The 72,089-nt window shown below is 43.6% G+C and overlaps 1 protein-coding gene across 3 annotated transcripts; it reads right to left on the reverse strand.

Moving 5' to 3' along the window:
- Positions 1–13,201: 13,201 nt before the first annotated feature.
- On the reverse strand, positions 13,202–46,264 carry ostn (osteocrin). 3 transcript variants are annotated; one of them, XM_052467089.1, is made up of 5 exons: positions 46,086–46,264; positions 17,256–17,354; positions 15,736–15,956; positions 14,052–14,171; positions 13,202–13,602 (listed from the first exon to the last, which is right to left on the reverse strand). In XM_052467089.1, the coding sequence occupies exons 2-4, from the start codon at positions 17,352–17,354 to the stop codon at positions 14,087–14,089; spliced, it is 405 nt and encodes a 134-aa protein (XP_052323049.1). In that variant the 5' UTR covers positions 46,086–46,264; the 3' UTR covers positions 13,202–13,602; positions 14,052–14,086. The 3 variants fall into 3 exon arrangements, with proteins under 3 accessions (XP_052323049.1, XP_035647197.1, XP_035647198.2); XM_035791304.2 differs by lacking the exon at positions 46,086–46,264 and adding an exon at positions 41,827–42,121; XM_035791305.2 differs by lacking the exon at positions 46,086–46,264 and adding an exon at positions 18,159–18,361.
- Between the last annotated feature and the right edge of the window lie 25,825 nt (positions 46,265–72,089).

Genomic DNA, 72,089 nt, shown 5'->3' on the forward strand with positions numbered 1-72,089 from the left:
ACCAGGCAAGGCAGTCATCCGAAAAACCGAGGCTGTTGAGTCTGCCGATAAGAATTTGGTGATTGACAGAGTCGAAAGCCTTGGCGAGGTCGATGAAGACGGCTGCACAGTACTGTCTTTTATCGATGGCGGTTATGATATCATTTAGTACCTTGAGTGTGGCTGAGGTGCACCCATGACCGGCTCGGAAACCAGATTGCACAGCGGAGAAGGTACGGTGGGATTCGAGATGGTCAGTGACCTGTTTGTTGACTTGGCTTTCGAAGACCTTAGATAGGCAGGGCAGGATGGATATAGGTCTATAGCAGTTTGGGTCCAGGGTGTCTCCCCCTTGAAGAGGGGGATGACTGCGGCAGCTTTCCAATCCTAGGGGATCTCAGACGATATGAAAGAGAGGTTGAACAGGCTGGTAATAGGGGTTGCGACAATGGCGGCAGATAGTTTCAGAAATAGCGGGTCCAGATTGTCAAGCCCAGCTGATTTGTACGGGTCCAGGTTTTGCAGCTCTTTCAGAACATCTGCTATCTGGATTTGGGTAAAGGAGAACCTGGAGAGGCTTGGGTGAGGAACTACGGGGGGGCGGAGCTGTTGGCCGAGGTTGGAGTAGCCAGGCGGAAGGCATGGCCAGCCGTTGAGAAGTGCTTATTGAAGTTTTCGATAATCATGGATTTATCGGTGGAGACCGTGTTTCCTAGCCTCAGTGCAGTGGGCAGCTGGGAGGAGGTGCTCTTGTTCTCCATGGACTTCACAGTGTCCCAGAACTTTTTGGAGTTGGAGCTACAGGATGCAAACTTCTGCCTGAAGAAGCTGGCCTTAGCTTTCCTGACTGACTGCGTGTATTGGTTCCTGACTTCCCTGAACAGTTGCATATTACGGGGGCATAAGGGTTATGTCGTGGAAGATTCAGAATTAGTTGGTAACATATGTAAGATGTTTTATATTTCATCAAATGTGTGTAAGTTACCTCTCATCAGAATGGTATTTTTGTATAATACTGTGGCGGGGTTGCAGTTATCTGTTCTATGTCAAGACTAAGTTGCATGGGCCGCGGAGAGGGGAGAGGTCAAAGTGTCATCATGTGTAAACATATCTTTTACTCCCTACCTTTCTCTAGTGGGGAAAGGAGGGTGGCAGTGTCTGGAATCATTCTCATGCTCCCTTTTATCTTAACCTATAGCCTCACTCTCCTCTCCGTGAGCTTGTCCAGGATTGGTTGTATTTAGGGTTGGTTGGATCTAAATGACAATTTGATATATGCCTGTTGATATGGAGGATTGGTTTATGGTTCTGGGGTTTGAGAAAGGAGACAAAGCTGAATGATTTATTATGTCTGCTGTCTGACTATGTGTGTTCTTTGCTATTAAAGGATCTCAGTTGCATTGTAAGGGGGCTCTCAGAGAATTCATTGAGAGACACTGAATTTATCTGAGAGTCACAGGATTGTGATAGAGACATACCCCAAGCGACTTACAGCTGTAATCGCAGCAAAAGGTGGCGCTACAAAGTATTAACTTAAGGGGGCTGAATCATTTTGCACGCCCAATTTTTCAGTTTTTGATTTGTTAAAAAAGTTTGAAATATCCAATAAATGTCGTTCCACTTCATGATTGTGTCCCACTTGTTGTTGATTCTTCACAAAAAAATACAGTTTTATATCTTTATGTTTGAAGCCTGAAATGTGGCAAAAGGTCGCAAAGTTCAAGGGGGCCGGATACTTTCGAAAGGCACTGTAATTAAAGATGTACTTTTATAACTAACTCTGGCTTGTGTGTGTGGTTTTCTCCCATGATTTGGTAAATAGAAGAAATTTCCACAACAGTTTCCCTCCACTTTCTGGAGGATCTAGTTTTGAAATCAGTGGAATTAGAGTATGATAGCTAAAAAGAGAGAGAAAACACCTGTCTCTGGATTACATCTTCAAACTAAGGGCAACCATGGTATGGCATTCCTGACAGGGAGATGCGTCCATCATTCATGATGATGTAAAAAGGTAAGATAGATACATTTTCAGGTATTACACGTGTCTAATTTTGACAGAAAGAGGTTTAATTTCCAGCTAAAGCATAATGTTAGCTGGCTGGCTCCCTAGATAACATTATTGTTTGTTTTCCAGAGCCGTTTGCTTTTCTAGTTAGAGCCTTATGTTAGCTAGCTAGCTAACATTATGTGACGTGTGTACAACACCTGTTGAATACGGTAAACGTCTGCAAAAAAGCGTAATGAGATCGTTGCCAACAGAGCTGGCGGGTAGGGCTAAAGCTTTAAGAGGGTGTGAATGATGCTGAATGGGTGTAGACAAAGCGGAGCCCTTCCCTAGATACCAAAACATTCAAAGGCGATTTTCTCAAAAGTGAGTTTACAAGTTGATTAACTTTCAAATCAGAATGACTTTCCCATTGTTCCTCAAATGAATATATATATATATATACTTTTATCCGATGTATAAAACACCATTTCACATTTTGTTACATACTGTAAGACCGAATCCAGGTGGTGAGTCACATACAGTGGGGCAAAAAAGTATTTAGTCAGCCACCAATTGTGCAAGTTCTCCCACTTAAAAAGATTAGAGAGGCCTGTAATTTTCATCATAGGTACACTTCAACTATGACAGAGAAAAGAAATCCAGAAAATCACATTGTAGGATTTTTTATGATTTTATTTGCAAATTATGGTGGAAAATAAGTATTGGGTTCGGGCTAGGCCCCTTAGTTCCAGTGAAGTGAAATTCTAGACAATTCTGTGCTCCAACTTAGTGGCAAACAGTTTGCATTTAGGCTTTTTCCTGATTCAGCATGACAATGCCCCCGTGCACAAAGCGAGGTACAGACAGAAGTGGTTTGTTGAGATTGGTGTTGAAGAACTTGATTGGTCTGCACAAAGCACTGACCTCAACCTCATCGAACACCTTTTGGATGAATTGGAAGGCAGACTGCGAGCCAGGCCTAGTCGGCCAACGTCAATGCCCGACCTCATCAATGCTCTTGTGGCTGAATGGAAGCAAATCCCCCTGCAATGTTCCAACATCTAGTGGAAAGAGTGGAGGCTGTTATAGTTGCAAAGTGGGGACCAACTCCATATTAATGCCAATGATTTTGGAATGAGATTATTTGACGAGCAGGTGTCCACATACCTTTGGTCATGTAGTGTATATAAAAGTCAAGTTCGGTCTAAAGGTAAGAGACAAAGCTTTAGCGTTATTATTTTTAGTGTTTTTGTAAATAGAATCAGGTCTGTGCCTCCATTAGCCAGGCTAGCCAAGTAGGTGGTGTACTGATGCCGAAAACAGTGAAGTTGATCAATGTACGTCGAGGGAGGTACTGATTTGTTGTATATGACAATGAAATATTCTTATGATTACTGTAAAATCTTGGCACCTTCAATTCGTTCACATTTGATCAGAATAGATTATTTCAACACTATGTCTTGTCAGGCAAATTTGCAAACTGCTAAACCTGGAACCAATCAGAACTCCCGTTGTAATGAAGGCAGACAATGGCCTGCTTCTATCTACGATGTAAATACCACCGCACATGAAATCGTGATCTGCTGTTAGTGTGTTAAGAGGAATTAACGTTAGCTCCCAAAGACTGAAATAAGATAAATATCTGTTTGAGTGCACATGAAATATTCAACATGCAATACAAATGGTCTTGATCAAATGAAGAGGGAACTCTGTTAATGAACCATTTAGACAATTTATTGAAAGCTAGCCAATGTTACAGTTGAGTAGCATAGCCAGCTCATACTCTATGTGCCTGCTGTCAGTGCATTCAATATTTAATCAGGTTTTGGCATGACGGCCACATTTCAAGTAACTAGTTGCAGGCTTAGAGAAACATTAAATCATATAATTAGCATAGAAAGCATGGAGATAGAAAGATGTGAGTGTGTGTCATGTATGCTATAATGTAGGTTTTAAAACAACATATGCATATGCATACTAGGGAATACAAACACTACCAGTCAAAAGTTTGGATATGTAGTCATTGTAAGGGATCTCGTCCTCCTCTTCTGAGGAGTAGTAGCGAGAAGGATCGGAGGCAAAAATTAACACTGAACAAAAACAATAAACAACAAACGAACAGTCCCGTAAGGTGAATGAGAATACACTAAACAGGAAATACAAACACCCACAACCCAGGCTACCTAAGTATAATTCTCAATCAGGGACAACAATTGATTGAGAACCATACCAGGCCGAACTCAAAAACCAACATAGAAAAACAAACATAGACTGCCCACCCAACTCACGTCCTGACCATACTAAAACAAAGATAAAATAACAGAACTAAGGACAGAACGTGACAGTACCCCCCACCTCCCCCCCTCAATGGTGCGGACTCCGGACGTAAAATCTAAACCTATAGGGGAGGGTCTGGGTGGGTGCCTGTCCGCGGTGACGGCTCTGGCGTGGAACGGGGACCCCATAGACCTTCTCCGCCTCTCTATTCGCCTCCGTGGCCTCTTAAGAGCGGCGACCCTCGCCGCCGACCTCGGACTGGGGACCCTCACCACGGTCCCGAATGGGCGGGAGATTCCGGCAGCGCCGGACAGGAGGGAGACTCTGGCAGCTCCTGGCTGACTGACGGCTCAGGACAGACTAACAGCTCTGGCAGCTCAGGACAGACGGGAGACTCTGGCAGTGCTGGACAGCGGGAGCACCTGTAGGGAGAAGACAGAGAGACAGCCTGGTGCGGGGGGCTGCCACCGGAGGGCTGGTACGTGGAGGGGCGACTGGACAGACCGGACCGTGAAGGCACACTGGATCTCTTGGGCACCGAGCCTGCCCAACCTTACCTGGTTGAATGCTCCCAGTAGTTAGGCCAGTGCTGCGAGGTGGTATAGCCCGCACTGCGCTGTACTGGAGAACCGGGGACACCATGCGTAAGTCTGGTGCCATGTACACAGGCCCGAGGAGACGCACTGGAGACCAGATGCTCTTGCCCGGCAGATACGAGGCACTGCAATGTACCGCACCGGGCTATGCACACACACCGTGCACCGGTAAGCATGGGAAGTTGCCGCAGGTCTCCTACCTGACTTTGCCCCCCAATAATTATTTGGGGCTGCCTCTCGGGCTTCCAGCCACGCTGCCATGCTGCCTCCTCATACCGCCGATGAAGTGTCGTTTTGTTAGATAAAATCCTTTTCCCTATCCTAAAAAGGTCCATATTCTCTCTGCGCGTAAAACTAATTTCCTGAATTTCCGCCTGTCTGATGTGCCCAAAGTAAACTGCCTGTTACTCAGGCCCTGAAGCTAGGATATGCATAGAATTGGTAGAATTGGATAGAAAATTCTGAAGTATCTAAAACTGTTAAAATAGCAGGCAAAACCGCAAAGAAAATATATTTTTTTAGCTCCGAATGGCTTCCAATGCAGTGCTATTGAAATATCAAATTTCCGCCTCCCAGATTGCAGTTCCCATGGCCTCCAGTAGATGTCAACAGTCTTTATACAAGGTGTTAGGCTTGTTTTTTAAAAATTACTAAGTATTTGTAGTCTTTCCAAGTTGAGCACCAGGGCAAAAGTGGTCTTTTTGCGTGCGTGAACGTGGGCGCGCTCTTCGTTCTTTTCCTTTGCTATTGAACATAGTAATCTCCGTCTGAAATATTATTGTTTATTTAGATATTAGACAACCTGAGGATTAATGAAAAACATTGTTTGACTCGTTTGGACGAACTTTGCTCGTAACTTTTTGGACTCCTTTGTTTGCATCACCTGCTTGCGGGATCTCCGCACTAAGAGGATATAGCACGCACAATCGATTTTGTATTTCCTCTCATTCAATTTGCAAACAAAGGAATCTGTTAAAATCTCAAACTAAACGTTGTTTGAACGAGTCAAATCATGTTCGAATCTATTCCTTAGAGATCCTAGAAGGCAACAAGATTTCACTATTTCATTAGGGGTGTATCCTATAGGACATCATATTTGGTCAGAGAGCAACGCCTTCATGGCACGCCAATGACGTGGGTGGCCATCTCCTGAATGACTGTATCTTTTTCAAATAAGCACCAATTCGTGTCAAACAAAGCTAGCTAGCTAGCCATTGAGCTGGGCTTTACGGGAGTATCCGGAAACCATATATATGTCATAAAATGTTGTTTCTAACCTTGTACGACAGCATGTCTCTTCATTTTGGACAAAAATAAGAAATATTCAGAGTTATGAAGTTATGAAAACTGGTTATTTCGCAAATATTGAACTTATAATATGGCTACTAATACTTGGAAAGTTAAATCAAAGTCCAAGTATACAGATTTGACAATAGTCTTGCAGAAAAATGGAATGCGAATGTCTGCTTCACAATTTGCCCAAATGTCCCTGGGGACTTCACACTAAAAGTGTTGTTGTCCACTCATTTTGAAGTTATCCATCTGACACTTTGCACATAAACAGCTGCCATCTTGTGGACACTTTCGGAATTACAACCAGAGTAATGGCTACAACTATGACATTTCTCTTGCATTTCAAAGATTGCGGTAGAAATAGACCGGTTTGTTTTTTCTTTGTATTTTCTTCTACCAGATCTATTGTGTTATATTCTCCACAAACTTCTAAGTGTTTCCTTTCAAATGGTACCAAGAATATGCATATCCTTGTTTCAGGGTCTGAGCAACAGGCAGTTAGATTTGGGTGTGTCATTTAGGCGAAAATTTAAAAAATGTTGGCTATCCCTTCAGTACTGAAGTGCATCTCCTCCTCATGGACTGCACCAGATTTTCCAGTTCTTGCTGTGAAATGTTACCCACTCTTCCACCAAGGCACCTGCATGTTCCCAGAAATGTCTGGGGGGAATGGCACTAGCCCTCACCCTCCGATCCAACAGGTCCCAGACTTGCTCAATGGGATTGGTATCGAGGCTCTTCGCTGGCCATGGCAGAACACTGACAATCCTGTCTTATAGGAAATCATGGACAGAAAGAACAGTATGGCTGGTGGCATTGTCATGCTGGAGGGCCATGTCAGGGGTACCACATGAGGGAGGAGGACAAGCCCTCAGTCCAGTCTCTTTCAGCCTACTGTGGACAGTCTGAGCACTGATGGAGGAATTGTGTGTGACCTTAATTGCCTACCGTCTGTAAGCTGTTAGTGTCTTAACGACCGTTCTACAGGTGCATGTTCATTAAACAAGCATGGGAACATGCATTGAAGATCTGTGAAGTTATTTGGATTTTTAAAAATTATCTTTGAAAGACAAGGTCATGAAAAAGGGACGTTTCTTTTTTGCGTTTTGAGTTTATATACAATTACTAATCAGGGGAAATAGGAAACAGGTGTGCGTAATGAAAGTTCAGTGACGCCAAGAGATCGGTGACATAGACCTCCGGAGCTGGCGCAAGGGATGAGCAGCTGTACCGGGGGAATCCGTGACAGTCAATTATCAATGCACAAGGCGAGACCCAAATGCAGACACAGGAGGCAGATGGTTGGAGTCTTACAATGTTTATTAATCCAAAGGGGTAGGCAAGAGAATGGTTGTGGACAGGCAAAAAGGTCAAACCAGATCAGAGTCCAGGAGGTACAAAGTGGCAGACAGGCTCGTGGTCAAGGCAAGCAGAATGGTCAGCCAGGCGGGTACAAAGTCCAGCAACAGGCAAAGGTCAGAACCGGGAGGACTAGAAAAGGGAGAATGCGAAAAGCACGAGAACGGGAAAAACAAGACGAACTGACACAGAGAGACCGGAAACACAGGGATAAATACACTGGGGAAAACTAGCGACACCTGGAGGGGGTGGAGACAATAATGAGGACAGATGAAACTGATCAGGGTGTGACAGTACCCCCCACTCAAGGGATGCCACCCGGCGTCCTTCCTGGGCGCATTCCTGGTTGACCGGGGTGGGGGCGGCGGAAGTCGGTGATGAGAGCTGTATCCAGGATCTCTAGCGGGAACCCAGCACCTCTCCTTTGGGCCGTAACCCTCCCAGTCAACCAGGTACTGGAACAACCATGAGACGTTTTACCGTGTAGGCCGGATGGCCATCAATGACACAGGGAGGGGGGGAATGACAAAAGGGCTGTGAGTCACGGGCTTAATCTTAGACATATGGAAGGTAGGGTGAATACGGAGGGTACGGGGTAACACAAGACAGACAGCAATGGAACTCAGGACTCTGGAGATGGGTGCACGGGGGAAGCTTTTTCACAAAATTGGATCTCAGGAGTGCGTACAATCTGGTGTGTGGAAGACGGCATTTAGCACCACCTCAGGTCATTATGAGTACCTTGTCATGCCATATGGGTTAATGAATGCTTCATCAGTTTTCCAATCATTTGTAGATGAGATCTTCAGGGACCTGCACGGGCAGGGTGTAGTGGTGTACACGCGCCCAGCATGTGTCCCTGGTGCGCAGGGTGCTTGGTCGCCTGTTGTCTATATGTCAAGGCTGAGAAATGCTTGTTCTTCCAACAATCCATCTCCTTCCTAGGGCATTGGATTTCCACTTCAGGAGTGGAGATGGAGAGCGACCGCATTACAGCCGTGCGTAATTGGCCGACTCCAACCACGGTAAAGGAGGTGCAGCGTTTTTTAGGGTTTGCCAATTACTACCGGAGGTTTATCCGGGGTTTTGGTCAGGTGGCTGCTCCCATTACCTCACTGCTAAAGGGGGGCCCGGTGTGCTTGCAGTGGTCGGCTGAGGTGAACAGGGCTTTTGGGCACCTGAAGACTCTGTTTACCTCGGTGCCTGGGTTGGCTCATCCGGATCCCTCTTTGCCATTCATAGTGGAGGTGGACGCATCCGAAGCTGGGATAGGAACAGTGCTCTCTCAGCGTTCGGGTACGCCACTGAAGCTTCGCCCCTGTGCTTTCTTTTCGAAGAAGCTCAGCCCGGCGGAGCGAAACTATGATGTGGGGAACCGAGAGCTGTTAGCTGTCGTAGAAGCCTTGAAGGTGTGGAGGCATTGGCCTGAGGGGGCTAAACACCCTTTTCTCATCTGGAGTACATCCGGCAGGCGAAGAGACTGAATCCTCGCCAGGCAAGGTGGGCCATGTTTTTCACTCGTTTTGTTTACTCTTTCTTACAGACCAGGACAGAGGAGCGATCCATGGATCCCACTCCCATACTCCCAGCTTCGTGTCTGGTGGCGCCTTTAGTGTGGGAGCTGGACGCGGACATTGAGCGGGCGTCACGTGCAGAGCCCTCTCCCCCTGAGTGTCCAGCTGGTCGTCTGTACGTTCCGTCTGCTGTCCGCGACCGATTGATCTATTGGGCTCACACTTCACCCTCCTCTGGTCATCCTGGGATAGGTCGGACGATACGCTGTCTTGATGGGAGGTACTGGTGGCCAACTTTAGCTAAGGACGTGAGGATTTATGTTTCCTCCTGCTCGGTGTGCGCCCAGTGCAAGGCTCCTAAACACCTGCCCAGAGGTAAGCTACAACCTCTACCCGTTCCTCAACGGCCGTGGTCGCACCTGTCGGTGGATTTTTTGACTGATCTTCCACCTTCACAGGGTTACACCACGATCCTGGTCGTTGTGGATCGGTTTTCGAAGTCCTGTCGTCTCCTCCCTTTGCCCGGGCTCCCTACAGCCTTACAAACTGCAGAGGCCCTGTTTACACACGTTTTCTGGCACTATGGGGTGCCTGAGGATATAGTGTCTGATCGAGGTCCCCAGTTCACATCAAGGGTCTGGAAGGCGTTCATGGAGCGTCCGGGGATCTCGGTTAGTCTTACCTCAGGTGCTGGGTTCCGGTGGAGGACGTGTTAGATCCTTCCATGTTATCAGAATTCCACCGTCTCCATCCGGATCGCCCTGCACCTCGCCCTCCGGGTTGTCCCCGAGGCCGGTGTCGATGCGCTGCAGGAGCCGCGCGTCAGGGGAGGGGGTACTGCCGAAGTCGTTGCCTCTCCTTGTTCGGGCGGTGCTCGGCGTTCGACGTCACCGGTCTTCTAGCCATCATTGATCCATTTTTCATTTTCCATTGGTTTTGTCTTGTCTTCCCACACACCTGTTTTCAATTCCATTCATTACCTGTTGAGGGGAAACAGAGGGTTAAATACACATGTCTTTGTCAGAGATTGTTTATTGTCAGTGTAGTGTTTTTTGTATAGGTGCGTGTCGGGTTTTCGTACCCATATTTGTTTACATTCATTTTCCTTATTAGTGTTATGGAGCATGTTACTTGGACATTTATTAAAAGACTCCATTTTACACTGCTTTGACTCCCTGCCACCTATACACATATTTCTGACAATGGGAAAAGGACCAATGACACGAGGGGACAGTTTGCGGGACTCTACCCAAAGAGGCAGGTCCTGTGTGGACAGCCATACCCTCTGTCCAATGCCGTAGTGAAGATCTGGGGTCCGGAGACGGTCTGTTTGTCGACGATACCTGGAGTTGGTCTTGAGAGGTGCCGCCCGAGCTCTTCTCCCGGTACGTTGACAGCGGTGGACAAACATCTGGGCCGAGGGTACGTTGACCTCCTGCTCTTGTTCAGGGAAGAGTGGAGGCTCGAAGGGGGAGAGTCCCGTGGCAGAACTGGGAAGAGTGTTCCGGGCATACTCTACCCAGACCAGTTGAAGGTTCCAGGTAGTGGGGTTGGTTGAGACCAGGCACCTTAATGTGGTCTCCATGTCTGGTTGGCTCGCTTTGACTGACCGTTAGTTTGGGGATGGAATCAGGGTGACAGGCTGGCCAACGACCCAATAAGGATGCAGAATGCCTTCCAGAACTGAGGACCCCGATCGGGGACCATGTCTACCTGGAGTCCATGGATTCGGAAGACATCCTGCAACATATGCTGGGCCGTCTCCTTGTCAGAAGTTAATTTGGGGAGAGGGATGAAATGGGCGGCCTTAGAGAACCAGTCGACTACCGTTAAAATTACAGTGTTGCCATCAGATGGAGGCAGCACAGTGACAAAGTCCAGAGATATGAGACCAGGGACAACGATGAACCGGTAGTGGCTGCAGGAGACCAGAAGGAACTTGTTGTGGAGTCTTGTTTTGAGCACACACAGTGCATGCGGTGACGAAGGCAGAGACCATTATGGGCCAACAAAAACGTTGTCGAAGGAAAGCTAGTGTACGGCGGGCCCCTGGATGACAGGTCAGCCTGCAGGAATAAGCCCATTCCAGGACACGGGACCGGACTGGATTAGGGACAAACAGACGGTTAGCCGGGTCCCCTTCGGGACCAGGTTCTCAATACCCCAATCCACAGTGGCAGTAAGGCATGAGGTAGGGAGAAAGGTTTCAGAGGTCGAGGGTGTGGCAGAGGAACTGTATAGGCGGGAGAGGGCGTCAGGCTTCACATTCTTTGACCCTGGACGTTAGGATATGGTGAAGTTAAATCTGGTCAACAGGAGGGCCCAACATTTAAACGAGTTAACCCTCGCAAGGCTGCAGGCCCAGACGGCATCCACAGCCGTGTCCTCGAAGCATGCGCAGACCAGCTGGCTGGTGTGTTTACAGACATAATCAATCAATCCTTATCCCAGTCTGCTGTCCCCACAAGCTTCAAGAGGGCCAGCATTGTTCCTGTTCCCAAGAAAGCTAAGGTAACTGAGCTAAACGACTACCGCCCCGTAGCACTCACTTCCGTCATCATGAAGTGCTTTGAGAGACTAGTCAAGGACCATAGCACCTCCACTCTACCTGACACCCTAGACCCACCCCAATTTGCTTACTGCCCCAAGAGGTCCACAGACAACGCAATCGCAACCACACTGAACCCTGCCCTAACCCATCTGTACAAGAGGAATACCTATGTGAGAATGCTGTTCATCGACTACAGCTCAGCATTTAACACCACAGTACCCTCCAAACCCGTCTCGACCCCGCCCTGTGCAACTGGGTACTGGACTTCCTGACGGGCCTCCCCCAGGTGGTGAGAGTAGGTAACAACATCTCCACACCGCTGATGCTCAACACTGGGGCTCCACAAGGGTGCGTTCTGAGCCCTCTCCTGTACTCCCTGTTCACCCACGACTGTGTGGCCATGCACTCCTCCAACTCAATCATCAAGTTTGCGGACGACACTACAGTGGTAGCCTTGATTACCAACAACGACGAGACTGCCTACAGGGAGGAGGTGAGGGCCCTTGGAGTGTGGTGTCAGGAAAATAACCTCACACTCAATGTCAATAAAATAAAGGAGATGATTGTGAACATCAGGAAACAGCAGAGGGAGCACCCCCCTATCCACATCGACGGGACAGTAGTGGAGAGGGTAGTAAGTTAAGTTCCTCGGCGTACACATCACGGACAAACTGAATTGGTCCACCCACACAGATAGCGTTGTGAAGAATGCGCAGCAATCGCCTCTTCAACCTCAGGAGGCTGAAGAAATTTGGCTTGTCACCAAAAGCACTCACAAACTTTTACAGATGCACAATCGAGAGCATCCTGTCGGGCTGTATCACCGCCCGGTACGGCAACTGCTCCGCCCACAACCGTAAGGCTCTCCAGAGGTTAGTGAGGTCTGCACAACGCATCACCGGGGGCAAACTACCTGCCCTCCAGGACACCTACACCACCCGATGTCACAGGAAGGCCATAAAAATCATCAAGGACAACAACCACCCAAGCCACTGCCTGTTCACCCCGCTATCATCCAGAAGGCGAAGTCCGTACAGGTGCATCATAGCAGGGACCGAGAGACTGAAAAACAGCTTCTATCTCAAGGCCGTCAGACTGTTAAACAGCCACTACTAACATTGAGTGGCTGCTGCCAACATACTGACTCAACTTCAGCCACTTTAATAATGGAAATTGATTTTAAACAATGCCACTTAATATAATGTTCACATACCCTACATTACTCATCTCATATGGAAATACTGTTGTGGAATTGTTAGGTTTAGATTACTCGTTGGTTACTACTGCATTTTCGGAACGAGAAGCACAAGCAGTTCGCTACACTCACATTAACATCTGCTAACCATGTGTATGTGACAAATTAATTTGATTTGATTTGAATTTTTTTAATTTGAACACCGGGATAAATACACAGGGGAAAACAAGTGACACCTGGATGGAGTGGAGACAATAATGAGGGCAGGTGAAACTTATCAGGGTGTGACAGTCAATGTGCTTTCAACATTGTGAATTCAAATATAATCAATTTAACTTTACTCTGTCTTCTTAAGTATGTGTGTAAACTTTTCTGACAGAAATGAGCAATCACAGTACCAATGCAAAGTTGTACCAATACATGAAAGTAAAACACTTGAGTCAGTTGTTGTCTTATAATCCGTTTTTAATGTCAAGGCCATTGCCACCCAGTCAGCCTTCAGTCAAAGTGAACAGACAGACCATGTGTTCATGTACTACAAACGAGCAAAAAAGGCAAGAGTGCCCACAGGCATTATGGGTAAATAGGTGTGTTGCTATGTTAGTGATGTGCTTTTTAGGACGTTGCCACACTGTATCCCCCCACAGTATCACCACTGAGGATGGGGAAAGGAAGTGGGGAGGAAGAGGGGAGGGTATTTTACTTCACATCAGAACTTTAACGAGGAAGTGATTTGTGCCATGGTGTACGTATGTAGGGTGATGGGGTGAGATGGGGGTTGGTTGGGCAAGAGGAGTTGTCGTGGGGTGTTGATGTGCTTTCCATGCATCTTCTACCTGTGGTAGAATCCCCTGTGGAAAATTGAGAAAATAGACACAGATTACATTGAGTGGTCTTCAATGTCATGTCTTCAAAAAAATTGTTGTAAGAATAAGTTATATCTGGTCTGATCCACTGTAGAGTTACTGTATTTGTAGCTACGCTATGTATAATGGACATGTTTTTCCTGACCTTGTGACCTGCTTTTCCTTAGGGCCCAAATTTGTTCCTGGTCAGGTCACAGGACCCTATGTTATAAGTCATTCATATTACACTGTTGTGTACAGTATATAATGGTGTGCGGTAAAACTGGGTCTTGTTCATTAGGCACTAAACGGAAGGAAATAGATTGAAACAAAGAGGGACTAACAAGACTTGTCCATTAAGAAACCCTATTTTCTTCTGTTGCAATACGTTTTAAAACGGTTGCATTCCCTAATGAACATGACCCTGTGTACACCTCTGTGGGCTTGTCCTTTACCTGTCCAAGTAAGGGGGTGGGTGGATGGGGGGGGTCTACCCTCGGCTGCTAGGTAGACGGCCCACTCCGATCCGGTCGATAGGAACACTCACTCGCCTCCGTGGCAGTTCAACAACTTTCCTGTTGGGGGATATAAACCGTCACCATTTACCTTTCACTTATCCTATGGGCCTGGTGTTTCCCAGATACAGGTGAACTTAACATAGTCCTGGACTAAAAAGCTCTTTGAATGGAGAATCTCCATTGAGAATGCTTTTCAGTTCTGGAATAAACATCATCTGTGTCTGGAAAACTGGCTGTATGTGTAACAGCCTAATCCTGGTGGTTATTTCAAATATGGTGGTGGTTATTTCAAATATGAATATTCCGTTTAGAACATGATTTAAATGTATCATCAATCGAATTTGAATAAACTTGCAATTGAAAAATGGATTTCAAATAAGTTTCATTTGTATTTACTGAATCAAAAACATTGAATACATTGCATTGCATGACCTGGTAAATAAAAAATAAAAAAGGAAAAACTAATTTGTGGTGAAACTGAAGCCAAATGTTCACATTGCGTGGACAATGACGTTCTTTCTAATTCTAATTGAATAATTTTATGCATATGAAAGTGTTGTTTCCCTTTGACATTTAGACTGCCATGCACTGAAATAGGAAGGTTGCTGTCCATTCTGTCCAGGGGTGTTATATCAGTAGTCATAATGCAACCTGTTTCCTCTGTTACGACAACGGCCGTCATCTGACATGGTGGTCTTATAACGCCGTCATGTTCATGTCACAGTGGAACTCACTAATACAATATATGCATTTTCAACAAATGCTTCATTTGTAAATGTCCAGGAGGTAAACCTTTCACAGGTCTCAACATTTCTCATCGGTACAACTATGACTAAGGCACCAAGTCCATACAAATCAAATCATTTTAAATGCATGACTGATTTGACGGTGAAGCTCTGATAATTCATCATGACTTGACACTAAATCTCACACAGCTCATTCGCTTGGAAGAAACAGCAAAGCCTTTATTCCACGATGCACATGCCAATCAAAAGCCTGTTTTGATCTTCAACCAATTAAATCTGCCTGTGTGTAAGCTACAACCAATTAAAGCGGCCACTGTTTTGACCCTCGTCAAATCGAAATAGCCAGTGTTTGGGCTATGATAGAAAGATAAGATATGAAATATATAATATTGTTAAGTAATAAGTAAGAGAGAGAAGAGTTGGATTATTTACATTGACACCCCCCGTCTCCATTTGTTTTGTACATTGCTGCTAATCGCTGTTTATCATCTGTGCATAACTTCACCCCTACCTACATGTACAAATTACCACAACTAACCTGTACCCCCGCACACTGACTTGGTATCGGTACCCCCTGTATATAGCCTCGTTATTGTGTTACTTTTATTATTTTTTTACTGTAGTTTATTTGGTAAATATTTTCTTAACTCTTCTTGAACTGCACTGTTGGTTAAGGGCTTGTAAGCATTTCACGTTAAGGACCACACTTGTTACAAATAAAGTTATATTCTGTGTCCCGGGAAACTGCCCCTTTAACTATACGTGTGTAGGTCTATTCATGTATGTGCGTCAAGGGTGGAGTACGGAAGTGCTTTACTGATGTCTTAATAAATAGCACCAAAAGTAGTCTCTCTCTCGAAGTGGTTAGTACCTACCTCTGCTTGGAGCCCTTAGGATCCATGGTGCTGATGGAGAGGCGGTCCAGTGGAGTGTTGGACCCTGGGAAGCTCCTCTTCATCTTGGTCTCGATGACATCGTTCTCCAGGCGGTCCAGGTGGTCAAGTAGTAGTAACTTGGCCGTCAAAGCCCCTGCTGCCTTTTGCTCACTGGACCGGGCCTGCAGGCCTGACTCCTCCAGAACCACCGGGTCCAGGTACTACAACAACAGCAATAGGAAAACACAGAAAGTCAATAAGAACTTCTAACACTAGGTAGGAAGTAAAGAATGGGTTAACATATTGAGGTCTAAAATAACCTTTACCACAAGGTCAAAGTGGATGGTTAATCAAGATAATGCGTTCATTAGCTGTCACACAAAATGTTTTTGCTTTGTGGTATACAAAAGATTTTGGCAATGAGGCCCTTTATTTACTTCCCCAGAGTCAGATGAACTTATGGATACCATTTTTGTGACAGACAGACAGACAGACAGACAGACAGACAGACAGACAGACAGACAGACAGACAGACAGTCCCCTGTGTCCCCCCTCCCTTGTCCCTCTGACGTGGCTGTTGTTTCTGCCTCTCCTGGGAACAGCGCTGTGTGGTATTTATAGCTCAGCCCAGGCAGTGCCACAGAAGCGATGACAGGCCGTCATCTCGCCATTTCGTTCCACATAATCAGATCGGGGAGAGAAAATGTTCTGACCATCCCGATGAGAGACAGAATAACACAGCCACCACCGTCCGTGGCCGTGCAGATACAGTACCTTCCCCAACTCTTCTGCCTGGACCTCCCTCACTCTGCGTGCATGCGTGTCCTCAATCACTGACTCACTCACTTACTAACAGCACTTACTCAGCTGGATCCAGGTTGCTCTTTGCACCTTCCCTTTGGCCCTAACCCTTCACCCTTCAGTGTTTGTAGATCGGAAGGGTCTAGATAGTTATAAGCAGTGTAATGATGGAGCTTCCACCATATTACTTCCACCTTACAGATCTGCAAACAACGAAGATCAAGGACTAAGGGGAAGGGGGACGCTCCTCCCCTCAGCCAGTTTACTATCCTGGGGTGGGAACGAGGAGTACACCACAATTGGGTTCCAATAGGATTTGCCTTCTTTCAAATACCTTGAGTGTTAGCTTAAGCTTGCATGCCAGATTAACTTAGTTAGCACTTTTGGGACTATTCCATACGTTTCATTGCCACAAGCAAGCTCAATGAAGCACAGCTTGATACTATTTGAACACAAGTCTGGACCACACAGGTGTTAGGAGATTTCTATAATATTATTATGTTCAGGGTCAGGGGTTCTTCCTGGTCAGGTCACTTGGCACCAGTTATACAGTAGTTACTGATACATGGAACTCATATGTGACCAGGTGAACCCACACACACACACACACACACACACACACACACACACACACACACACACACACACACACACACACACACACACACACACACACACACACACACACACACACCACACACACACTATCCTGATCTCACCTCTGGGCTCTCCTGGGTGAGGCGAAGGCTGTCTACGCTGCAGTGGAACAGAGTCACCGTCAGGAGACACGAGAGAAGCACACAACCCCACCCCAGCATCTGAAACACACACACACACACAGATCAGGATCAGACATACACATCTGTACATTACAGTGTACAGAACATGAAATCAAAGCTATAACGTTGTAGCATATTCACGAGTAACGATAATAGTTGTCACATACAATACACACTTTAAGCAGTATAACCCATACATAGTTCTCACTTAGTTTTTTTTATCGCTTTGGTGCCATTTTCAAAGGTATGTGGTACATTTTTACAAATCTTAGTACAAATCTCAAAACCGATCATCAAAAATGAAGTTGCTTCAAAACTCATTTCAAAACAAACAAAAAGTCAGTCACTTTTTCACCAAACTTAATCAGTGTTCCATTTAGAAATACATGTTTCACATTGCAATACATCTTCATATAAAGTAATTGCCTTTCACAAGGCAATGCTCACGTTACTTTTGATATGATAATTTTTTTTTGTTAAAACACATTGTAGTATTACTTAATCCGACTGCTCTTAATTGATGATATAGATTTGACATGTAAACTAATTTGTATACTACAGATTTTGAGAACTACATATTGAAAATGTAAGTCTGTAAAGTAGAAACCTGAAAAGTACGATATACAGTACCAATCAAGAGCTTGGACACACCTACTCATTCAAGGGTTTTTCTTTATTTTTACTATTTTATACATTGTAGAATAAAAGTGAAGACATCAAAACAATAAAATAACACATATGGGATCATCTATCATCAATGAAAATATATTTGAGATTTGAGATTCCTCAAATAGCCTTGATGACAGCTTTGCACACTCTTGGCATTCTCTCAACCAGCTTCACCTGGAATGCTTTTCTCACAGTCTTGAAGGAGTTCCCACATACAGTATGCTGAGCATTTTTTGGTTGCTTTTCCTTCACTCTGCAGTCCAGCTCATCCCAAACCATCTGAAATGGGTTGAGGTCATGTGATTGTGGAGGCCAAGTCATCTTATGCAGCACTCCATCACTCTCCTTCTCGGTCAAATAGCCCTTACACAGCCTGGAGGTGTGTTAGGTCATTGTCCTGTTGAAAAATAAATGATAGTCCCACTAAGTGCAAACCAGATGGGATGGCGTATCGCTGCAGAATGCTGTGGTGGCCATGCTGGTTAAGTGTGCCTTGAATCCTAAATAAATCATAGACCCCTGTGACGTGTGCGCTGGGAGTCAGGAAGCAAGTTTGGGGAGTGAATAATTCAGTAAATGAACTAAACATGATACAAAACAAGAACCAAGAACAACGTACAGGCATGACACTGAAACAGAAACAATAACACCTGGGGAAGGAACCAAAGGGAGTGACATACATAGGGAAGATAATCAGGGAGGTGATGGAGTCCAGGTGAGTCTGACACGGTGGTGCGCCATAACGAGCAGCCTGGAGACCTAGAGCGCCGGTGAGGGAGTATACGTGAAAACTCTGCCACAATTACACATGGAGAGATCATCCGTTCACCTACTCTGCGTCTCACAAAGCACAGCAAATCGAACCAAAAATCTCAAATAAGGACTCAGAAATTGCAGCCCAAATAAAAGCTTCACAGTTAAAATAACAGATACATCTCAACATCAACTGTTCAGAGTAGACTGCGTGAATCAGACCAAAGGACAGATTTCTACCGGTGTAATGTCTTTTGCTCGTGTTTCTTGCCAAGAGTGTGCAAATCCGTCATCAAGGCAAAGGGTGGCTACTTTGAAGAAACTCAAATATAACATATATTTTGATTTGTTTAACACTTTTCTGGTCACTACATGATTCCACATGTTTTATTTCATAGTTTTGATGAAACTAGTAAAATAAAGAAAAACCCTTGAATGAGTAGGTGTGTCCAAACTTTTGACTGGTACTGTATACGCAAATGTACAGTACTACAATGATGATGACTATTTAGATTTTTTAAAAATCTGATATTGACAAGATCAAATGTACTCTAACAAATAAAATCAATGTTTATTGATCACATGAAACGGATTAGCAGATGTTACAGCAGGTGCAGCGAAATGCTTGTGTTTCCAGCTCCTACAGCGCAGTAATACAATATCAGTACAATGCAATACCAATACGCAAATAATTCAGAAAGCCCAAAACAAGCAAGTAATGCATACCCTGTACAGTAAACATGTATCCAAAATCTTATGAACTGAATCACATACAGGACCACTACAATACATAAGTACAATACAATACTGTAATATACACCAGGGTTCCCGAAGTGGCAGCCTGCAGGCCAAATCTGTTATTCTTATCGGCAGACTCAACAGCCTCGGTTTTTCGGATGACTGCCTTGCCTGGATCACCAATTACTTTGCAGACAGAGTTCAGTGTGTCAAATCGGAGGGCATGCTGTCCGGTCCTCTGGCAGTCTCTATGGGGGTGCCACAGGGTTCAATTCTCGGGCCGACTCTTTTCTCTGTATATATCAATGATGTTGCTCTTGCTGCGGGCGATTCCCTGATCCACCTCTACGCAGACGACACAATTCTATATACTTTCGGCCCGTCATTGGACACTGTGCTATCTAACCTCCAAACGAGCTTCAATGCCATACAGCACTCCTTCCGTGGCCTCCAACTGCTCTTAAACGCGAGTAAAACCAAATGCATGCTTTTCAACCGATCGCTGCCTGCACCCGCATGCCCGACTAGCATCACCACCCTGGATGGCTCCGACCTTGAATATTTGGACATCTATAAGTACCTAGGTGTCTGGCTAGACTGCAAACTCTCCTTCCAGACTCACATCAAACATCTCCAATCGAAAATCAAATCAAGAGTCGGCTTTCTATTCCGCAACAAAGCCTCCTTCACTCACGCTGCCAAGCTTACCCTAGTAAAACGGACTATCCTACCGATCCTCGACTTCGGCGATGTCATCTACAAAATGGCTTCCAACACTCTACTCAGCAAACTGGATGCAGTCTATCACAGTGCCATCCGTTTTGTCACTAAAGCACCTTATACCACCCACCACTGCGACTTGTATGCTCTAGTCGGCTGGTCCTCACTACATATTCGTCGCCAGACCCACTGGCTCCAGGTCATCTACAAGTCCATGCTAGGTAAAGCTCCGCCTTATCTCAGTTCACTGGTCACGATGGCAACACCCATCCGTAGCACGCGCTCCAGCAGGTGTATCTCACTGATCATCCCTAAAGCCAACACCTCATTTGGCCGCCTTTCGTTCCAGTACTCTGCTGCCTGTGACTGGAATGAATTGCAAAAATCGCTGAAGTTGGAGAGTTTTATCTCCCTCACCAACTTCAAACATCAGCTATCCGAGCAGCTAACCGATCGCTGCAGCTGTACATAGTCTATAGGTAAATAGCCCACCCATTTTCACCTACCTCATTCCCATACTGTTTTTATACTGTTTTTTTTTATTTATTTACTTTTCTGCTCTTTTGCACACCAATATCTCTACCTGTACATGACCATCTGATCATTTATCACTCCAGTGTTAATCTGCAAAATTTTATTATTCGCCTACCTCCTCATGCCTTTTGCACACATTGTATATAGACTGCCCATTTTTTCTACTGTGTTATTGACTTGTTAATTGTTTACTCCATGTGTAACTCTGTGTTGTCTGTTCACACTGCTATGCTTTATCTTGGCCAGGTCGCAGTTGCAAATGAGAACTTGTTCTCAACTAGCCTACCTGGTTAAATAAAGGTGAAATAAAAATAAAATAAAGAAATAAAATGGGGTTTTATTTGGCCTCCCAAGTACAAACAAAGTACATGTTTTTTTGTTGGATATTCAGCACTGTAAAAAACACCAGGAAATTTTGTGATGGGGAGGTTCCTCTCTAGGTTTCTTCCTAGGTTCTGGCCTTTCTAGGGAGTTTTTCCTAGCCCCCGTGCTTCCACACCTGCATTGCTTACTGTTTGGAGTTTTAGGCTGGGTTTCTGTACAGCACTTTGAGATATCAGCTGATGTAAGAACGGCTTTATAAATACATTTCATTTGCTTTGATTTGAAATCAGCTCCAAGCGATTTTAATTTTGGATATCTGTTCTCACACATAGTTTGAAATCATTATGTTTGAAATCATTATGTTTTCGTCAAATGTTATTTCTGTTTGTGGTTCTTGCGATCAATTTGAAGTCCACAAATGATTTGCAATTATGTTCCGGCCCCCCCAACCATCCATAGTTGATGATCCCTGCAATACACGATGACAATATAGGTGGAAAATTAGCTTTTATACCACCCTCCTTCAGGCCATGGATGAGGCATGCAATGATTTCAATCCAGGTGCATAAACAATGAGGACATTTCCTGCGATTTCGAGGAGAACCTATGGCCGAATGCTCAAGACAGACTTGATGCCAACTAAGTGCCTGCTAAAAATGGTTTAGTTAATTTCTTTAATTTGATTACATTGGAAAGATGTTTTCAATGATCCCACGTTTGATCAAGGGATATAAATGATGGACATTTAATGTTCAGTAAATTTTAATGGGTAGTGCAATTTGTATTGCCAATGTGAAAACAGAGTAGTGCACTATAATTTATAGTACCGTATCATATCACATTCAAAGGGCAATTTTGAAACATGTATCTTAAATGTTTTGCTATTGGATTAAATGCTTGTTAAATAACAGTTGTATTTTGGTGATTAAACCAATGTAGTTATTACATTTCATTGTTAACTTATATTTTGGATCAATTGTTGTGTGGTGAAATATGTCAGCAAACAAAATTAATGCACAATGAAAGGTTTTGAATGTAAGACTGACTACATTACAGGTGTTACCAGTTTGGAGTTTTGTACTAAGTTAAAAAAAAATGTCCCACATACTTGTGAAAATAGTACCAAAGCGATAAAAAATACTAACACATTCACACACCAATTACGAAGTCAGTAGTGTTTGTCTGTGTGTGTGTGTGTGTCTACTGTCTGTGTGTACCCCTCTCCAAGATGTCAGATGCAGAAACACTGGCCGTCTTGGGTTACTGCGATATAGAGCTTGGTATTTACCTTTACCTCCATCTGTGAAAATACTGGGAGCTCGGCATGGCTCGCCGCCCTGAATGTGAGAATGGGGTGGATGTGAACCCGGGACACACCTCATCCCTTCCCTTTACACAAACACATGGCCACAGGATGTAACAGCCAACCCCAGTCGCCCCTAACCCTAGCCTGGATCAGTGACCGGGCTAGTCCCTCAGCTGACTCTACTGTGGAAAGAAGCACAACTTGTTGGGACTATAGGGGAGAGTGGGGACACAAGAAACAAGGGACCTCTGTAACAGGGTATGTACAAATAATCCCCGTTCTCCCCTAGTTCCCTATGGGTGACTTACTTCCATATACACATGCCTACTGTCTGTCTGTGTCTCACCTATCCTGTATCACTGATATCTTAAGCTATTGGATAACACAGGGGTGGTGTCTCCTGGGACTTACATGGAGGTGGTTCCATCATCGGCCTGTTTGGTTTATCCTGCCCCCTTCTGATTACTATGTGTAATAACACCAGAACCATGATAATGCCACGACAATGCATTTGTGCTCCTGTTGTGAACTTCAGAATAGTTGTACATACGTATCAGTGTCTGATGTCAATTTTATCTTAATTAAATAAATTCAAGAACTGAAATTCCTATTGTAAATATGAAGATAATTTTTAATTAGAATTGGAATTTCAGTTTACTTTGTGAATGGACTGACTTCAGATAGAACTGACCAGAGCCTGATACTTAACTTGTTTTAATAGTCGCTTATCTGTTATCATTTCATACTTCAAATTCTCACGAGAATACTCATTGGCCATGTCCAATTACCTGTACTTCCTAGCCTTTTGGGGGCCCAAAGCGAGATTTTCTTGGTAAATTGCTGCAATTCTACAGATTGGCACAGAGAAAATGTTGTCCTCCGCTTTCTCTCTGTTTGATGCACTGGTGTGTGACTCGGCTGTGTGTTGCTTGTGTATTTGCCATTTCACTGGCTATGCTTGTTTTGGGAGGTGATTTGTGTGATGTATTTGTTAACTCACTGTAGCTAAAAGCAAATTTAAGAAAATTCCTGTCAAGAAGAGAGACATGTAAGCCCAGCTAGGCAAGCTAGCCTAGCTAGCCTGTAGTTTACACTGCAGGACACTAACTCATGTTTTCAACGCTGCAGGAGCTGTGTTTATTTTGCTCTATTCTGGGACAATGTGGACCGTCTTGACATTCAATGTAGCAAATGCTTGCCTGCAGAGGACTACAGGGGCGAAGTGGCTACTCTTAGCAACTCAACTCTTAGCAAACAAGTAGCGAACTAACACCCAACATGCTACTGGTGAATGCATGCCCACCTACTTTCTCTGTCTCTTCTACTCCAGTATATGGATGCCGCTCTGAGCTGGTGGGAGTGTATGTGTTTTTATTAGGGATCCCCATTAGCTATTGCCAAGGCAGCAGCTACTATTCCTGGGGTCCAAACACATTAAGGCTCTTACATTTCATATAAAACAGAATGTAAAATAGTACATCATATCATGTATGATGCTACAAGCTTGGCAGACCTGTATTTGAGGAGTTTCTCCCATTCTTCTCTGCAGGCCCTCTCAAGCTCTGTCAGGTTGGATGAGGAGCGTTGCTGCATAGCTATTTCCAGGTCTCTACAGAGATGTTTGATTCGGTTCAAGTCCGGGCTCTGGCTGGGCCGCTCAAGGAAATTCAGAGACTTGTCCCGAAGCCACTCCTGCATTGTCTTGGCTGTGTGTTTAGGGTCATTGTCCTGTTGAAAGGTCAACCTTCGCCCCAGTCTGAGGTCCTGAGTGCTCTGGAGCAGGCTTTCATGAAAGATCTTTCTGTACTTTGCTCCATTCATCTTTTCCTCGATCCAGCCTAGTCTCCCAGACCCTGCCGTGGAAACACATCCCCACAGCATATTGCTGCCACCAACATCCTTCACCGCAGGGATGGTGCCAGGTTTCCTCCAGACATGACGCTTGACATTCAGGCCAAAGAGTTCAATCTTGGTTTCATCAGACCAGAGAGTCTTTAGGTGTCTTTTGGCAAACTCCAAGCGGGCTGTCATGTGACTTTTACTGAGAAGTGACTTCCATCTGGTCACTCTACCATGAAGGCCTGATTGGTGGAGTGCTGCAGAGATGGTTAGAGACCCTCTGGAAAGTTCTCCCATCTAAACAGAAGAACTCTGGAGCTCTGTCAGAGTGACCATGGGGTTCTTGGTCACCTCCCTGACCAAGGCCTAACTCCCCTCGATTGCTCAGTGTGGCTGGGCAGCCAGCTCTAGGGAGAGTCTTGGTGGTTCCAAACTTCTTCCATCTAAGAATCATGGAGGCCACTATGTTCTCGGGGACTTTCAGTGCTACAGAACATTATTGTTACCTTTTCCCAGATCTGTGCTGCGACACAATCCTGTCTCGGAGCTCTACGGACAATTCCTTCGACCTCATGGCTTGGTTTTTGCTCTGACGTGCTCTGTCAACTGTGGGACCTTATATAGACAGGTGTGTGCTTTTCCAAGTCATGTCAAATCAATTGAATTGACCACAGGTGGACTCCAGTCAAGTTGTAGAAACATCTCAAGGATGATCAATGGAAAAAAGATGCACCTGATCTCAATTTCGAGTCTCATAGCAAAGGGTCCGAAATCTTTTTATATATATATATATACATTTCCCCAAATTCCAAAAACCTGTTTTTCTTTTGTCATTATGGGGAATTGTGTGTAGATTAATGAGGGGAAAAATACATTTAATACATTTTAGAATAAGGCTGTAACGTAACAAAATGTGGTAAATGTGAGGAGGCCTGAATACTTTGAGTTCCCCATAACATTATTACACCACGACATATCTACAATACAAAGTGTATTTGTATTTAATATGGATCCCCATTAGCTGCTGCCAGGCCAGCAGTTACTAGTCCTGGGGTCCATCAAAATTAAGGAAGATATCAAATATTTATTTAAACATTACAATAAATTCACATTAGATTTCACAACATATTAAGTGTGTTTCTTCAGGCCCTTAGTCTGCCACTACATATCTACAACCCAAAATCCATGTTAGCGTGTCTTTGCATGCACGTGTCGGTGCCTGTCTGTGTCTCATAACAGTATCCGCTTGTTCCCTAAGGTATATTCTTACCTGTTTTAAAAATATAATTCTACTACTTGCATTAGTTACCTGATGTGGAATAGAGTTCCATGTAGTCAATGGCTCTACAGTTGAAGTCTGAAGTTTACATTCACCTTAGCCAAATACATTTAAACTCAGTTTTTCACAAATCCTGACATTTAATCCTAGTAAAAATTCCCTGTTTTAGGTAAATTAGGATCACCACTTTATTTTAAGAATGTAAAATGTCATAATAGAAGAGAGAATGATTTATTTCAGCTTTTATTTATTTCATCACATTCCCAGTGGGTTAGAAGTTTACATACACTCAATTAGTATTTGGTAGCATTGCTTTTAAAATGTTTAACTTGGGTCAAACGTTTTGAGAAGCCTTCCACAAGCTTCCCACAATAAGTTGGGTGAATTTTGGCCCATTCATCCTGACAGAGCTGGTGTAACTGAGTCAGGTTTGTAGGCCTCCTTGCTCACACACGCTTTTTCAGTTCTGCACACACATTTTCTATAGGATGAGGTCTTTGTGATGTCCACTCCAATACCTCAACTTTGTTGTCCTTAAGCCATTTCGCCACAACTTTGGAAGTATGCTTTGGGGTCATTGTCCATTTGGAAGACCCATTTGCGACCAAGCTTTAACTTCCTTACTGATGTCTTGAGATTTTGCTTCAATATATGCACATAATTTTCCTCCCTCATGACGCCATCTATTTTGTAACGTGCACCAGCCCCTCCTGCAGCAGAGCACCCCAACAACATGATGCTGCCACCCCTGTGCTTCACGGTTGGGATGGTGTTCTTAGGCTTGCCACCCTCCCCCTTTTTCCTCCAAACGTAACAATGGTCATTATGGCCAAACAGTTATATTTTTGTTTCATCAGACCAGTGGACATTTCTCCAAAAAGTACCATCTTTGTCCCCATGTGCAGTTGAAAACCATAGTCTGTATTTTCAATGGAGGTTTTGGAAAAATAGCTTATTTCTTGCTGAGCGGCCTTTCACGTTATGTCGATATAGGACTTGTTTTACTGTAGATATAGATACTTTTGTACCCGTTTACTTCAGCATCTCCACAAATTCCCTTGCTGTTGTTCAGGGATTGATTTGCATTTTTCAAACCAACAATGATTTAAGTTAAGATAAAAAAATTAAGAAGTGTTAAGTAAAAAACAGAGTTGTAAAAATATGTATGTGCAGACCAGCTGGCTGAAGTGTGTATGGACATGGTTAATCTCTCCTTATCCTAGCCTGCTGTCCTCATTTTCTTAATAAAGATGTCCACCATTGTTCCTCTATCCAAGAAAGCATTGGTAACTGAACTAAATGACTATCGCCCCGCCCCGTAGCACTCACTTCTGTCATCATGAAGTGCTTTGAGAGGCTAGTTATTAAGGATCATATCACCTCTACCTTACCTGACACCCTAAACCCAATTTGCATACCGCCCCAATAGATCCACAGACAATGCAATCGCACTGCACACTGCCATATCCCATCTGGTCAAGAGGGATACCTATGTAAGAATGCTGTTCATTGACTATAGCTCAACACTATAGTACCCTCCAAACCAAAAAGATCATCAAGGACATCAACCACCTGAGCCACGACCTGTTCACCCCGTTACCATCCAGAAGGCGAGATCCAGTACAGGTGCATCAACGCTTGGACTGAGAGACTGAAACAGCTTCTATCTCAAGGCCATCAGACTGGTAAATAGCCATCACTAGCCGGCTACCACCCGGTTACTCAATGGAACACTAGTCATGTTTTTAATAATGTTTACATACTGCGTTACTCATCTCATATGCATATACTGTATTGTATTCTACTGTAATTTGTACTGTAATAACTGCTTCTCCTAATGTTGATATATTTCTGAAATCTGTTATTTTACTTTAGATTTGTGTGTATTGTTGTGAATTGCTAGATATTACTGCACTGTTGGAGCTAGGAACACAAGCATTTCACTACACCACAATAACATCTGCTAAATATGTATATGTGACCAATAAAATTTGATTTGATAATTATGCTTTGAAAGTTGATAAACTTGTAACCTCACTTTTGTGAAAATGGCCCTTGAATATTTGGTAAAGCTCTTCTTTGTCAAAACACATTCAGCATTGTTCACACCCTCTTAAGCCTTAGCCCCATCTCTTTAAAACTTCTTAGCGCCACCTGAGACGTCTCCCACCCGGCCATCAGGAAATGCAAATGCGCCACGCCAAATGCTAATAGCACTCGTTAAAACTCAAACGTTCATTAAAACACACATGCAAGGTACTCAATTAAAGCTACACTCGTTGTGAATCTAGCCACCAAGTCAGATTTTTAAAATGCTTTTCGGCGAAAGCATGAGAAGCTATTATCTGATAGCATGCAAACACCCCGAAATACTTGAAGGGGACGTAAACAAAAGAATTAGCATAGCCGGCGCTACACAAAACGCAGAAATAAAATATAAAACATTCATTACCTTTGACGAGCTTCTTTGTTGGCACTCCTATATGTCCCATAAACATCACTATTGGGTCTTTTGTTCGATTAAATCGGTTCATATATAGCCAAAATGTCCATCTATGAAAACTGTGTGATCCAGAAAAAAACACTGTTTCAAAACGCAACATCATTTTTTTAAATTAAAAAAGTTGCCTATAAACTTTCACAAAACACTTCAAAATACTTTTGTAATCCAACTTTAGGTATTAGTAAACGTTAATAATCTATCAAATTGATCACGGGGCGATGTGTATTCAATAGCTCCACGTCTTCAAATCATGGTCGAAAATCTGTCTTCCAAAACATCCTGTCATATACCGGATGATATGGGGTCTCTTCTTCGTTTGACCAAGGAACAACCTCCAGGCAATTGCCAAGACTGGCGACATCGTGTGGAAGCTGTAGGACTGGGAGCCATCTATTTTGCTGTGCCATAGACAATACATGCAACTGGCGCATTGGTATTTTTTTCCCTTTTTGGTGATCAGTTTTCCTTGGGCTTTTCCACGAAACACACATTCTGTTATAGTCACAGCCGTGATTAAACCAGTTTTAGAAACTTCAGAGTGTTTTCTATCCACACATACTTATCATATGCATATACTATATTCCTGGCATGAGTAGCAGAACGTTGAAATGTTGCACGATTTTTAACAGAATGTTCGGAAAAGTAGGCCATAGCCTTAATTAAGCATTAACATGTAAGGCCATGTGCTAAACAACCAAAGATTGCAAGACTAAAGGCTGGTTTATACTACGTCTCTATCAACAGTTGTCATAGTGACATCATGAACATTCTATTGTCATCTGACATCAAACTTGTCATTACCATTATTATTTATTTTATTTAACTAGGCAAGTCAGTTAAGAACACATTCTTATTTTCAATGACGGCCTAGGAACAGTGGGTTAACTGCCTGTTCAGGGGCAGAATGACAGATTTGTACCTTCTCAGCTCAGGGATTTGAACTTGCAACCTTTTGGTTACTAGTCAAACACTCTAACCACTAGGCTACCCTGCCGCCACATTATGAAAAAGTATAAGCACAATAACTAGAGGCTGCATGATATCAGCAACCTAGTGGTCCAAAATAGCATAACTAGTGTATTTTAACAACAATAAACCCACCCATTAAAAAATGTATTTAGTACATGTCAATCTAGTAAAACAGGCAATTAAAAGCAACTTTCTAAACAATCTTCAGTTTTCTTCATTTCTAGCTAATGTTAAGTTAGCTGGCTAGCCTTGGCTCATTTGTCTTCATTACTAAAGGAAAATAAAGTCACAACAATATAATTATCTACAAGTTAATGGCGACCCAATTCCTGAAAATAGCTTAAGTTTGTGAGTGCGACAAAATAAAAGTAGGGCATTCTACCTGAGAATTTTAGAACTTGGTCTCGTTAGCCTAACGTTATATCCTAATTTGACTTTGGTGCAGGTCATGTTCTTCACATTACCATCTCTGGTAAACACACATTATATCATATAAGATCAACATTTATTTGTTACATGCACAGGATAGAGAATGAGTAATTAAATGGTTACTTGCATAGTGGGCTCTTTTGTTGAGACATGTAGCTATCTATCTAGCTAGCTAGGTAAACAATGAACCATAATACCAAATCATAATGTTACTAGCCTTCATGAATCTGCAGGTAGCTAACCATCCAGGTTCAATGACAGATAGCTAGCTAACAATAGGCTATAACCAGCAATTCAAATGGCTCTGCGATATGAATAATATTAATACACAGATCATACACGTAACGTAAGCGAGTCAGCCAGCTAATGTTAGCTAGCTATCTAACAGCACGCTTTAACTTGAAAATACTTTCTGACAAAATTATAAATGAATAATAACTGAAAATGGAGCTAGCTAAACTAAGTTACCTGTAGACATGGATGGACGTTTCTACCTCTCTGTCATGGATGGCATGGTTTCCCTTAGTTTGAAGACGTAATTCATAGGCAGGTGTTTTATACAACAGCCTTCTGTGTGTTCTCTTTTCAACTCCCTCTGCATATTTGCAATCAAACGCCAGCATTTTCTCCATCTCCTTAGCTATCATGTTCAATTACCACGGGGCATTCCACTGATTTCCAAACTCCGTCCTCCAGAAAGTGGAGAGCAATATATTTGCAGTTTTACTACGTGATATCTTTCAAAAAATCCGCATTAGAAAGGATTAACAACACATTCTGACCAGCCCATGTTATAGACAGAAGAGTGCTACATGGCAGACCAATCAGAACTCTTCTCCAAAACAAGCCTGTCCATAATAAATCACTGCAACGCCTTCTTAACAATGCTATCAACAAGGCAGGTCCTACACAACCTAGTTTTGTCTCACCTGTACCACTATCCAGTCGTGTGGTCAGGTGCCACAAAGAGGGACAAAAGAAAATTACAATTAACCTTAAATGTACAGGGAGAGCTAACATAAACAATATACAGTTGAAGTCGGAAGTTAACATACACCTTAGCAAAATACATTTAAACTTAATTTTTCACAATTCCTGACAATTTTATCCTCCTAAAAATTCCTTGTCTTAGGTCAGTTAGGATCACCACTTTATTTTAAGAATGTGAAATGTCAGAATAATAGTAGAGAGAATGATTTATTTCAGCTTTTATACATTTCATCACATTCCCAGTGGGTCAGAAGTTTACATACACTCAATTAGCAGTTGGTATCATTGCCTTTAAAACTTCTTAGGGCTGCAATCCCATTAACGGGATAGATATGACAACAGCCAATGGAAGTGCATGGCGCCAAATTCAAAACAACAGAAATCTCATAATTAAAATTCCTCAAACATACATGTATCTTATACCGTTTTAAAGGTAATCTTGTTGTTAATCTCACCACAGAGTGTCCGATTTCAAATAGGCTTTACAGTGAAAGCACCACAATCGATTAAGTTAGCTCAGAGCCAAGTCACAGAAAAACCCAGCCATTTTTCCAGCCAAAGATAGGAGTCACAAAAAGCACAAATAGAGCTAAAATTCACCACTAACCTTTGATGATCTTCATCAGATGACACTCATAGGACTTCATGTTACACAATACATGTATGTTTTGTTTGATAAAGTTCATATTTATATAGTTTGGCAAGTTACATTCACTAGTTCCAAAAACATCCAGTGATATTGCAGAGAGCCACATCATTTTACAGAAATACTCATTATAAATGTCAATAAATTTAATTGTTAGACATGGAAATTTAGATATACAGTGCCTTGCGAAAGCATTCGGCCCCCTTGAACTTTGCGACCTTTTGCCACATTTCAGGCTTCAAACATAAAGATATAAAACTGTATTTTTTGTGAAGAATCAACAACAAGTGGGACACAATCATGAAGTGGAACGACATTTATTGGATATTTTCAAACTTATTTAATCAAAAATTGAAAAATTATTCAGCCCCTTTACTTTCAGTGCAGCAAACTCTCTCCAGAAGTTCAGTGAGGATCTCTGAATGATCCAATGTTGACCTAAATAACTAATGATGATAAATACAATCCACCTGTGTGTAATCAAGTCTCCGTATAAATGCACCTGCACTGTGATAGTCTCAGAGGTCCGTTAAAATCGCAGAGAGCATCATGAAGAACAAGGAACACACCACTAAATAAACTTCAGTTAGTGCTAAATACGGCTGCTAGAATCCTGACTAGAACCATAAAATGTGATCATATTACTTCAGTGCTAGCCTCCCTGCACTGGCTTCCTGTTAAGGCAAGGGCTGATTTCAAGGTATTACTGCTAACCTACCAAGCATTACATGGGCTTGCTCCTACCCATCTTTCCGATTTGGTCCTGCCGTACATACCTACACGTTCGCTATGGTCACAAGATGCAGGCCTCCTAATTGTCCCTAGAATTTCTAAGCAAACAGCTGGATGCAGGGTTTTCTCCTATAGAGCTCCATTTTTATGGAATGGTTTGCCTACCCATGTGAGAGATGCAGACTCGGTCTCAACCTTTAAGTCTTTACTGAAGACTCATCTCTTCAGTAGGTCCTATGATTGAGTGTAGTCTGGCCCAGGAGTTTGAAGGTGAACGGAAAGGCTCTGGAGCCCTTGCTGTCTCTGCCTGGCCGGTTCCCCTCTCTCCACTGGGATTCTCTGCCTAACCCTATTACAGGGGCTGAGTCACGGGCTTACTGTTGCTCTTCCATGCCGTCCCTAGGAGGGGTGTGTCACCTGAGTGGGTTGAGTCACTGACGTGGTCTTCTTCCTGTCTGGGTTTGCGCCCCCCCTTGGGTTGTGCCGTGGCGGAGATCTTTGTGGGCTATACTCAGCCTTGTCTCAGGATGGTAATTTGGTGGTTGAAGATATCTCTCTAGTGGTGTGGGGGCTGGTATCCTGCCTGTTTGGCCCTGTCCGGGGGTACCATCGGGTGGGGCCACAATGTCTCCTGATCCCTCCGGTCTCAGCCTCCAGTATTTATGCTGCAGTAGTTTATGTGTCGGGGGGCTAGGGTCAGTCTGTTATATCTGGAGTATTTCTCCTGTCTTATCCGGTGTCCTGTGTGAATTTAAGTATGCTCTCTCTAATTCTCTCTTTCTTTCTCTCTTTCGGAAGACCTGAGCCCTAGGACCATGCCTCAGGACTACCTGGCATGATGACTCCTTCCTGTCCCCAGTCCACCTGGCCGTGCTGCTGCTCCAGTTTCAACTGTTCTGCCTGCGGCTATGGAACCCTGACCTGTTCACCGGATGTGCTACCTGTCCCAAACCTGCTCTTCTCAACTCTCTAGAGACAGCAGGAGCGGTAGAGATACTCTCAATGATCAGCTATGATTAGCCACCTGACATTTACTCCTGAGGTGCTGACTTGTTGCACCATCGACAACTACTGTGATTATTATTATTTGACCATGCTGGTCATTTATGAACATTTGAACATCTTGGCCATGTTCTGTTATAATCTCCACCTGGCACAGCCAGAAGGGGACTGGCCACCCCTCATAACCTGGTTCCTCTCTATGTTTCTTCCTAGGTTTTGGCCTTTCTGGGGAGTTTTCCCTAGCCACCGTGCTTCTAGACCTTCCTTGTTTGCTGTTTGGGGTTTTAGGCAGGATTTCTGTACAGCACTTTGATATATCAGCTGATGTAAGAAGGCCTGTATAAATACATTTGATTTACTTGTGGAGGTCTACAAAAACAATTCTGAGGTCTTGGCTGATTTCTTTAGATTTTCCCATGATGTCAAGCAAAGAGGCACTGAGTTTGAAGGTAGGCCTTGAAATACATTCACAGGTACACCTCCAATTGACTCAAATTATTTCAATTAGCCTATCAGAAGTTTCTAAAGCCATGACATCATTTTCTGGAATTTTCCAAGCTGTTTAAAGGCACAGTCAAATTAGTGTATGTAAACTTCTGACCCACTGGAATTGTGATACAATGAATTATAAGTGAAATAATCTGTCTGTAAACAATTGTTGAAAAAATTACTTGCGTCATGCACAAAGTAGATGTCCTAACCGACTTGCCAAAACTATAGTTTTCAAACAAGAAATTTGTGGAGTGGTTGAAAAACGAGTTAATGACTCCAACCTAAGTGTATGTAAACTTCCGACTTCAACTGTATATACTGTATTGTATTCTACTGTATTTTAGTCAACGCCATTTCGACATTGCTCGTCCTAATATTATTAATATATTTTTTTATATGTGTATTGTTGTGTACTGTTGGAGCTTGGAACACAAGCATTTCGTTACACCTGCAATCATATGTGCTAAAAATTTGTATGTGACCAATGTAAACTTCCGACTTCAACTGTACATGTCAGTCTCTCTTGGCTCAAAGTAGAGGAGAGATTGATTTCATCACTACTTGTATTTGTGAGAAGTTCAGTGTTAAATTCACTGAGCTGTCTGTTTAAACTACTAGCACACAGCTCAGACACCCATGCCTACCCCCCAAGACATGCCACCAAAGGTCCTATCACAGTCCAGAACGGAGTTTGCGAGGCGCATAGTACTACATAGAGCCATGACTATATGGCTCTCTATTCCACATAGAGTAACTCATGCAAGCAGTAAAATCAGATTTAAAAAAACATAAAAATACACAATATGGAACAGTGGAGATTGTGAAGAGACAAGCACACAGGCATAGACACGCATATACACACGTTAACATACACCCCATACAGAGTATTGGCCTGAGGGCACCCACTTAATCTGTTGTGAAATATGTTGTGAATGTATAGATTTAGAAAAAAACATGATATATAACTACCTTAATTTAGTTGGACCCCGGGAAGAGTATCTGCCGCCTTGGCATCCCTAATAGGGTTCCATAATAAATACAAAAACAAATATTAGGTTTGGCTGCTTTAGTTTGATATGCTACGTTAAGTTAGGGGTTAAGGGGTGAAGGTAAGGGTTACAGTTCGGGTTAGGGGAAGGGTTAGCTAACAGTGGTATAGATCAAATGGAGTAAGTAGTTGCAAAGTTGCATATTAGCTAAAACATTCCATGATGAGATTCGAACGGGCAACCTTTGGGATGCTAGACGTTCGTGTTATACGACTGCCAATCCACCCCAACGGTTTGGCCTACAAAACTAATATGCCACTGTAGAAAGGGGAGACTCTCACAAATACGATGGTGTTTTACGTTTTGCACTACGACCTCCACAAGTATCGTGGGACTCATCTGAAGGTAACGCATACAAAGGAATGGAACTATGGAGGTAATTTTGTGCCAACAAAAAATAAGAGGTTAAATAAGTGTCCTCACCCCACCCGGCTTTTAGAGTCATACCAAATATAACATACAGTATCATACTAATTTCAGTGTCCCGAATTTACGTGTGTCAATGAAATATAACCTAACGTAAAATAACATATCATACTAAAAGGCGTGGCATGGATTTTAGTTAAATATAATATGTTTTGCTCTGAGACCAGGCTGAACGATGGGGAAAAACACTTACGCATTAGATGATGCCTTTGCAGTATGTACACTACCAAGGTTTTTCTTTTTCTGAAATAACGCATCATGCAGGAACCAAAAAAAAGTGTTCAATAAATCAAAATAGATTTTGAGATTCTTCAAATAGCCACCCTTTGCCTTGATGACAGCTTTGCACACTCTTGGCATTTTCATTTAACAGTGTTGACAATTTCATCTTAAATCAGCCATTAATCCCCTGAGACAGCTCAGCATTCAGGCCTCAGTGGTAGACCTGATCCCCAATGACGATGAGACAGTCTACAGGGAGGAGGTCAGAGACCTGGCAGTGTGGTGCCAGGACAACAACCTCTCCCTCAATGTCAGCAAGACAAAGTAGCTAATCGTGGACAACAGGAAATGGAGGGCCGAGCACACCCCTATCAACCAGCACAGTCGTGAAGAAGGCATGACAATGCCTCTTACCCCTCAGGAGGTTGAAATGATTTGGCATGGCCCCGCAGTGGAGTGGGTTGAGAGCTTCAAGTTCCTTAGTGTCCATATCACCAAGGACTTAACATGGTCCACTCACACCAGCACAGTCGTGAAGAAGGCATGACAATGCCTCTTACCCCTCAGAAGGTTGAAATGATTTGGCATGGCCCCTCAGATCGCCATTGAGCACATCTTGACTGGCTGCATCACAGCTCGGGATGGCAACTGCACCTCCCTCGATCACAAGGCGCTACAGAGTGTTACACGGACAGCCCAGTCCATCACTGGAGCCGAGTTCCCTGCCATCCAGGATCTCTATATCAGACGGTGTCAGAGGAAGGCCCGTAAAATTATTATCAAATACCCCAGCCACCCAAGCCCTGGACTGTTCACGATGTTACCAGAGCACAAATTCTGTGACCAAAACCGCTTCTACGCCCAAGCCATACGAGTGCTGAACAGTTAATCAAATGGCTACCTGGACTTTTCACTGACTTTCTTGCACTGACTATGCACACTCATTGGAATCTACCCACACACTCACACGTACTTACACTAACACTCCAACACACACACCATTACATCCGCTCACACCAGTGGAGGCTCCTCAGAGGAGGAAGGGAAGGACCGTCCTCGTCAGTGAATTTCAGAAAAATGTAAATAATTAAACATTAAAAAAGTTATCATTTTTAGATACAACTATACTAAATATATTCACGTCACCAAATAATTGATTAAAACACAATGAAGGTCTACAGTAGTCTCAACAGCACTCTGTAGTGTAGTACCATGGTATAGCTGGAGGACAGCAAGTTTCCGTCCTCCTCTGGGTTCATTGACTTCAAAACAAAAAAGGCTCATGGTTCTCACCCCCTTCCATGTTGTTCACCGAATTAATCTAGTATTGAAAGCATAATTTACAGCTAGCTAGCACTGCAGTGCATAAAATGTGGTGAGTAGTTGACTCAAAGAGAGGGAAGACAATAGTCGAACAGTTTTGAACAAATTAATTTCTTCCAAATTGAAGGAAAAGCTAGAATGAGAGCCATATTTCCTTCCTATTTCCTATTTTTTTCTCACTTTTCACTTTCACAGTGTAACTGCTAAACTGCTTGCTGACTGTGGTGTTCACTGAAGTGGCTGCTAGTTCTGTTTGCGTATGATCAGGGGTGTATTCATTCTGCCGATTCTGTTCAAAAAACGTTTCTGAAACGGAAGGAGAAACATACTTGAATTTCTCCAATAGAAACTCTTGTTTGCAACTGTTGGACTAATGATTACACTCTAGATCAGCTAGATACAGGCAAGAGTATGCAATGCTGTATTGAATGTGTCACTGTCTGACATCTTGATTACAAAAAAATTACTCTCGACCTGTGCACCGACATTGTAAACTTTCATTCACAGGCTAGGTTGTAGCAATCTCATGTTGTGTATAGGGAAAATGTGAGTATCATGTAGTAGCCTGAACCTATCAATGTTACATTGAGCTGGGTAATTGGAATATGACTGACAGTCATCCAGTATGCTGTAATAGAAGTAAGGCCATGATCATAAAATAAATCATTTTCCTCCCTCATCTTAAACGGCACTGACCGGCAAACACACACATACACTTTCACACTTTTCAACACACTGCTGCTACTTTGTTTATTATCTATACTGATTGCCTTGTCACTTTTAACCCTACCTACATGAACACAGAAATGGCTTCTAGAATGTGAACTTTCATAAGCCTTAAAGTGTATGCAATCTGTAAATATAAATTAAATTGTTAAATTACAAGCCTAGTTTGTTTGGCCACAAAGAAAGGCAGCAACCTTCCCGCTAGCCATGATTGGCTGAGATAATGAGGGGGCTGGACATGCTGAGAGATCGAGTTTTGAAATCAGTGGAATTAAAGTATGATAGCTAAGGAGATGGCGAAATCGTCTGTCTCCGGATTCCATATTCAAACTAAGGGCATCCGTGACAGAGAGGGAGAAGCGTCCATCCATGTACAGTATACTGGTAAGATAGTCTAGCTTACCACATTTTCAGATATTGCACATTTCTAATTTTAATTTCAAGTAAAGTGTACAGTTAGTTAGCTAGCTAACGTTAGCTGGCTGGCTTGCTAGCTAACCTTGCATGTATGATCTGTGTAGTAATATTATTTGTGTCTCGGAGCCATTTGCTTTGCTAGTTATAATCTAATGTTTGTATTTGTATGTATTATGGAACTCCATTAGCTGCTGCCAAGAATGAAACTTCTTACCGTCCCACCTGGCCAACATCCGGTGAAAATGCAGAGTGTGAAATTCAAACTACAGAATTATAAATGTTTAACTTTCATAAAATCACAAGTGTAATACATCAAAATAAAGCTTAACTTCTTGTTAATCCAGCGTCAGATTTCAAAAAGGCTTTATGGCGAAAGCACTCCATGCGATTATCTGAGGACAGCAGGCCGCTTACAAAAGCATGAAAAACATATTTCCACCAGGCAGGTGCGCCACAGAAGTCAGAAATAGCAATATAATAAATGCCTTACCTTTGATGATCTTCTTCTGTTGGCACTCCAAAAGGTCCCAGATACATCACAAATGGTTATTTGTGATGTATCCATAAAAACTCAGTTTAGCTGGCACGCTTCAGTCAATAATCCACCCAGTTTCCCTCCATCAAAATGCATACAAAATGAATCCCAAACGTTACTAATAAACTTTTCCAAACAAGCCAAACAACGTTTATAATCAAACCTTAGGTACCCTAATATGAAATAAACGATAACATTTAAGACGGAGAATAGTTATTGTCTTTACCGGAGAAAAATACCAATACCGCTCTCTTCCAAGCACTTGAAAACAGTTCAGCCAAAATGGGAGCCACCTAGAAAAACTACAATTTCTGGCTCATTTTTCCAAAAACCAGCATGAAACTCTTTCTAAAGATTGTTGGCATCTAGTGGAAGCCCTAGGAACTGCAATCTGGGAGGATTTCGCCTTATAATAAAAGTAACAGCCATTTAAAACAGTGGTAGGCTGAAATTGTTTGGGGGGGATGGTTTGACCTCGGGGTTTCGCCTGCCATATCAGTTCTGTTATACTCACAGACATAATTTTAGCAGTTATAGAAACTTATATCCAAATCTAATCAGACAGCTCAGTACCTTCAGCTTGTCAACCTCTTACAAAAACAAGTAATGAGGATGTCAATCTCTCTTCCACTTTGAGCCATGAGAGATTGACATGCATGTCATTAATGTTAGCTCGCCGTGTCCTTTATAGGCCAGCTGTGCTGCCCTGTTCTTTTATTGTTTTTCTTTTTTCTTTCACCTTTATTTAACCAGGTAGGCTAGTTGAGAACAAGTTCTCATTTACAACTGCGACCTGGCCAAGATAAAGCAAAGCAGTGCAACAAACATAACAACACACATGGAATAAACAAGCGTACAGTCAATAACACAATATAAAAAAGTCTATATACAGTGTGTGCAAATGGTGTGAGGAGGTAAAGCAATAAATTGGCCATAGTAGTGAAATAATTACAATTTAGCAAAATTAACACTGGAGTGATAGATGTGTCATCCGCATACAACGACATACTGGCTTTACTCAAAGTCAGTGGCATGTCGTTAGTAATGATTGAAAAAAGCAATGGGTCTCAACAGCTACCCTGGGGAATTCCTGCTTCTACCTGGATTATGTTTGAGTAGAAATGCTGGTGTTCTGTTAGACAAGTAACTCTTTATCCACATTATATAGGGGGTGTAAAGCCATAACACATACTTTTTTTCCAGCAGCAGACTGTGATCGATAATGTCAAAAGCTACACTGAAGGCTAGCTAACATTGAACCTGGTTGGTTTGAGACCTGCAGAGTCATGCAGGGTAGTAACATTATGAGTTTGGATTATGGTTCTTTGTTTAGCTAGCTAGCTACATGTCTTAACAATAGACTTCACTATGCAAGTAACCATTGCAATAGAATGTTCAAGATGTCAATTCAACAACTGTTGATAGACGTAGCTGGTAAATACGCTCTGGCTATCTACTCCGATTTCAGAGCACTCTCGTCCGAGTGTGTCAGAGCACAGAATAACTGACGAATTTACGAATGCTCAACACCCTTTGAATACGGCCAGTGTCAGTAAACGTTGGCTAAAAAAAATATTTAAAAAATGTTGCCAGCAGCACAGATGCAGTCACCAATGCTCTGGATAACATAAAAACAGCCTAACCTGTTCTGCTAGGGCAAGTAAAATGGTCAATATTTAAAAATAAATAGTTTCGCCATATAGAAAAAAAGAGTTCAGTTCACTTAAAGGAATCACTAACCACATTAAATAAATAATAGTCTTCAGAAATTACTTTGTCAAAGCAACACACTAACTAGGGCAGAAATGTTGGGGTTAAGTGGGTTAAAACGTCCTAGAAGTGACACGGTTGATGGAGGGGAAAAGTCAAAATGTGGAAGTTTGGCACTTTAGCAAGTATTTATTCATATCAGATTTATTGAATTCCCCATGTGGTTGGTTTATATTAAAGGGCACTATACTATAGTATACTATTGATGCTCATTCTCCCCTACACACACTTGGCAACGTACTATTACTACCCAGGCTTTCTGAACACTGTCTGGATACACATACAGTATGTACACAGACTACTCCACCCATTCTCACTTAATACTCCACACTCTAGCATGGTTTATACCTGGTGCTAACATGCATCCTTTGTCCAACACATATTACTCAACACAAGCTGTTAGACCCCGTCTCAGGGATGGATAACTGGAGATCCTTTCGATCTCCACTGAGGTAGGTAAATCTGGTTCTAGTTTTTTTGCGCCCATTATGTGAAACAATTTACAGAGTTGGAATAATCCCCAATGCTCTCTGAATTTGGAAGAGTTGGCGCCTCCAGGGATATTCAGAATGCTGATTAAGGAATTTATTTTATGAAGAATGAGTTTGTTTTATATTATTTTGTGTATGAATGTGTATATTGATGTTTATATTGATGCGTATAGTGTATATTGATGTGTATGCATGATACAGGTCTCAGCATTACTCCCTGTCAGAATAAAGATGAAATAAAAGAATGAATGAAATAAAAACACTGTAGAATTCAAAGGACTATATCCTATTCTCTAATACCAATAGGGTATTAAAACTCCTTCACACCGTTTTTACCATGCATGTAGTATTCCAATCCCTATCACTCTACAAGGGTCCAACGAATACCCCAAAACAACCCAAAACTACCCCAAATTACTCAAAACAGCTACCCAAAACAGTAGGACCTCTCTACAACAAACACTCTGCTGCTGTCCCAACTTTCAACACCCTTCACTCGCTTCCAATAGCTGTAACCAACCTTTGGCACTAACGAGAGAAACATTTGATGGTCCAATTTAGCAATGGAATATACCCATAACACATGATGTGTGGGATTTGAGCAATTAAACACTCTCATCATTAAATGTACAAAAACATAGTTCCACACATGGATATCTCATCTTTATCTAGTCTATATCTATCTATACCAAGTGTATCAGTCTACCCCGAGAGCACTTGCATTCTGGTCCAAATGACCGAGCAGTAAATCAACCGAAAAGCTGGTAAAAATAACTAAATGTCTCTATTGCTCCATAGAATACCTTTTGGAACACCTTTCTTAAACTGTAAAATCATGCGGTCCTGTTTGAAACCATGCCGTGTTCAATTCCCCCAAGGTTTTCACAGTGTATGTTTTAGACTTGACTGGCAAAGGGTATTGTCTAGCAACATCAGCTAATTTTAGCATTTTCCATTCCCGAAAATAAACACCTCCACCCATCACATGCACTCTCCCCAATGTACGTACACCAACATTCTCTCAAAGACACACTCACACTCTCCATACGTCACAAACATTCTTTACGCACACACAGACACTCAAATTCTTCCATTCACAAAAATACAGATACAATTCAAAGATCAAACAAATGTTCTCACTAATTGTGAACTTAGGCAAGGTCTACAATCACCACTTAACAAAACTGTCACTCATCATTCACTCATCTTTCTCCTACTGTATTCTATATTGCACACATAAACAACATCTCTCAAGAACACCTGCACACATACACATAGGTGTGATGAACATACACTCTTAGAAAAAAGGGTTGCAATAGGGTTCTGGGGCTGTCCATACATGAGAACACCTTTTTGGTTCCATGCAAAACCCTCTGTGGAAAATGTTCTACATGGAACTCAAAATTGTTCTATCCGGAACCAAAAGGGTTCTTCGAAGGGCTCTCCTATGGGGACAGCCAAATAACCATTTTTGGTTCAAGATAGCACCTTGTTTTTCTAAGAGTGTACACACCTGCGCTTACATTCATGCGTTTATGTATACATATATCCATGCATGTCTGAGCACCCACTTGTGCACAGAGAGCCCCATTCGTTCTATTGTACTCGTTCGTTCTATTGTACTCACCTTTGGTTTTCGATAGTCTGGAACACACATTTAGACACACACAGGAGAAGAGAGAGGATGTTGAAAAGTTCCTGGAATTTCTCACGTTCCAACTTTTCCCTCCCTTTGCTTGTTCCTGGTGTTGACTTTCCCCGTTTTATAGGCTCTCCTCTGGAATCTCCACTCCAATCGGTGGTCGCGATTCCTCTGACATCATTTCTCCTCGTTTTCCACTGCTCCTTGCCCTAAACCCTCACACTCTGACATTTTCATCCTCATCACCCAGGGCTGGGGTTATTACCTGCTAATGGGAACTCTTGGGAGTAGCTGGGTGGCCGGGGGAGGTGAGGGCTGTTGCCCCCCTCCCTCTGCTGGGCAACAGAGTTAATGTCCCAGAGATCAGAGGGAAAGGTCAGGTCCCGTTGCCTGATGAGGTGCATGCTGTCGGAATGACGGTCCTTAAAGCCACAGAGGCGAGCGGGCGATGTAGGTAGAGAGATCAGGGGAGGAGAGTGTAGGCGACAGGCAAGGTTTATCTTTCCATACCGCCTGCGGATGATCAGATCGCTCAGCCTTGTATCTCCCCTGTCCGAAATAAAGTCATGATAGCGAATCCTTTTCTAAACTAAAGTCATATCCTCCTGTCCTATACACTGACTGTATGCTATGTAGCCTAATATCATGCCCAATGAACCATCCAGGTCTCCATCTAGGGCTCTGTCTGTCTGTCTGTCTGTCTGTCTGTCTGTCTGTCTGTCTGTCTGTCTGTCTGTCTGTCTGTCTGTCTGTCTGTCTGTCTGTCTGTCTGTCTGTCTGTCTGTCTGTCTGTCTGTCTGTCTGTCTGTCTGTCTGTCTGTCTGTCTGTGCTAAACCTATGGATCCTGTGTCCCCCTATGCCCAACTGAGCTAAACCTATGGATCCTGTGTCCCCCTATGCCCAACTCCTGGACCTCCAACTTAACTTGTCTTCAGTACAAAATCACATCTCATGTCGGTTGATCTCAACAACAAATCCAGGCTTGACCAAACCAAAACCCAACCTTTGTAAAGCTGGTCCATAAGAGTTCTTGCTACCTGTTATACTAAAACTGGTACAAAATTGGTTCAACCTGTTTGAATTCCTCCTGTTTGAATTCTGAATCAATGTTTTCCCAGGTTTGAACAATATAAGACAGAACTAGTGAGAAAAACACTCTATAGCCCCTCTGGATCTCTCTCCTTAGACTGAGGGCAACCTGCAGCAAATCCAGCTGACTTATCACACACTATAATTAAATATAAACAGACCACCAACCACTTTTTACTGCCAACAAGTTATATCAAGATCCTCAGAGGGAGCAATGCATAGTAAAAAGGCAATGCTGTTTGGCAACCCACAAAAGCTGAGACACATAGGCAAAAGTGTCACAAGAACAGACGGACAAATCACTCATGAACAAGTAAACGCGAAGTACCTGGGGATGAAGTTGGAACCACACCTACACTGGACTAAATACGCCAGCCTGATCACAGTGAAACTGTTGTCTGGGCTTGGCACTCTAAAAATGGCAAGAGACTTCATCTCCAAGGACATCCTCCTGACAATCTACCACACCATGATAGCAACTCACCTGGAGTACTGTGCCACAGTATGGCTTCACACCCTACATCAGTGCAATAAGGTGTGTGTGTGTGTGTGTGTGTGTGTGTGTGTGTGTGTGTGTGTGTGTGTGTGTGTGTGTGTGTGTGTGTGTGTGTGTGTGTGTGTGTGTGTGTGTGTGTGTGTGTGTGTGTGTGTGTGTGTGTGTGTGTGTGTGTGTGTGTGTGTGTGTGTGTGTGCGTATGGCGTGTGTGAGAGCAAAGAATTACCCCAGTCACCCCAGTCATGACCCCAATGCTACTCTGAAACTCCATTCAGAGCAAAAACTCTATTCACTTGTTGATTCTATTAAAAGCCCTGGGCTGTGTGTGTGTGTTTTCATTTGTGCGTGTGTGTATGTATGCGCCCGTGTGTAGGTCTGTGTATGAGAGCGAAGAATGACCGCAGTGCTGGGTGCATGGACATCTGTCCATTAGATGCTGAGCGCTGTCGGAAACCCTGAACTGCGTCTCCTAGACGATGCTCTTTTAAGCAGAGAACACTGATTCTACCTCAGTCCAAACATCCGCGACTGGCAGGCTCACACTCAATGATCGCTCCCACTTCAATTGCACCTAATGGCTTTCACAGCAGACATACTGTAGCTTCATTCAACTCACACACACACACACACACACACACACACACACACACACACACACACACACACACACACACACACACACACACACACACACACACACACACACACACACACACACACACACACACACACACACACACACGCACATGAACACGGTCAGGCACAAGCACACAGGAGCGCTCGCACTCACTAACATCACTAACTCCTCTCCCCGTCTGAACCTCACACACACACATTTTATTTGTTATCCACTCTGTATTTATTCCTTGTGTCACTATTTCAGTATTTATTTTATTTTGATCTTATCTTTAACTTTGCATTGTTGGAAATGGACCTGTAAGGAATCGTTTCACTGTTAGTCTACACCTGTTGTCTACAAAGCATGTGACAAATAACATTTTATTTTACTTTACTTTGTTCTTCTCTTTTTTATGTGTTTTCATATACACACTTGTGCCCTATGACTATGTACAGTGCATTGTTGTTGCAGTGTTGCATTACTTTTAAGCGTGCCATTGAACCCCAGGGTTGTATTCAGCTGACAGAGTGGGGAGATGGAGTGTGTGGAGGGGGCTTCATCGCACCAGGCAGGCCCTGCTCTGTCATAAACACACACACACACACACACACACACACACACACACACACACACACACACACACACACACACACACACACACACACACACACACACACACACACACACACACACACACACACACACACACACACACACACACACACACACACACACACACACAGCTTTTAATAGAATCAATGAGTGGATAGAGTTTCAGCTCTGAATGGAGTTTGACCTCTCAGCACTTCGCCTGTGCTAATTAAATCATGTAAGCGGCCATATCCTGATCCTCTGCGTGTGTTCGGATTGTGTAAAAATAACGCATGAAAGGGGGATTCTATGCTACGCTATGCTACGCTATGCTTGACAGGTATCAAGTGTTTGGGATATATGGTTGTTGTGGTTAGCCAAACAGGGACGGCATGTGTGTGTGCGTATGTGTGTATTGGAGGATCTTCTGTTGCCGGCAGCAACACCCTTTCACATCTCCCAGCTGGTTTCTGACAGACTCTATTCAGCAAAGCAGAAGAAGAATTTGGTCATTGAAAAAACACACCTGCGTTAATAATGACACGGTTAATACTCAAATAATGTCGGAAAAAATTACCCTCGCTCCGGATCACACCCCACTTCACCCCCTCCCCTTTTCCCCATTCACTTTCCGCCCCCCGCTCTCCCATCATCAGCGAAGACCTTCTCAGCTCATGATGTCATGCACCTCAATCTGCGGTTGCTATGGAAGGAGGACTGAGAGAGCTAAGGAGATGAGGTCACAGGGTTATGAGGTCACAGCCACTCAGTGACTAGGGGCGACAAGAAGCCAAGTGAAGGAGCCAACCCAGACCATTGACCTATGACCCCCTCAATAGTCCCAAAGGGAGGGAGACACACACACACACGCATGAAAGAAATACACACACACACACACACACAATCCCACACACACATAGAATCCCTGCGCTGGAAAAAGTGACACACAGCCCAGAGGATAATTGCGGATACCTGCTGTAAGAGCCGTGTGAGGAAGGCAGGTTGGCGGGCGGGGGGGGGGACACAGAGCTCTGCCCCTTGGCTATTGGCACTGTTGTTTTAGTGGTGCTGATCCTAATCTCCTTTGAAATGTCAATTTTCACGCAATCAAAACACCATCTATATTTAGTTTCCTGATGGCGGGCTATTATGCTTTATGAGTTATGCTTCATATCGCAGCTGAACACACTATCACAGATATAACCACCCTGCTCACTCTAAACTGACTCTGTCCAAGGCCTATACAGTGCCATTTCAAACACTAACTCTAACTCATCCCATACAATCTGGGTTTAAACAACCTCATTTGGTTGTAGATTTTCAACTACAGTGAAATGGATGATTCAACCCAAAAGTCATTGTGAGCAAAAACAACACAGGCAAAATCTACCCTGTCCAAACGATCGTTTTCCTATCCAGCTTTGCCGACCGTCCGGGTGTGTGTTTACCTTGTGTGAGTCGGCCTCGGAGAGTGAGAGGGAAGCCGTGGCTCGCAGCTGTGCAAGCGGACACAGAGGGGGAAACCTGATAGGATGAGAAGCCCGGAGAAAGACTGCTCTTTTGTTTAAGTCTCTTCCACAGCTGATAGATCGGGATGGCTTTCTCAGGCTGTTGTTTTAGGGTCTGAGAGCAAAACCATGTGTGTGTTTTTCTCTGGCTCCTTGTTACAGCCCCAGTGCTGTAAGCAATGTGTGTGTGTGTGTGCGAGTGTGTGAGCATGTCTCAGAAATGACCCTCTCTCCTCTGCTGACTCCAGATCAGTGCTGGGATGCCCAGCTTGCTCAGAGAGAGCGCAAAGTAACAAATAGGCTGGCGTGGTGTGTGGTCAAATAGGATCCTTTCAAAACAGATGGCCTGGTTACAAGATATCAGACAGTGTTATAATGGAAGTTCAGGTTTACATTGGGAAGCAGCAACACATGCTCTCGTGTCCATGCAGAAGATATACTGTATATCAGGATAATAATCAGGATATAATAACAGAAGCCTATCATGTTCCAGGGGTAGACAGTACATTGGACTTTTGGCACATGACATCATTTTCTGGTTGGGAAGACGTCACGCAACCAGATTACAACCAATTGGTCTCTGTTGTAACCTTCTAGACTTTAAGCCATTTTTGCACCATCTCTACTAAACTACCATATGGAATTACATTTAACATTACATTTAAGTCATTTAGCAGACGCTCTTATCCAGAGCGACTTACAAATTGGTGCATTCACCTTATGACATCCAGTGGAACAGCCACTTTACAATAGTGCATCTAAATCTTTTAAGGGAATTGTTGAAGATCGTAACCATCTAGGTATTTTAGGACCCCTGGGGGTATCAGAAACAAACATATTAAAGCAAATTGATGAAACAATGATTTTGGCCTTACTGCTATTAGCCGTGATCAATAAAATGTCACAATATGGTGCAGAGCAATTCAATTTGGCAGCTGGGGGCAGAGTATGTGAACGGAGTGGAGCTGGAGCAGAGCGAGGAGCGGAGCGGATCCCAATCATATCTGGCCCTGTGCCCTCTGAATCGTGGCATTGAACGCTTTCGTCGGATGCTTTCTCTTCATTACTGGCTATGTGATTATTACAGCTCGATGGATGTAACTTTTGTTGACAATTTCGATACCTTTTGGAAACAAAACATGTTTTATAAGTAGGATGGGATCCATCCAAATCATTTGGGTTCCTGGATTCTTTCACAACATTATAAGGCAGCGTTGAGACAATGACTTATCATTGATCCAAGCCCAACTCGGTTAAACCTGACCATTGTGTCGCTGAGTCATCATAATGCTTTAGCAAATGTACATTATCCTCTTAAGGATCCGCCCCTTTTTTTTCAATTTTCACCTAAAATGACATACCCAAAACTAACTGCCTGTAGCTCAGGACCTGACGCAAGGATATGCATATTATTGATGCCAATTGAAAGGAAACACTTTGAAATGAATTTAGGAGAATATAACATATTAGATCTGGTAAAAGATAATACACACCCTCAATGTGTGTTGAAAATCTGTTGCCAATTTGTTTACTGTAAAATAGCATTGTATCTGGTCCCCCCAAAAATCGGAACTTTACTAAGGGTTGGTAACAGGCTGATTGGTCTGCTATTTGAGCCAGTAAATGGGGCTTTACTATTCTTACGTAGCGGAATGACTTTGGCTTCCCTCCAGGCCTGAGTGTCAAGGCTCAGGAGAAGACCCAGATGCAGACAGTTTCGAAGTAACAAAAGTGTATTACAAAAACAGGGGGACAGGCAAACGACGGGTCAAGGGCAGGCAGCAGTCAGTAGTCCAGGGTGGTGTGACAAGGTACAGCACGACAGGCAGGCCCAGGGTCAAGGCTGGTAGGCTTGACAAAACAAAACGAACTGACAGACAAACAGAGAACACAAGTATAAATACACTGGGGATAATGAGGAAGATGGGCGACACCTGGAGGGGGGTGGAGACAAGCTCAAAGACAGGTGAAACAGATCAGGATGTGACACTGAGGGCACACACTTTCTAGTAGGCTTAATGTCTTGGCGCACCCATCCCGTTAGCGGGATCATTTTCGTCAACATCCGCTGAATTGCAGAGCGCCAAATTCAAATTAAATTACTGAAAATATTACATTTTCATGAAATCACAAGTGCAATATAGCAAAACACAGTTTAGCTTGTTGTTAATCCACCTGGCATGTCAGATAAAAAAGAAGCTTTACAGCAAAAGCTATCCAAGAGTTTATGTTAGGACATCTCTCTCAGCAGACAAAACATTACAAACAGCTAGCATCCAAGTAGATTCGTCACGAAAGTCAGAAAAGCAATAAAATGAATCGCTTACCTTTGATGATCTTCAGATGTTTGCACTCACGAGACTCCCAGTTCCACAATAAATGTTCCTTTTGTTCCATAAAGATTATTTTTATATCCAAAATACCTCCATTTGGTTGGCGCATTTTGTTCAGAAATCCACAGGCTCGAGCGGTCACGACGGGGCAGACGAAAATTCCAAATAGTATCCGTGAAGTCAAACGTTTTTTTTAATCAATCCTCGGGTTGTTTTTACAATAAATAATCAATCATATTTCAACCGGACCGTAGCTTTTTCAATGGGAGAGAGAGAGAAAATGTCTGCTCCAAGCTGTTGCGCATGCAAAACTCTGCTGGCACCCAGCCATCCACTGACGCGATGTGATCCTTCCCGCTCATTTTTCAGAATAAAAGCCTGAAACTATGGCTAAAGACTGTTCACACCATGTGGAAGGAATCTGATTGATATCCCTTTAAATGGAGGGAAGGCATGCAATGGAACAGGGAGATTCGTTTCTCTTAGGCACTTCCTTGTTGGATTTTCCTCAGGTTTTCACCTGCAATATCAGTTCTGTTATACTCACAGACAATATTTTGACGGTTTTGGAAACTTTTGAGTGTTTTCTATCATAATCTATTTTTATCCTAACAATTATATGCATATTCTAGATTCTGGGCCTGAGAAATAGGCAGTTTCATTTGGGTACGTTTTTCATCCAAACATCAAAATACTGCCCCCTACACTCACAGGTTAAATTGAAATAATGGCAAATAGGAGTGGCAATATCGTCCTCTATTATACTCAGTCATTTTCCATCCAAGTTGTCAGACCCAGGTGGCTTGTCATTGTTGATAGACAACTAAAATGTTTTCACCTCTTGCATACTCACTCCACATAATTAAAAATTACAATTCTTATCTATCATGTGGCCAGTTATACTTGGATGTGTAGTGTCAGTGTTTGTTGCTGGCATGGCATGCCTAAGTTTGCTAATCTTTCCAATGAAAAAAAAAGTAGAAAATAAAACAACAGTAAAAAGACAGGCTATATACAGTAGAGAGGCTATAAAAGTAGCGAGGCTACATACAGACACCAGTTAGTCAGGCTGATTGAGGGAGTATGTACATGTAGACATGGTTAAAGTGACTATGCATATATGATGAACAGAGAGTAGCAGTAGCGTAAAGGAGGGGTTTGCGGGTGGTGGGTGGGACACAATGCAGATAGCCCGGTTAGCCAATGTACTGGAGCACTGGTTGGTCGGCCCAATTGAGGTAGTATGTACGTGAATGTATAGTTTAAGTGACTATGCATATATGATAAACAGAGAGTAGCAGCAGCGTAAAAAGAGGGGTTGGGGGGTGGGGGGGGCACACAATGCAAATAGTCTGGGTAGTCATTTGATTACCTGTTCAGGAGTCTTATGGCTTGGGGGTAAAAACTGTTGAGAAGCCTTTTTTGTCCTAGACTTGGCACTCCGGAACCGCTTGCCATGCTGTAGTAAAGAGAACAGTCTATGACTGGGATGGCTGGGATATTTGACAATTTTTAGGGCCTTCCTCTGACACCGCCGGGTGAAGAGATCCTGGATGGCAGGCAGCTTAGCCCCCCCCAGTGATGTACTGGGCTGTACGCACGAACCTTTGTAGTGCCTTGCGGTCAGAGGCCGAGCAATTGCCGTACCAGTCAGTGATGCAACCAGTCAGGATGCTTTCGATGTTGCAGCTGTAGAACCTTTTGAGGATCTCAGGACCCATGCCAAATCTTTTTAGTTTCCTGAGGGGGAATAGTCTTTGTCTTGCCCTTTTCACGACTGTCTTGGTGTGTTTGGACCATTCTAGTTTGTTGGTGATGTGGACACCAATGAACTTGAAGCTCTCAACCTGCTTCACTACAGCCCCGTTGATGAGAATGGGGGCGTGTTCGGTCCTCCTTTTACTGTAGTCCACAATCATCTCCTTAACTTCTTGCGTCGAGCCATCCCGGATCATGAATACAGCCTCAAGCTCATTACCATAACGCAACGTTAACTATTCATGAAAATCGCAAATGAAATGAAATTAATCTATTTGCCCTCAAGCTTAGCCTTTTGTTAACAACACTGTCATCTCAGATTTTCAAAATATGCTTCTCAACCATTGCAAAACAAGCATTTGTGTAACAGTATTGATGGCTAACGTAGCATTTAGCGTTAGCATTCAGCAGGCAACATTTCACAAAAACCAGAAAAGCATTCAAATAAAATCATTTACCTTTGAAGAACTTCGGATGTTTTCAATGAGGAGACTCTCAGATAGCAAATGTTCAGTTTTCTCTGAAAGATTATTTGTTTAGGACAAATCGCTCCGTTTTCTGCGTCACATTTAGCTACGGAAAAAAACCTGTATCCAGGATTGTGTTAATCTATCCGCAAGCTCATTAGCATAACACAATGTTAACTATTCATGAAAATCGCAAATGAAATTAAATTAATCTATTTGCTCTCAAGCTTAGCCTTTTGTTAACAACACTGTCATCTCAGATTTTCAAAATATGCTTTTGAACCATAGCTAAACAAGCATTTGTGTAACAGTATTGATAGCCTAGCATAGTATTATGCCTCTCTTTCACCATGCAACATTTTCCACAAAAAAACAGAAAAGAATTCAAATAAAATCATTTACCTTTGAAGAACTTCAGATGTTTTCAATGAGGAGACTCTGTTAGATAGCAAATGTTCCATTTTTACAAAAAATATTATTTGTGTCAACTACTCACTCCGTTTTGTTCATCACGTCTGGGTAAGGAAAAAAATATATATATATATATTAAGTCATTAAAACGGTAACTTTTTTCCAAATGAACTCCATAATATCGACAGAAACATGGCAAACCGATGTTTGGAATCAAACCTCAAGGTGTTTTTCACATATCTATCGATGATAAAATCCATCGTGGCAGTTGACTTTCTCTTCTGAAGAAATGGAACGCGCATGGACCTACAGATTACGCACACAGGACACCGGGTGGGACACCGGGTGGGACACCAGGTAAATGTAGTCTCTTATGGTCAATCTTCCAATGATATGCCTACAAACACGTCACAATGCTGCAGACACCTCCGGGAAACGACAGAGAGTGCAGGCTCTTTCCTGGCGCATTCACAGCCATATAAGGAGACATTGGAACACAGCGCCTTCAGAATCTGGGGCATTTCCTGTATGAAACTTCATCTTGGTTTCGCCTGTAGCATTAGTTCGGAGGCACTCACAGATAATATCTTTGCAGTTTTGGAGACGTCAGAGTTTTGTCTTTCCAAGGCTATCAATTCCAGGCATAGTCAAGCATCTTTTCGTGACAAAATATTGCGCTTAAAACGGGCACGTCTTTTTATCCAATAATGACATAGCGCCCCCATAGGTTGAAGAGGTTAATCTTGATTACGTTGAGGGATAGGTTGTTATCCTGGCACCACCCGGCCAGGTCTCTGACCTCCCCCTATAGGCTGTCTCGTCGTTGTCGGTGATCAGGCCTACCACTGTTGTGTCATCTGCAAACTTCGTGCCTGGCCATGCAGTCTTGGATGAACAGGAGGGGACTGACCACGCACCCCTGGGGAGCTCCAGTGTTGAGGATCAGCGTGGCAGATGTGTTGCTACCTACCCTCACCACCTGGGGGAGGCCCGCCAGGAAGTCCAGTATCCAGTTGCAGAGGGAGGTGTTTAGTCCCAAGGTCCTTAGCTTAGTGATGAGCTGAGAGTACTATGGTGTTGAACGCTGAGCTGTAGTCAATGAATAGCATTCTCACATACAGTGGGGCAAAAAAAGTATTTAGTCACCCCCAATTGTGCAAGTTCTCCCACTAAAAAAGATGAGAGAGGACTGTAATTTTCATCATAGGTACACTTCAAATATGACAGACAAAATGAGGGGGAAAAAATCCAGAAAATCACATTGTAGGATTTGTAATGAATTTATTAGCAAATTATGGTGGAAAATAAGTATTTGGTCAATGACAAAAGTTTATCTCAATACTTTGTTATCCTGTTGAATCTAGGGGGCACTATTTTCATTTTTGGAAAAATAACGTTCGCAAAGTAAACATGCTATTTTATCAGGACAAGATGCTAGAATATGCATATAATTGACAGCTTAGGATAGAAAACACTCTAAAGTTCCCAAAATTGTAAAAATATCGCCTGTGAGTATAACAGAACTGATATTGCAGGCGAAAGCCTGAAAAAAATTCAATCAGGAAGGGACTCTTATTTAGAAAGCTCTGCGTTCCTATGCGTCCATATTGAGCAGTGAATGAGATATCAACCTTTTTCTATAGCTTCCCTAATGCGTCTAGTGTCACAATACATAGTTTCAGGCTTTTATTTTGAAAAATTAGCATGAACGTCAACATTGCGTCAGTGGTCAGCTGGAGTCTCTCAGAGTGTTTTGTGCATAAGGGACAAATTGTTTCTCTCTTTCCTACTAAGAAGCCATCTGTGCCGGATGATATATTATCGAATAGATATTTGAAAAACACCTTGAGGATTGATTATAAACAACGTTTGTGTTTCAATATATTTCACTTGTGATTTCATTCATATGAATATTTTCTAGTAATATTTATGTCCTTTGCGTTATGCTAATTAGTGTCAGTTGATGAATACGCTCCCGGATCCGGGATGGGTAGTTACAAGAGGCTAAATACCCTTTGTTGGCAATGACAGAGGTCAAACGTTTTCTGTAAGTCTTCACAAGGATTTCACACACTGTTGCTGGTATTTTGGCCCATTCCTCCATGCAGATCTCCTCTAGAGCAGTGATGTTTTGGGGCTGTTGCTGGTCAACACAGACTTTCAACTCCCTCCAAAGATTTTCTATGGGGTTGAGATCTGGAGACTGGCTAGGCCACTCCAGGACCTTGAAATGCTTCTTACGAAGCCACTCCTTCGTTGCCCGGGCGGTGTGTTTGGGATTATTGTCATACTGAAAGACCCAGCCACGTTTCATCTTCAATGCCCTTGCTGATGGAAGGAGTTTTCACTCAAAATCTCACGATACATGGCCCCATTCATTCTTTCCTTTACACGGATCAGTCGTCCTGGTTCTTTTGCAGAAAAACAGCCCCAAAGCATGATGTTTCCACCCCCATGCTTCACAATAGGTATGGTGTTCTTTGGATGCAACTCAGCATTCTTTGTCCTCCAAACACGACGAGTTGAGTTTTTACCAAAAAGTTATATTTTGGTTTCATCTGACCATATGACATTCTCCCAATCTTCTTCTGGATCATCCAAATGCTCTCTAGCAAACTTCAGACGGGCCTGGACATGTACTGGCTTAAGCAGGGGGACACGTCTGGCACTGCAGGATTTGAGCGTAGTGTGTTACTGATGGTAGGCTTTGTTACTTTGGTCCCAGCTCTCTGCAGGTCATTCACTAGGTCCCCCCGTGTGGTTCTGGGATTTTTGCTCACCGTTCTTGTGATCATTTTGACCCCACGGGGTGAGATCTTGTGTGGAGCCCCAGATCGAGGGAGATTATCAGTGGTCTTGTATGTCTTCCATTTCCTAATAATTGCTCCCACAGTTGATTTATTCAAACCAAGCTGCTTAGCTATTGCAGATTCAGTCTTCCCAGCCTGGTGCAGGTCTACAATTTTGTTTCTGGTGTCCTTTGACAGCTCTTTGGTCTTGGCCATAATGGAGTTTGGAGTGTGACTGTTTGAGGTTGTGGACAGGTGTCTTTTATATTGATAACAAGTTCAAACAGATGCCATTAATACAGGTAACGAGTGGAGGACAGAGGAGCCTCTTAAAGAAGAAGTTACAGGTCTGTGAGAGCCAAAAATATTGCTTGTTTGTAGGTGACCAAATACTTATTTTCCACCATAATTTGCAAATAAATTCATAAAAAATCCTACAATGTGATTTTCTGGATTTTTTTTTCAAAATTTCTCTGTCATAGTTGAAGTGTACCTATGATGAAAATGACAGGCCTCTCTCATCTTTTTAAGTGGGATAACTTGCACAATTGGTGGCTGACTAAATACTTTTTTGCCCCACTGTAAGTGTTCCTTTTGTCCAGTTGGGAAAGGGCAGTGTGGAGTGCAATAGAGATTGTATCATCTGTGCAACCCAGATTTGTTGCAACCCCTATTACCAGTCTGTTCAACCTCTATTTCGTATCGCCTGAGATCCCTAAAGATTGGAAAGCTGCCGCAGTCATCCCCCTCCTCAAAGGGGGTGACACTCTAGACCCAAACTGTTATAGACCTATATCCATCCTGCCCTGCCTCTCTACAGTCTTCGAAAGCCAAGTTAACAAACATTTCGAATCCCACCGTACCTTCTCCTCTGTGCAATCCGGTTTCCGAGCTGGTCACGGGTGCACCTCAGCCACGCTCAAGGTACTAAACGATATCATAACCACCATCGATAAAAGACAGTACTGTGCAGCCATCTTCATCGACCTGGCCTTGGCAGTAGCTAATAAGGGATCCATAATGAATACAAATACAATAATTTGACTGGTGCACCGAGCGAGATTTCCAATGGTTGGAGCGTTGGCCTTCTTGCGCCCTCCAATTTCGCTCCAGTAGCGCTCACTTCACGAGCTCAGCATGCATTTGTAGTCTACTTGTGTGCTGCTATTGCCCCTTGCTTTAGTTACTGTCATGGAGTTCGCTAAATATTTTCATGACGAAACTGATAAAAACACACAGGTGCAAAATCAAGGTGATTTACAAAGATGAGGACCAAGAGCAAGAGAGGGAGTGCAGTGATATAGTGTCCACAACTCATCATTGTGGGATCTGACACGTAGTATGTCAAAAGCATGATGGTGTACTTACTACATGCACATGCTAAAAGAAAGGAATGAGGTGGGTAGATAGCTCAGTTGTAGCGAAGTATCTATAAACCAAAAATCAGATCTTTTAATGTTTTATTCATTTTTGTTCTATTATCTATACAATAAGCCATTTTTGATATTCGACCGATAGGCATGGCATATTCCCAAGTTCAAGAAGCTTTCTGTTTTAATTGGGTTATTTTGCCTAAAAACCTATAGTCCTACCTTTAGAAAAGAGGATAAAAAAAACTACATCTCTGCCCAGCCTGTCAAGAATGGCCAAAACGATGTTTAGCATCCCCAGTGGCTCTGCAAGTGTGGAGAGGATATTCTCCCCTGCTGGCCTGCTCTCTTGACACCACCGCATGAGCCTGAAGCCACAAACTGGCCAAACTCATTTTTTCAGTTAATTTATATTTAATTTGTATTTAGTTCTAAGTAAGTCACAGCCTATATGCAACATGTATAGGCTATGTAATACAACAAAATGTTGTTTAAATGCTGTGCCAATATTGAGATATTGTGAGGCTACCCTCAAGTATCTGAAATTACATGATCAATTGACATTTACTGATCATGAAAAGCATGCAGTTGCTTTCTGTATAACTCTGACGATAGAGATACATGTGCACAATTGTTTTGCATGGAATAATCTGGCATTTCTTGTTCTGACTATGCTCTTCGAGAGTCGACAATATTACAACCAAACATTCAACAGATATTTAACAATCCCTTGAAAATGGCTAGCAGTTGTCCATGGTTTTAGCAGAGCTGTGGGTCTCCTTGCCCCCAAGCAGGAAAATTCTTGCCCCCCAGTAGGTAAGTCTCCTTGCCCCTCTGCACCTTATTCTGACGATTTATTGATAATGACCTATTAGCCCATATAAACGCACAGAATAACACACAAATAAATAACAAATAAAATAGAACAAAACATCAGAAGGAAGTATGGTTTGAAGTGTCTGAAATATATCAAAGAGCTCCGGAAACCAGGTAAAGATGTCTTCTTTCTTTACGAGATATAGACAAAACGTCCTTATACAACTAGTATACAACCTGACCATGACATCCCAAAATACCTCATAATCACATAAATTCAACCAATTTTGCCCACTCACGTGACCCTTTGAAGACACTGCTCCTTACCCACTTATTTCTTACCCTCTTAGCAACAAGCCCATACTGTAATTGACACTATGACAAACCTATGCCTGTCTTACTGATTGCCTGACTCACGGTCATGCTGCTTTCGTCTGAATCGGTCTGACCTGCTCGAAGCACAAAGGAATGTGTTTTAAGTAGATTGGGGAGGCAGCACCTGCCATTTCCTGGGGCCGCAGCATCACTTTCTCCACTGTGGGAGTGAGGTGAACATTATACACATTCTTTCCTAATTTTTTACCGGTAAATGCTCCTCCCGCTCTTGGCGCATGGGTCAGGGGTGGGGGACGGAGAGGGAGTATGGAGAGACAGAGAGGAGAGAGGAGAAATCAAATCCCTCTCCCTATATTTTACTCTATTTCTTTTCATCCCTATCTTTTTCTCTGTCCCTGTATCTCACTCTTTATTTTTCAGCTTCTCTCTCTGTCCTTCTCTCCCAGCAAGGGGAGACCAAGAGGAAATTGGGTTCTGTGCTTACAACCGGCCAAAATTTAAAGTTTCCCCAAATGTAGACCTTAGTGTGATTCAGTCAGCCTGCTGGTCAGGTCGGGTTACAGCAGCTCCATGGTGGGGCTGGGGTTGGGCCAGGCTGGGCCCTCATGCGACGGTACCTCCGGGAACCCACTGAGGCATGTGATTGCACTCATTACTGGGTAAACAAGCTGGGGACACAGTCAGACAAAGAAAACAAGCCCTCTTCCTCTTTCCCAGCAAACGCCGGGAGCCTCCTAAGCAACCGATGCATGCACACTGCCAGATGTGAGACTACTATCGAGGATTCCCATCATCTGTCTGACTGACAATACAGGTGGCGGAGTGAAGATTATTGTCACGCCCTGACCTTAGAGAGCCGCTTTATTTCTCTATTTGGTGAGGTCAGGGTGTGATGTAGGGTGGGCATTCTATGTTTTGTATTTCTTTGTGTTTGGCTGAGTGTGGTTCCCAATCAGAGGCAGCTGTCTATCGTTGTCTCTGATTGGGAATCACACTTACTTAGCCTTTTTCCCACCTATGTTGTGGGATCTTGTTTTTGTACAGCGCTTGTAGCCTATGGAACTGAACATTCGTTTGGTTTCACTTTGTTGTTTTGTTACTGGTTCTCATTTAATAAATATGATAACCACAAATTACGCTGCGCCTTGGTCTCCTTCAGACAACCTTACTTTACAGAAGATCCCACCACAAACGGACTAAGCGGCGTGGCCGGGAGGAGCAGACAGAGTGGACATGGGAAGACATTCTGGAAGGAAAAGGATCCTGGATGTGGGAGGAAATCCTGGCTGGAAAGCTACTCAAGGGGACCAGCGTTACATAGGGTCAAGGCTAGCACAGAAGCCCGAGAGGCAGCTCCAAAAAAATGTTTGGGGGGAGCACATGGGGAGATTGGTGGAGTCAGGGTTTAGACCTGAGCTAACCCCCCTGTGCTTACCGTGGGGAGTGTGGTACAGGTCAGGCACCGTGTTATGCGGTGTCTCCAGTGCGGGTTCACAGCCCGGTGCACTACATTCCAGCTCCCCGCATTGGATGGGCTAGAGTGGGCATCCAGCCAGGACATATGGTGCTGACTCAGCGCTCCTGGCCTCCAGTGCGTCTCTTCGGCCCAGGATATCCTGCACCGGCTCTGCGCACTGTGTCTCCGGTGCGTCTGCACAGCCCAGTGCTTCCTGTGCTAGCACCGGGCAAAAGTTACTTTTGCCGGGCAAAAGTAACCATCCAGCCAGGACAGGTTGTGCCAGCTCTACGCTTGACACCTCCAGTGCGCCTCCACGGCTCAGTATATCCGGTGCCTGATCCATGCACCAGGCTTCCAGTGCATCTTCCCAGTAAGGTAAGACCTGTTCCGATTCCACGTACCAGGCCTCCAGTATGCCTCCTCAGTCCGGTGAGACCTGTTCCGGCTCCACTTAGGAGGCCTCCAATGATGATCCATGGCCCGAAGCTTCCAGTGATGATCCATGGCACGAAGCCTCCAGTGATGATCCATGGCACTAAGCCTCCAGTGATGATCCATGGCACGAAGCCTCCAGTGATGATCCATGGCACGAAGCCTCCAGTGATGATCCATGGCACGAAGCCTCCAGTGATGATCCATGGCACGAAGCCTCCAGTGATGATCCATGGCACGAAGCCTCCAGTGATGATCCATGGCACGAAGCCTCCAGTGATGATCCATGGCCTGGAGAATGCAGTGAGGATCCATGGCACGAAGCCTCCAGCGTTGATCCGCGGTCCAGAGCCTCCAGCGACGGTCCCCAGTCCGGAGCCTCCAGCGACGAGCTGCAGTCTGGAGCCCCAGCAACATTCCCCAGTCCGGGGCCTGCAGCGAGGGTTCCCAGTCCGGGGCCTTCAACGAGGGTCCCCAGTCCGGGGCCTGCGGCGAGGGTCCCCGGTCCGGGGCCTGTGGAGAGGGTCCCCAGTCCGGGGTCGGCAACGAGGGTCCCCGCACCAGAGGTGCCACCAAAGTGGGGGGAGCCAGAGGTGGAGCGGGGTCTACGCCCCGTACCGGAGTAGATGCCCACCAGGGTAGACCCTCCCCTATAGGTTCAGGTTTGCAGCCGGGAGTCCGCACCAGATCGTTACAATTATTATGTGTGTGGACTGTGTTTATGTGTTTGTGTCTATGTGTGTGCAGTGGGTATAGTGTGTTATAGTGTTATTGAAGTACTAGTGGGTCAATGGTAACAGCAGCAGGAGTAGTGATTGTAGTGCAATGCCATGATTAAAACAATGATAGAGGTACTGTATATGATTCTTTATAATGGGTCTTGCAGTCCTCCCACTTTACTAGACTGTATTACACTGGGCAATGTCAGAGATAGCTCTGAAAAAAGATCCTGGTTTATCAAGCCGGATGGTTCATAAGACCCTCACAGACACGTGCATGCACTCGATCTCTCACTTACTCACTGTGAGTTAATACATATGCTTTTTTAGACGTGTATTTGTGTGTGGGGCGGTGGTTGGTGTGGGAATAAATATAGGCATTGCTGATGATGCTGAGGGATAATGACAAGTGTGGTGGGGGGACTATATAATAGAGATGGGGGACAGATAATTACATAATACTGAGCAAGGGTAGCTGATGATGGTGAGAGGGAGGATAACTCATACCTTTTTGCCATTTAGCAGACTTACAGTAGCAGTTAGGGTTAAGTGCCTTGCGCAGGGGCACATTGGCCAATTTTCCACCTACTCAGCTCAGGGATTTGAACGAGCAACCTTTCAATTACAGGCCCAATGCTCTTAACCGCTAGGCTACCTGCCGTGGTGCACCAGGCGGACCAGCCTGCACCGGCTATACCCAGGCATTCATTTCGTGACACAGGGCCATCAGCAGCGTGTGCGTCAGCCACAGATGTCCCCCCTTCCTCATCTCCTGTCTTTACTGCCGTTAGTCTATTTGCATTGCAAACGAGGATGGCTCGGCCACCAGTCTGCCGCGGGCACCTTTTATTGACGATAGGCGCAGGTCATAGGCTCTAAAACAATGAGCTGTAAACACCCTAGATTGACAGCTCTTTATTTATAGGCTCTGTAAAAAAAATAATAATACCATGGTACTACTATGGTGCTTTAAATCATACTATGGCTTTCTTTTGGTTATTTGAAAATGAAATGATCTCCAAAATATTGTTATTTTTTAAACAAGCCATAGAAAGTTGGTTGCAATTTCAGTTTAATCCACCATAAAAGACAGAACAAATAATACAACAAATATTGTGGTTAAACTCAAATATAGTAATTGATCAAAAAAACTATTTGTCGATAACATTGGGGGGAAAAAACAATCTTTGTAAATTATATCATAAATAGGACTGGTGGAGGTCACACATGCAGCTAACACAAATATATGTAAATGTCTGTGTAACCGGTGTGAAATGGCTAGCGAGTTAGCGGGGTGCGTGCTAATAGCATTTCAATCAGCGACTTCACTCGCTCTCAGACCATGAAGTAGTTATTTCCCTTGCTCTGCAAGAGCCGTGGCTTTTGTGGAGCGATAGATAACGATGCCTCGAGGGTGACTGCTGCAGAGGTTCGAGCCCAGGTAGGGGCGAGGAGAAGTACGAAACTATACTGTTACATCTGCTCTATCCAAAATTACAACCAACTAATTGCAGCATTACCACAAAAATGGAAGAGGCAAGTGGAAGGGTGAAAAAAGTAAGGAACTGGTCTGTCGGCTCTGCATTAATGATCAAAATTGGTTAAAGAAAATTGTGAGATATAAAAATATATACCAGTTTCATTTAAGGACCAAACAATTGACAGCTGTGCTATATAGCATGCAAAACAGATGGGAAGAGATTTTCGATGTACCGATTCCATGGCGCGTGGTTTATGAATTGACACGCAAAATGACAACATTTTTACAACCAATAGAATGTTATATACACTGCTCAAAAAAATAAAGGGAACAATAAAATAACACATCCTAGATCTGAATGAATGAAATATTCTTATTAAAAACGTTTTTCTTTGCATAGTTGAATGTGCTGACAACAAAATCACACAAAAAATATCAATGGAAATCAAATTTATCAACCCATGGAGGTCTGGATTTGGAGTCGCGCTCAAAATTAAAGTGGAAAACCACACTACAGGCTGATCCAACTTTGATGTAATGTCCTTAAAACAAGTCAAAATGAGGCTCAGTAGTGTGTGTGGCCTCCACATGCCTGTATGACCTCCCTACAACGTCTGGGCATGCTCCTGAGGGATCTCCTCCCAGACCTGGACTAAAGCATCCGCCAACTCCTGGACAGTCTGTGATGCAACGTGACATTGGTGGATGGAGCGAGACATGATGTCCCAGATGTGCTCAATTGGATTCAGGTCTGGGGAACGGGCGGGCCAGTCCATAGCAACAATGCCTTCCTCTTGCAGGAACTGCTGACACACACCAGCCACATGAGGTCGAGCATTGTCTTGCATTAGGAGGAACACAGGGCCAACCGCACCAGCATATGGTCTCACAAGGGATCTGAGGATCTCATCTCGGTACCTAATGGCAGTCAGGCTACCTCTGGCGAGCACATGGAGGGCTGTGCGGCCCCCCAAAAGAAATGCCAACCCACACCATGACTGACCCACCGCCAAACCGGTCATGCTGGAGGATGTTGCAGGCAGCAGAACGTTCTCCATGGCGTCTCCAGACTCTGTCACGTCTGTCACATGTGCTTAGTGTGAACCTGCTTTCATCTGTGAAGAGCACAGGGCGCATTTGCCAATCTTGGTGTTCTCTGGCAAATGCCAAACATCCTGCATGGTGTTGGGCTGTAAGCACAACCCCCACCTGTGGACGACCCTCATGGAGTCTGTTTCTGACCGTTTGAGCAGACACATGCACATTTGTGGCCTGCTGGAGGTTATTTTGCAGGACTCTGGCAGTGCTCCTCCTGCTTCTCCTTGCACAAAGGCGGAGGTAGCGGACCTGCTGCTGGGTTGTTGCCCTCCTACGGCCTCCTCCACGTCTCCTGATGTACTGGCCTGTCTCCTGGTAGCGCCTCCATGCTCTGGACACTACGCTGACAGACACAGCAAACCTTCCTGCCACAGCTCGCATTGATGTGCCATCCTGGATGAGCTGCACTACCTGAGCCACTTGTGTGGGTTGTAGACTCCGTCTCATGCTACCACTAGAGTGAAAGCACCGCCAACATTCAAAAGTGACCAAAACATCAGCCAGGAAGCATAGGAACTGAGAAGTGGTCTGTGGTCACCACCTGCAGAACCACTCCTTTATTGGGGGTGTCTTGCTAATTGCCTATAATTTCTGTCTTCCATTTGCACAACAGCGTGTGAAATTTATTGTCAATCAGTGTTGCTTGCTAAGTGGACAGTTTGATTTCACAGAAGTGTGATTGACTTGAAGTTACATTGTGTTGTTTAAGTGTTCCCTTTATTTTTTTGAGCAGTGTATATGGGAGATGCAACCTTACCAGCTTTGTAGATTTTGCTGGTAGGAGGCAGAGTCATTAGATCATTTATTTTGGTACTGTCCGTATGTAGTTAATTTTTGGTCACAGGTCCAGGAATGGCTGAAGAATTGCAACATTTACGTGGCGCTAACACAGCATATAGCAATACTGGGTGATTTGAAATGTCATAGTCAATCGATCAATAATATAATAATAATTTTAGCAAAAATGTTTTACAATCTGCAGAAACTATATGAGAATAGAATTGTTCAGAACATTTGTGAAGAATCACAGCACAGTTTGGAAATGTATACGACAAATAGAAATCCAAAATGGATAGTGTTAGGAGATAAATGGAGGGGTTGAATGGAGCTGAAGGGTGGGACTAATAACAACAAGATAACAAATGTAAAACATACCGGGATGGTAAAATGTATATACAGTTGAAGTCGGAAGTTTACATACACTTATAGAGTGGAGTCATTAAAACTAGTTTTTCAACCACTCCACAAATTCCTTGTCTACAAACTATAGTTTTGGCAAGTCGGTTAGGACATCTATTTTGTGCATGACAAGTAATTTTTTACAGACAGATTATTTCACTGATTCACAATTCCAGTGGGACAGAAGTTTACATACACTATCTTGACTGTGCCTTCAAACAGCTTGGAAAATTCCAGAAATGATATCAAGGCTTTAGAGGCTTCGGATAGGCTAATTGACATAATTTGAGTCAATTGGAGGTGTACCTGTGGATGTATTTCAAGGCCTACCTTCAAACTCAGTGCTTCTTTGCTTGACATCATGGGAAAATCTAAAGAAATCAGCCAAGACCTGAGAAGAAAGATTGTAGACCTCCACAAGTCTGGTTCTTCCTTGGGAGCAATTTCCAAACACCTGAAGGTACCACGTTCATCTGTACAAACAATAGTACGCAAGTATAAACATATGGGACTGCGTAGCTGTCATACCCCTCATGAAGGAGACGTGTTCTGTCTCCTAAAGATGAACATACTTTGGTGTCAAAAGTCCAAATCAATCCCAGAGCAACAGAAAAGGACCGTGTGAAGATTCTGGAGGAAATTGATACAATTGTAACGGCTTTCTTCTGTGGACGAAGGATCGGACCAAAACACAGCATGGTTAGTGTTCAACATGTTTAATAAAGAAAATAAACGTGAACACTACAAAATACCAAAACATCAAATGTGACACAAAGACAGAAGACAACCACACACAAAACCCAACACAAAACAAGCTACCTAAATATGGTTCCCAATCAGAGACAATGACTAACACCTGCCTCTGATTGAGAACCATAGCAGGCCAAACATAGAAACGGGAAAACTAGACACACAACATAGAAGGAAGAAGCCACTGCTCCAAAACCACCATTAAAAAGCCAAACTACGGTTTGCAACTGCACATGGGGACAAAGATTGGACTTTTTGGAGAAATGTCCTCTGGTCTGATGAAACAAAAATAGAACTGTTTGCCATAATGACCATCATTATGTTGGGAGGAAAAAGGCACGTTTCAGACAGTACACTACTAGACCATGTGTGTTGTGGTTTTTCACTCTGTAGCTCAGTTGGTAGAGCATGGCGCTTGTAACGCCAGGGTAGTGGGTTCGATTCCCGGGACCACCCATACGTAGAATGTATGCACACATGACTGTAAGTCGCTTTGGATAAAAGCGTCTGCTAAATGGCATATATTATTATATTATATTATCTAAAAGGGTTTAGCTTTGACATTGCAGAGCCAGTAGTCAATGTTGCATTATGTGAGTAACGTAAACTCACTCCATTCCATACAAATGTGCGCAACCACGACATTCATACGAGGCTCAAAAGAAAACTAATGGGACTGTAGCGACTGTGTTGACAAAATCTGGGGTGTGAACTACGTTTCTATTCAAGCGTTGATCGACATGGTAATGGCTCTATAGTATTGGAGAAAAGTTGAAAAAACTGACCCCGTGATGTGTAATGCCGTAACGTACAGCACGCATAAAGCAACTATTTCTGTCTTACAATCTCTCTCCACCAGGTGTAGCACTTCTCTCATCGTTTAAAAACAAGAAATGGACTGTGACGGGGGTAAGGGGGGATACCTAGTCATTTTTTTGCGTCATCACTGCAAATGATCATGACTCTCAAAAGCAACTGTTCACTTCTGAAGATCACTTCAGCACCGCCCTAAAAACCCGATTTAAATTCGACACAAACCTTCAAATAGAAATGTAATGACACATTATATAAACTCTTTATAGTGTTTTATTTACATGTTAGAGGTGAAAAGGTGATAAGTTGGACAGATTGAGTGAAAAAAAGCCTTTTCCCCACACAACATCTTTCCTTCTCACCGTCACGCATTAGTTACGCTTCCCCACCCGCCATTTAAAAAAAGACGGGCAGCGTGGAGGTCTCGTCATGGAATTTGTTGGAAAGCGGAGAAATTGTGCCTTTACAATGGCTTTGACATTACAGTTGATCTGGAAGTATTACGTTTTTTGGGTGCTAAAATAATTGTACAATTTCATGCTAAAGCCTAAAAATTCAGCATTTTAACATGTCCCTCCTTGCACCGTCTGTATGGAACGCCATTTGGGTCTTTGCATGTCAAAAATGATACACGTCAAATTGTGTTATTTGCAAGCACACACCAGCCACGAAGATGTGTTTACATTACTGCGTTGGTAATAAGGTCTTATTTGTTCGACTGAATGGGAAAACGTTTGTGTGAGCATTTGAAATAAGATCGAGATCAAAGGAGCAGGATTATTTTATTTTTTCGCAAATATCTTTGATACAGATGTTATTCGCAACTTTTGCGGTAGTTAGCTAGCTTTAGCTTGGTACCTAGCTAGCACCAATGAAACCAGCCTGAAAACAATGACCAGAAGAAACTGGGTAGCTAACTTAGGTAGCCACTTGTTGTTGAACTTCAGTTCATGAAAATAACTAGCTAGCTAGGTACTTAACCATGTTGCTCACAGCTGACTTGATGAGCAGTCAGCTAGCTTCCTCTGTCTAGTGAGGCTTGACTGGACCGGGTTAGGTTTTGTGAAGCTTGCCACAATAAGGATTAGCCACAATAGTGCAATTTGCGATTGGCCTTCAAAATAAAAGTCCCTCTTTGAAAGTGATGCAGAAGGTTACAATTGGTGGAATCATGCCATATATATTTTTTTGTTTTAAGTGTTTTAAATTAAACCTTTATTTAACTAGGCAAGTCAGTTAAGAACAAATTCTTATTTACAATGACAGCTGACACCAGCCAAACCCAGATGACGGTGGGCCAATTGTGCGCCGCCCTATGGGACTCCCAATCACAGCCAGTTGTGATACATCCTGGATTCAAACCAGAGTGTCTGTAGTTACACCTCTGGCATTGAGAGGCAGTGCCTTAGACCGCTGGGCCACTTGGGAGCACAAGTTAGACTAGATCATGTTAAACAAGGTTGGAGTGTTGTAATGTGTAGCAATGAAATGGGGTATCAGTCTACTCGGTGACACCCACAGAACACAACTGTGAAGAGTTTACACAAATATTAGAGTATTAGCTCCTTTCAGGGACTTTGACTGTGGGAAATCACCTCCCCAGTTAGCCTATTGTGCATACTGACAATCATATTGCACTGTACAGCCTTACCTAAGGACTGGGGATCAATGAAATAGGGTATCAGTCTATTCAGCACCTATGTGCTTTTTTCCCCAACTTCCTCCTCAGAGTTATCAGACTACAAAAAATTAACCTTGTATGGCTTTTCCTCTGGAATAGTGTTCAATACACATAGTAGGTTGACTGGTACAGTAAATGTGGCTCAATTCAGTGGATTCAGAATCCCATAATAAGAGCTACGATGCTAATGTACTCTGGGTGTCACTGAGTAGACTGATAACCCATGTAATTGATCCACAATCCACAGGTAATGCGGTACAGTGAAATAACTGCCCACAATGCAATTCTAAAGTCTAATACATCCAGTGTGATTTCAACCGATTTTTGCCAAATTAACAAATTATTGTCTATTGTTGAATTTATTTAACAACATTCCAATCTCGTTTAGCATGAGCTATTCAATTATGGCATAATTCCACTATTTGTATTCATTTGCATCACTGTCAATGACAGAATTTTATTTTTGAAGGCCAACCGCAAATTCCACTAATGTGGCTCATAGTTTTATTTTTATGTTATTTATTTTTAATTTAACCTTTTATTTAACTAGGCAAGTCAGTTAAGAACAAATTCTTATTTACAATGACGGCCTACCAAAAGGCAAAATACCTCCTTTGGGGACGGGGGCTGGGATTAAAATAAATAACATAAATATATGACAAAACACACATCACGACGAGAGACAACACAACACTACATACAGAGAGGCCTAAAGACAACAACGTAGCAAGGCAGCAACACATGACAACACAGCATGGTAGCAACACAACATGACAATAACATGGTAGCAACACACTATGGTAGCAGCGCAAAACATGGTACAAACATTATTGGGCACAAACAACGGCACAAAGGGCAAGATGGTAGAGACAACAATACATCACAAAAAGCAACCTCAACTGTCAGTAAGAGTTTCCGTGATTGAGTCTTCGATTGAAGAGATTGAGATAAGACTGTCAAGTTTGAGTGTTTGTTGCAGCTCGTTCCAGTTGCTAGCTGCAGCGACCTGAAAAGAGAAGCAACCCAGGGATTCATGTGCTTTGGGGACATTTAATAGAATGTGACTGGCAGAACAGGTGTTGTATGTGGAGGACGAGGGCTGCAGTAGATATCTCAGATAGGGGGGAGTGAGCTCTATGAGGGTTTTACAAATATGCATCAAACAGTGGATCTTGCGACAGTTATACAGAGGTGGGGTTTCAGGTGTCTCCGGAAGGTGGTGATTGACTCCGCTGTCCTGGCGTCGTGGGGAGTTTGTTCCACCATTGGGGGCCAGAGCAGCGAACAGTTTTGACTGGGCTGAGCGGGAACTGTACTTCCTCAGTGGTAGGGAGGCGAGCAGGCCAGAGGTGGATGAACGCAGTGCCCTTGTTTGGGTGTAGGGCCTGATCAGAGCCTGGAGGTACTGAGGTGCCGTTCCCCTCACAGCTCCGTAGGCAAGCACCATGGTCTTGTAGCGGATGCGAGCTTCAACTGGAAGCCAGTGGAGAGAGCGGAGGAGCAGGGTGACGTGAGAGAACTTGGGAAGGTTGAACACCAGACGGGCTGCGGCGTTCTGGATGAGTTGTAGGGTTTAATGGCACAGGCAGGGAGCCCAGCCAACAGCGAGTTGCAGTAATCCAGACGGGAGATGACAAGTGCCTGGATTAGGACCTGCGCCGCTTCCTGTGTGAGGCAGGGCCGTACTCTGCGGATGTTGTAGAGCATGAACCTACAGGAACGGGCCACCGCCTTGATGTTAGTTGAGAACGACAGGGTGTTGTCCAGGATCACGCCAAGGTTCTTAGCGCTCTGGGAGGAGGACACAATGGAGTTGTCAACCGTGATGGCGAGATCTTGGAACGGGCAGTCCTTCCCCGGGAGGAAGAGCAGCTCCGTCTTGCTGAGGTTCAGCTTGAGGTGGTGATCCGTCATCCACACTGATATGTCTGCCAGACATGCAGAGATGTGATTCGCCACCTGGTCATCAGAAGGGGGAAAGGAGAATATTAATTGTGTGTCGTCTGCATAGCAATGATAGGAGAGACCATGTGAGGTTATGACAGAGCCAAGTGACTTGGTGTATAGCGAGAATAGGAGAGGGCCTAGAACCGAGCCCTGGGGGACACCAGTGGTGAGAGCGCGTGGTGAGGAGACAGATTCTCGCCACGCCACCTGGTAGGAGCGACCTGTCAGGTAGGACGCAATCCAAGCGTGGGCCGCGCCGGAGATGCCCAACTCGGAGAGGGTGGAGAGGAGGATCTGATGGTTCACAGTATCGAAGGCAGCCGATAGGTCTAGAAGGATGAGAGCAGAGGAGAGAGAGTTAGCTTTAGCAGTGCGGAGTGCCTCCGTGATACAGAGAAGAGCTGTCTCAGTTGAATGACTAGTCTTGAAACCTGACTGATTTGGATCAAGAAGGTCATTCTGAGAGAGATAACGGGAGAGCTGGCCAAGGACGGCACGTTCAAGAGTTTTGGAGAGAAAAGAAAGAAGGGATACTGTCTGTAATTGATGACATCGGAGGGATCGAGTGTAGGTTTTTTCAGAAGGGGTGCAACTCTCGCTCTCTTGAAGACGGAAGGGACGTAGCCAGCGGTCAGGGATGAGTTGATGAGCGAGGTGAGGTAAGGGAGAAGGTCTCCGGAAATGGTCTGGAGAAGATCTAGCCCTCGACAGCACCCTTACCTGTTGATCTATAAATTATGTCTCCGTAATCTAGCATGGGTAGGATGGTCATCTGAATCAGGGTTAGTTTGGCAGCTGGGGTGAAAGAGGAGTGATTACGATAGAGGAAACCAAGTCTAGATTTAACTTTAGCCAGCAGCTTTGATATGTGCTGAGAGAAGGACAGTGTACTGTCTAGCCATACTCCCAGGTACTTGAATGAGGTGACTACCTCAAGCTCTAAACCCTCAGAGGTAGTAATCACACCTGTGGGGAGAGGGGCATTCTTCTTACCAAACCACGTAATTGTGAAGCTAGCCAAATACTTATTGTGGCTAGCTTCACATAGGTGGGTCCGACCACCATTAATCAAAAGATAATTGGTCTTTTTGACGATGACATCTATCTAGAGAGTTAGCTAGGTAACTACAGCTACTGAAACAGATGTCATTTTCCTATGTTTTTGGGGAAGAATATTGTTTGCATCAATCACCTAGCTAGCTTTTTTTTAATGACCAGGGCTATCCAGAGTTTGGGAAGGTGTGTCTGCGTTTGGGCGGCAGCGGCAGGTGAAACTATTCCTTAAAAAATAAATCTAAGGAAACATTGAACATCTGATAGTCAAATCATATTGTAAAAGTCTACTATTTTAGGCCATTTTCTAGTATTTTGTGGTGGAAAACTGAGTGGGTCAAGCATAATACATCAACCCTGTTACCCATAGATAGACAGCCTAGAAATGTTTTAACAATTACTTTTTTTTTGTGAAGCTTGCATTCAATTGCCTCTCCCTGTTGCACACAACAAGCTTCCTTTCCCCCTGTCAAAAGGGGATTTATGGCTGATTTAAGATGAAATCATCAACCCTGTTATGGTCAACCCTGTTAAGTTCAACCCTGTGACATTATTTGGCTACTTAATATTTAATAATATAAAAATAATATGCCATTTAGCAGACGCTTTTATCCAAAGCGACTTACAGTCATGTGTGCATACAGTCATGTGTGCATACATTCTACGTATTCTACGTACATACATTCTACATATTTATTTAACATCTTGAGATGTGAAAAGGTCTTTTTCATTATTCTTCATGACAGAATGTAAAATTAGCTGAACTCAAACGTTTTTGGGACGAAGTTACACTTCAAGGTCGAATGTGTGGAATGACCCAGCTACACCCTGTTTCGGGGGGTTTAGTGCCTCCCTAGGTGACCCTGTCGCAGGACAGCTGAGTGAGTGTTACTGGGAACTGTTCAGGGTGTGAATGGGCGTCACACTAAGATCTCATTCCCTCTGGACCACAGGCTCCATTCTCTAGTCCAGCCCACTTGTGTTTCCATCACTGAGCTTGAAAGAGACCCAAGATTTCCCATGTGGAGATCCAAGAGTGTCTGGTCTGGTCTGTCTCTCTCTCTCTCTCTCACACTCTCTCTCTCTCTCTCTCTCTCACACTCGCTCTCACACTCTCTGTCACACACACACTTGTTGCACAGCCTTTGAGGTGCCGGTACTGTGATGTTCTCAATGTTTTTTTTTAAGAGAAGTTAAAGTACTCACAACAATTTAGTTTTTCAGCCAGGTTTATCACCCACTGATAGAGTACCCTCTTCATGAAAAAGTGGCACAGCGCATCTTTCTGCCTGCAGGTGGGGCCAGAGAAGTGCTGATAATAAGGAGACACAGTACCCAACCGAAGGAGCAACTGTAGATATTGGAACATGACAACTTTTCAAAACTCACAATCATTGTAATTCTGCGTCATATAATTGGACATGCATGATTATTGAGACAACCCAGTACTTGAAAAACTCCCCACATTCATACACAGACCTAGGTAGGTATCCATGTACACTGACCTCCACATCCACATCTAGGGAGCTTCTCGAACATCTCTGCATTGTCTGAGGTCTGTACAACTGATAACAGTTGTTACATAACCAAGAACTGGAACGGTGTATCTCATGTTGTAAGTTCTGGGCTGGCTATTCATCCCTTAGTCCTTTTCTGTCCCTCTCTTTCTACAATGTCACCCCTTAAGGCTTGGCCTCTGTCCAGACCTAACGCCTTTGAGCCTGGCGTCGGTTGAGTCCAAGCCCCAGCACAACTCCCTCTCCCCTTCATCCTTATTTGGGTTGGAACCCCCATACCAACTCCACACTACCACCACTCCTATTCTTTGCCTTGCACATGTTTTTGTGGGTTATTGGACGGCTGTGGGAGTTTTTTTGGCTTTAATAGTAGTGGCATGGTGGGGGTGGTACTATTTTGGCTAGGGGGAGGGAGATGGCAGGGGGGCACTATTGGCCGGTGAAAGCCAGGGCTGGGGCCAGTGCCAAGGGCCCCCTCAAAGTGCGAACTCTGAAGGGATTAGGAGCAGTGATTGGAGGGCTCTCCTCTGGTCCGAGCACCCGCTGGGCGACTGGCAGCACTTCATTCTCTAGGCGACGTTCAGACACACCGCCTTTCCCCCTCCATGTCCTACTGACAGAAACTTCTCAAATGTCTCCACTGATGGGTGCAGAATATTCATCGTAGTTATTCAGCAGACACTCTCATCCAGAGCAATTTACAGTCATCAGCAGTGCGTTCAACCAAGGTAGGTAAAACCATATCACATTGCAAGTAATCACACTTTAAAAATAGGCCCTGTTATACACTGAGTATACCAAACATTAGGAAAACTGGCTCTTTCCATGAGATAGACTGACCAGGTAAATCCAGGTGAAAGCTGTGATCCCTTATTGATGTCACTTGTTAAATCCACTTCAATCAGTGTAGATTAAGGAGAAGAGACAGGTTAACAAATCATTTTTAAGCCTTTAAACAATTGAGACATGAAATGTGCATGTGTGCCATTCAGAGGGTGAATAGGCAAGTCAAAAAAGTGCCTTTGAACAGGGTATGGTAGTAGGTGCCAGGCGCACCAGGTTTGAGTGTGTCAAGAACTGCAACGCTGCTGGGTTTTTCACACTCAACATGTCCCGTATGAATCAATAATGGTCCACCACCCAAAAGAAAATACAGCCGACTTGACACAACTGTGGTAAGGATTGGAGTCAACATGGGCCAGCATCCCTGTGGAATGCTTTTGACACTTTGTAGAGTCTATGCCCAATGAATTGAGGCTGTTCTGAGGGCAAAAGGGGGTACAACTCAATATTAGAAAGGTGTTCCTAATGTTTTGTACACTCAGTGAATATCTGAATGTAGGCATACATTTAAGATATACAATATACCACACCACATTCCATAAATTAAACTTCACCCACTGTCACAAGACACCATTACCCACTTACCCCAAGGCGGTTAATCTTACCCTGTCCCTATGCTCAATTTACCCCATACCAAGAGACCACTTTTTTTTGGAGAAGCTATGTTTTCCTAAAATATATGTAGATATCTTT

Source organism: Oncorhynchus keta, chromosome 18, assembly GCF_023373465.1.
Source record: "Oncorhynchus keta strain PuntledgeMale-10-30-2019 chromosome 18, Oket_V2, whole genome shotgun sequence".
Classification (NCBI taxonomy): domain Eukaryota; kingdom Metazoa; phylum Chordata; class Actinopteri; order Salmoniformes; family Salmonidae; genus Oncorhynchus; species Oncorhynchus keta.

Excerpts from the sequence above, each read along its gene's own strand:
- ostn (XM_035791305.2), bottom strand. The coding sequence starts at position 18,305 with ATGACTTGGCCTCCACAATCACATGACCTCAACCCATTTCAGATGGTT. Across the intron at positions 15,957-17,255 it reads TCACCCAGGAGAGCCCAGAG|TACCTGGACCCGGTGGTTCT; the intron begins GTGAGATCAGGA and ends CTGTTGTTGTAG. Across the intron at positions 14,172-15,735 it reads CCTAAGGGCTCCAAGCAGAG|GAAAGTTGTTGAACTGCCAC; the intron begins GTAGGTACTAAC and ends ATCCCCCAACAG.